This window comes from Silurus meridionalis, chromosome 4, assembly GCF_014805685.1.
Source record: "Silurus meridionalis isolate SWU-2019-XX chromosome 4, ASM1480568v1, whole genome shotgun sequence".
Classification (NCBI taxonomy): domain Eukaryota; kingdom Metazoa; phylum Chordata; class Actinopteri; order Siluriformes; family Siluridae; genus Silurus; species Silurus meridionalis.
This window is the reverse complement of record NC_060887.1, coordinates 9,362,204-9,433,378: the sequence shown is the minus strand read 5'-3', so window position 1 is coordinate 9,433,378 and position 71,175 is coordinate 9,362,204. Positions and strand designations below refer to the sequence as shown.

The 71,175-nt window shown below is 39.5% G+C and overlaps 6 protein-coding genes across 16 annotated transcripts in view; 4 read left to right on the top strand and 2 right to left on the bottom strand.

The window, feature by feature from the left end:
* Nucleotides 1-7, top strand: part of si:dkey-56f14.7 (engulfment and cell motility protein 1) — a 12,078-nt gene extending 12,071 nt beyond the window's left edge. For all 4 annotated transcript variants that reach the window (XM_046846213.1, XM_046846212.1, XM_046846214.1 and 1 more), the window contains one exon: nt 1-7. This exon is cut by the window's left edge and continues 1,522 nt beyond it. The gene's annotated coding sequence lies outside the window, so the exon portion shown is untranslated.
* A 1,224-nt stretch (nt 8-1,231) lies between these two features.
* Nucleotides 1,232-10,363, bottom strand: LOC124385111 (serum paraoxonase/arylesterase 2-like). Its single transcript, XM_046848239.1, has 9 exons — nt 10,170-10,363; nt 8,691-8,761; nt 7,539-7,594; nt 5,552-5,714; nt 5,340-5,466; nt 5,050-5,250; nt 4,895-4,976; nt 4,665-4,793; nt 1,232-2,394 (listed from the first exon to the last, which is right to left on the bottom strand). The coding sequence occupies exons 1-9, from the start codon at nt 10,244-10,246 to the stop codon at nt 2,233-2,235; spliced, it is 1,068 nt and encodes a 355-aa protein (XP_046704195.1). The 5' UTR covers nt 10,247-10,363; the 3' UTR covers nt 1,232-2,232.
* Nucleotides 10,364-15,032: 4,669 nt separating this feature from the next.
* ywhabl (tyrosine 3-monooxygenase/tryptophan 5-monooxygenase activation protein, beta polypeptide like) lies at nt 15,033-33,096 on the top strand. Its single transcript, XM_046848240.1, has 6 exons — nt 15,033-15,190; nt 17,341-17,646; nt 26,035-26,158; nt 30,472-30,635; nt 31,915-32,010; nt 32,483-33,096. The coding sequence occupies exons 2-6, from the start codon at nt 17,353-17,355 to the stop codon at nt 32,540-32,542; spliced, it is 738 nt and encodes a 245-aa protein (XP_046704196.1). The 5' UTR covers nt 15,033-15,190; nt 17,341-17,352; the 3' UTR covers nt 32,543-33,096.
* Nucleotides 33,097-37,878: 4,782 nt separating this feature from the next.
* smg9 (SMG9 nonsense mediated mRNA decay factor) lies at nt 37,879-49,595 on the top strand. Its single transcript, XM_046848237.1, has 14 exons — nt 37,879-38,148; nt 38,229-38,393; nt 41,139-41,213; nt 41,657-41,882; nt 41,999-42,096; nt 42,396-42,508; nt 43,880-43,991; nt 44,941-45,036; nt 45,642-45,727; nt 45,994-46,100; nt 47,205-47,312; nt 47,887-48,012; nt 48,226-48,370; nt 49,062-49,595. The coding sequence occupies exons 2-14, from the start codon at nt 38,250-38,252 to the stop codon at nt 49,138-49,140; spliced, it is 1,515 nt and encodes a 504-aa protein (XP_046704193.1). The 5' UTR covers nt 37,879-38,148; nt 38,229-38,249; the 3' UTR covers nt 49,141-49,595.
* A 1,552-nt stretch (nt 49,596-51,147) lies between these two features.
* Nucleotides 51,148-61,578, top strand: si:dkey-79d12.4. Of its 7 annotated transcripts, none has more exons than XM_046848232.1 (5): nt 51,148-51,499; nt 53,481-53,677; nt 53,854-53,925; nt 55,199-55,333; nt 58,808-61,578. In XM_046848232.1, the coding sequence occupies exons 2-5, from the start codon at nt 53,519-53,521 to the stop codon at nt 61,340-61,342; spliced, it is 2,901 nt and encodes a 966-aa protein (XP_046704188.1). In that variant the 5' UTR covers nt 51,148-51,499; nt 53,481-53,518; the 3' UTR covers nt 61,343-61,578. The 7 variants fall into 7 exon arrangements, with proteins under 7 accessions (XP_046704188.1, XP_046704186.1, XP_046704187.1 ...); XM_046848230.1 differs by lacking the exon at nt 51,148-51,499 and adding an exon at nt 52,328-52,485; XM_046848231.1 differs by lacking the exon at nt 51,148-51,499 and adding an exon at nt 52,350-52,451.
* A 4,855-nt stretch (nt 61,579-66,433) lies between these two features.
* Nucleotides 66,434-71,175, bottom strand: part of kcnn4 (potassium intermediate/small conductance calcium-activated channel, subfamily N, member 4) — a 49,289-nt gene continuing 44,547 nt past the window's right edge. For both annotated transcript variants that reach the window (XM_046846661.1, XM_046846660.1), the window contains exon 9: nt 66,434-67,800. In XM_046846661.1, the coding sequence (XP_046702617.1) occupies nt 67,797-67,800 (4 nt within the window). In that variant the 3' untranslated portion in view covers nt 66,434-67,796. The remainder of the gene's footprint in view (nt 67,801-71,175) is intronic.

Here is a 71,175-nt window from a genome sequence, read left to right as displayed (position 1 = left end):
CTCCATACCCCCCTGTCCTCTACATCTGCCTCTTTCAACCCAACCACCTGCATGTCTTCCCTCACCACATCCATAAACCTCCTCTTTGGCCTTCCTGTTTTCCTCCTTCCTGGTGACTCCATCCTCAGCATTCTCCTACCGATATACCCCATGTCCCTCCTCTGCACACGTCCAAACCATCTCAATCTCGCCTCCCTCACCTTGTCTCCAAAATGTCCTACAAGCGCTGTCCCTCTAATAAACTCATTTCTGATCCTATCCATCGTCGTCACTTCCAATGAAAACCACAACATCTTCAGCTCTGCTACCTCCAGCCCCACCTCCTGTCTTTTACTCAATGCCACTGTCTTTAAACCATACATTACAGGTCTCACCACAGTCCTATAAACTTTCCCTTTCACTCTTGCAGATACCCTACTATCACAAATCACTCCTGCTATTACTCTTTTTCACCCACTCCACCCTGCCTGCACTCTTTTCTTCACTTCTCTAACACACTCTCCATCACTTTACACTGTTGACCCCAGTTACCTGAACTCCTCCACCTTCTCCACCTCTTCTCCCTGCAACCGCACCACTCCACTGCCCTCCCTCTCATTTAAGCACGTGTACTCCGTCTTACTCCTACTGACTTTCATTCCTATTCCATCCAGCATGTAACACCATAACTCTACTCTCCCATAACTTCTTGCTGAATACTTTTCAGCTCTATTTGACACCTTTGGGATGAATGTGAACGCTGACTGCACCCCAGGCCTCCTCACCTTACCTACACCAGTACCTGACTTTACTTGTAGCTGAATGAGCACAAATCTCCACAAAAACACTTAAAAATCTAGTGGAAACATCTTCCCAGAAGAGTGGAGGTTGTCATAACAGCACTTAATGTTGAACGGGATGTTTAAAAAGAGCTTGCAAATTCTATGGTCGTTTTTCCACAAACTTTTGTCCATAGAGTGCATGTATGATAAAATAGCATTCATGAAAGAGTCAGTTATTAAAAAAATTGTAATAATCAGGTTAGATGTCTAACATCAGATTCTCTATAATGTAAACTCCATTTCAAGAAAATGGTGAATGGATATATTACAGGAATTAAACCAAGCAATTGCCAGCTCTATTTAGATATCTCACACATTGGACACAAAAGTTTGAGGGTGTCTGGCTAACCATGATAGATGATGTTGCTGTGCAACTAAGAAGTAACAATGTCACCAGAGACACAGGCAAATGCTCATGACTGTTTATTTGAACATAACATTAAGGAACATATTATAACCTCTCAACCATGAGTTCACAGAATAGAAATAAATCACAGTATCAGCTATAGAACCAAACACACACAACCAAGTGAATACAAACAATAGTTTGATGCTACAATCTGCATAACTTTAAACGATTTTGGAACAATTACTTAATAAAAAAAAAATACAAAAATAATAGAAATTGAACTGAACCTGGAACTGTGTAACTGCCTTCCTTAAGTTTTAGTCACTGTATTAATGCTATGCTTCATATTTTATGTTTGTGTTATAGTAATACTCTCAATCCTCAGAAATTAGTTATACTTCTGTATAACAGTTCAAGTATAAATTAGTTATACTTGAACTGTTTTATGTTAAAAACAGTTCACTATATTAAATATATTAAATTATACATTTTGAATATATAATTTAATATATTTAATATAGTGAACTGTTCTTAGCATAAAACATTTTATTTAATTAATAAATGTATAATAATTGTATTCTGGGTCTGAAGCCTCAACTTGCATTAAGCAGAATTCGAATAATTGATTAAAAAATGCTGTTCATTCTAGTATTTTCTCCCCCAAATGCTCTTTAACACCACTTGCATTTATGTATGTATACAGTCTATACTGTCCTGTATATAAAGGACTTTTTGTACATATGGATGGCGTGACAAACGATTTACATTTTACATTTTATTTAACTTTTAGGAAACATCTGGAAGAATTCACTAAAGAACAAATATACCCAATCCCCTGATAACACATTTGATATATTAAACCACATGTGTGACAAACCCATGAGCAACTTATTAAACATCCAACACGACAATCATCAAAAGACCAATTGATGGAATTTTTTTGAAAAGAATGGCGTCCATCACTTAACTACTGATTCTAGAGACAGATAAAAATAATCTCATTGCTCGTTGTCACCTATCTGAACGAGATGCACTTTAGTGAAGCGGTGTTAAAAGGATGCTCTACTCAAGGTCACATACCAGGGCTTTTTGGTAAATGGTTCCTATAAGGAGTTTCCCTTTGTATGGAGTAGCTACTGAGGATCCGATGAGAACGCTGCCATTATCAGAGTACACTTGAGTCACCACTGGCTTGTCAGAGAGGATGTTCTGAACACGGATAACCTGAAATAGAAAAAAAAACATAAACTGTGTGTATACAGTATATTACTGATGTGCAGCTCCTATCTGAGGCCAAAGCATAGCCACTGATACGAGACATTAAACATATATATGAAGCAGCTACCAATGAGATACAATTCACCCCTATCCCCAAGCAGTGCGATTGGAGTTAGATTTGATTCAACACAATGCCATTTAATGCAATGAAAAAATACGATGCTATGCAATTCAATAAAGTAGAAATTAGGACTGCAACCAATGATTATTTTTGATAATCAATAAATCGGACGATTTTTCCCTTCTTATTAATCGGATTAAAAAATAAAATTTTTTTAATCAGATGTTTTGCTTATTATAACTATATAAAACCCTAAATCATGGTATTTATGTATAAAAGTGTACTTAAAAAAATGCAAACGCCACATATTGAGATCTTTAATTTAGACATTTTAAAGCTTATACTGGCTGCTTGTTGAGTGCATTTCATAAGTGCATTCTTAGTTAATTCATGTTTTCTGCGATTCCGCTCCAGAATTTAGTTTTTTCAGGTACTGGTAACACTGCTGAATACTTTAAAATTGAGTATTTATTGTATTTTCTTGTGTTGTTTGTTCTAGTTTTGAGCTTTCTGGAGTTAAGTAAGTGTCACAAAAATGCACATGGTGTGGTGTACATCTTCACTGCTCAACAGTTGAAGGAGTTTTTGGCCTGTCTATACCATGCTACCAGAACACCTTTTCCACAAAATAACTAAGGCATTAAAAAAAAAAAAAAAAACATTATTTTGCAGAAAACACACTGATCAAAATTAGAGAACACTTTCAGATACCTCCCAGTTATTGGTGTTATTCTGGTACCTGGTGCTAATTTCCTTGATTATCTGTCAACCCCTATTTAACTGGCAGCCTAACTTCCAGTTTCACTGAATCTGCAAGATGGTGGGCCGTTCTAAAGTGAATGAAAGCCTCCAGCAGCAGGTTGTCCAGATGAAGGCCAAAGGGATGACCCTATCAGCCATAGCAAGACAAGTTGGTTGCTCCAAATCTGTGATTTCAAGAATATTGAATCTTTACAACATCACAAACTCATTCAAGTCCGCCAAGAAGGCTGGTCGTCTACGAAAGACAAATACAAGAGAGGACAGGATACTGCAGAGGATCTCAATGGGCAATCGTTTCCACACTGCAGCTGGAATTGCTCACCAGTTCAGCGCTGAACAGGGTAAGGATCTGTCTCGTCATACAGTGTCTCAACGTTTAAGAGCATTTGGACTGAAAGCCCACTCTGCAGTGACCAAACCTCTCATTAGCAGAAAGAATCAAAAGGCTAGACTAAGCTTTGCTGAGGAGCATGTTGTGTGGACAGAGGAGAACTGGTCCAAAGTTCACTTCAGTGATTAAAGCAAGTTTTATTTATTTGGGTCCGATGGGAAACATTATGTTTGGCGACAAACAGGAGAATGACTAAACCCAAAGTGTGTAAAGAAGTCAGTGAAAAGTAGAGGAGGAAGTGTCATGGTTTGGGGCATGTTTTCTGCAGCAGGAGTTGGGCCTCTTATACATCGACATGGCAGAGTGAATGCAAATGTTTATCAGAACCTTCTTCAACAACATATGGTTCCTTCCCTGCGTTCATCACCCAGTCAGCCCACAGTGTTCATGCAGGACAACGCTCCATGTCACACAGCAAAACGGCTAAACTGTTCCTTGAAACTGAAAACATTGAAATAATGACATGGCCTGCCCAGAGTCCTGATCTCAACCCAATAGAGAACCTCTGGAAAATCCTTGGTGACAAAGTTATGGCCAAGAAACCCACTACAGTCACAGAACTGTGGAGGAGACTGGAAGAAGAGTGGACCAAAATCACACCAGAGCAGTGTGAGAGACTAGTCTGTCCTGTGGCCACAGATGTGCTGAAGTCATTCAGAGCAGAGGCCTGTACACTTCCTACTAATTGCTGTAACCTTCAGAAAATGTTGTTGTAATCTTTTTCCATGCTACAGTCATTGTTGTTCTCTAATTTTGATCAGTGTGTTTTTTGCAAAATAATGTTTTTTGTTTTAAATGCCTTAGTTATTTTGTGGAAAAGGTGTTCTGGTAGCATGGTATAGACAGGACAAAAACTCCTTCAACTGTTGAGCAGTGAAGATGACATTATTTCAGAATTGTTCAATTGGTTATAAATTGTTCTCTAATTTTGATCGCCAGTGTATATATAGGTTTTGCTGCCTGTTCACACACATACACACACACACACACACACACACACACCTCTGAGCCAGGTGGATCATTCGGATCACTTAGGATAATTTTGATTCCATTTGGGTGGCAACCCAACCACAAGTCTCCGGTTTTACTCTCCACTTCGATGTTGTCACAGAGGGAGCCTACAGCTACTTCCTGCACAAGAGGAAAGATACCAATGTCACTCAACAAAACCTTTATACAATCAATAACACATTTAAAAACAAATAGGGTTGTATATCACCTATAATGCATACCTTTACACGGGATAGTGATTTGTCCTTTTGGATGTTCAGCACAATAACTCTGTGACTCATTAAATCTGACACATAGAGATACCTGGCCCAAAAGAAAGACATTTTAAAACCTGTGTGTTGTAAACCTTTTTTTTAAACATATCTCAGAGACGTACTTTTTATCGGGGGAGATGTTGATGCCGTTGGCATTTAAAAGTCCTCCCGCGACTACACGAACTGCTTCAGGACTGTAATACACCACATCACACCAGTGCAGAGACAGCAGCATTTCCAGCAGCTTCAAGTGGTCATTGGTGAAGTAGTGATCATTGGTAGCGTAGAAGTTCTCCACTCCCACGGCTACGATGTCATTCACACTATGCCGACGCGATTTCACAAGAGAACACAGAATGAGAGATTGAAATGTAGCGAGTGTTGAAAAGATACGCGTTTAGGACGGACGTACTTGTGCAGCAACTCGTGCTTAATCGTTTTCTGGTGCAACAGAGCGTTTTCCTCTTCGACATACTGAAATATTTCGACCTGGCTGTTTTTGTGCGGATGATTTACCACAAATAAATACACAGAGCCATCTGCAACAAAAAGTCATCACTCATGATTTTAATACCGCACACATTATTGAGGAAATCTAAAATGAATATGGTTGCATTTCTTTACCTTCTTCATTTATGTATACGCTAATTCCATGTGGGGCAAAAGAAGCTGTGTCAAAGTCCCCCTTGATCTGGAGCTCTGTAGGATCGTCTCCGGACGGCAGATGTAGCGTGTAGATCTTTCCAGGCTCGTCTGAATAGCGAGGCATACCTGGGTATTTCAAACCCTGTGGTTGTTGAATTTAAATATATTATAACTAATTAAAATGCATGAATAAATAAACATTATGACCACTGTACTGTAACTCAGTTTCAGGGAGATACTGATCTTCTTATAGCCTCGGCCATCTTTGTGGAGAGCAACAATTCTAATTCTCAAATCCTTAACATTCTTGGCCATACGGTGCCATGTTGAACATCCAGTGGTCAGTATGAGAGAATTGTACTCAAAGCACCAAATTTTAACTGCTCTAATACAAGATACACAAATTCGTATGGTTTTTCAAGCAGACAAAAACATGAACATGATAAATAGGACATGTGGCTTTGCACGGTTACACGACGTACAGCTGTTATCACTTAGGGTGTACTCACTTTGTTGCCTATATAGACAATAATGGCTGTATTTTTAGAGGACAGTAAATCTGTACTGTTATACAATCTGCACATTGACTACTCTAAAATATATCCACGTTTTATTTCAATAGTTTTGTCCCTTACTAAAATGCTTGCTGAACTTACTCACTTTTTTTTAGATTTATATTTATATATATATATATATATATATATATATATATATATATATATATATATATATATATATATATATATATATATATATATATATATATCCTCCTTAGCAGAAATAACAGCTTTACACAGTCTTGGCATCTGGACAGTTGGTTTCTCCAATCATTCAGCTGAAATACTTTGCCATTCCTCTGGAAAAACTTGGCAAAGATGTTCTTCACTAGTTGGAAAAGTCTGTCAGATTTTGTGATCCAGTTAATCCGAGAACAGTTTAACAGGATTTAAGTGATTAGGCAGGATAGATAACACTTCAACTGCCCGTTTGCTCTATAAATAACACTTTGGATACTTGGAAGTATATCAAGTCATTGTCTTGTTGTATGGTGAAGTTGGTTCAAATTAGCCACAGTCCAACTGGAACTGCATGGTGTGGAAGTATGGAATGGTAGCCATGTTGGTTTCTTTCACCTGAAATAAGTCTTCAACCTTCCCTGCTCCAAAACAACCCCAAACTATTATGCACCTCCATCTTATAGAAGTTCTTCTGTTACAGCTCAGTGTTGACTCATCTGTCCACAGAACTTTCTTCCAGTCATTCATTGTCTAATTCATGTGTTTTTGACTTCATGATTGTTGCATATTAACAAAAGGAACATGCACTCCTCTAAAAAAACGTAAAACAGACTGTGCACACCACGATGTGACAGAATGCGCCATTCTGATTGGCCAGTCAGTTTAATAGTTTAAACAGTTTAATAGTCAGTTAGTTGAATGAGCCGCCTTGTACAAAAGTATACAGAAAGACAAACATTTCCTGTAATGGCCTGATGTCATTACTGAGCTAAATGGAAGGAAGATAGTAAGTGAAAAGGAGAACTATGACACAATAAAAGCAGTTAACACCAACAGCTTCATTATTATTAAAGAATAGGCACAGATGCAGTTAATTTTTAAGTCAATGTGATTATTTTGCTTATCTTCACCTCATCTTCATGCGGAATTCTGGATCTGCATATTAAATAACTCACAAATACGTACCTAGTTTTGTCCTGCAAACATTAATATCTATATTTTGTCAGTGCTATCAACTGACCATTGGTATAAGGGGGATAATCCACGGCAGTGTGTGCGAAAGATACCATTTTAACACGGCCCACAATGGCATTAAGGTTATTCACCTTCTGAATTGTGCACCCCTAGCTGTACATTATCCTTTACATATGTTATATATTTACCACAGTTATCTTTTTAGTAGTCATGTTATCAAAACGATATAATGTGAGTAAAATTGGGGAACATACAGAGCTAATGAAGGCCAGTCCATGTTCCAGTATGGTGATGTCCTCAGCTCCAATCTCTGCACACAGAAACAATACCATTACACATTTCTAACACAACACTGTTGTATTCGCAAAATTCGAAAGGTCTTATTTTTTTTTTTTTATAACAGCTGTAAAAATGTATATCAGAGTATGAATAATTTTGGATTGTGTCTAATTGTTGATATGCCGAAGTTTTATTTAAGGTTGCAACTAACGATTATTTTAATAAAATGCTCTCATGCGTTGGATGACTTGGGACACACTTTTTCCTGCTGCTGGTTGACCCTGTACTCGCCACCATTTCGTAAGCATCTGTGTTGTCTTGCCATTACGCTAACCCATAACGTGAGCAGCCCAAATAATAGATAACGTATTTAACGAATTTCAATTTCAAACCCGAAAATATGGGAAGGGTTGTGTTAGGAAGGACATCCAGCATAAAATGTGCCAAATCAAATATGTGGAGAAGAGTGATAGCAGGAGTGATTTGTGATAGAAGGGTATCTGCAAGAGTGAAAGGAAAAGTTTATAGGACTGTGGTGAGACCTGCGATGTTGTATGGTTTAGAGACAGTGGCATTGAGTAAAAGACAGGAGGTGGAGCTGGAGGTAGCAGAGCTGAAGATGTTGAGGTTTCCGTTGGGAGTGACGACGATAGACAGGATTAGAAATGAGTTTATTAGAGGGACAGTGCATGTAGGACATTTTGGAGACAAGGTGAGGGAGGTGAGATTGAGATGGTTTGGACATGTGCAGAGGAGAGACATGGGGTAACTCAGTAGGAGAATGCAGAGGATGGAGCCACCAGGAGGAAGGAAAAGAGAAAGACCAAGGTGAAGGTTTATGGATGTGGTGAGGGAAGACATGCAGGTAGTTGGTTTGAAAGAGGCAGATGTAGAGGACAGGGGGGTATGGAGACGGATGATCTCCTGTGGAGACCCCTTATGGGAGAAGCTGAAAGAAACGAGAACTAAGAACGAGAGAACAGGTGAAGCAGTGTTTGAAAGCCCTTATTTTAAAATCACATGTATTTGATTTGATCCTTTTTTTCCTGATAAAAAAACCACATTCGATTCACCTTCTGGGTCTGGCTCACTTAAGTTCTGTAAAAAAGATCTAAAGATACACTCACCTATTCCTTTTAACAGTTCACAGTTAGGGAGGTGATTCTGGGTGAGTTCTCTGAAAGCCAAAGTTCTGTTTCTGAAAGAAACAAACAGTGAAGGCAGGAATTACAATGACAACTAGAAAAGGTACATTCATCATGACCAACTTTGATGTTGGCTTCTTTAAAAAAGAGATGGAAATGCAGAAGTAGAAGGAGGAAAAATAATGAGAGTAATGGGGCAAGAGTGAAAAAGTGAGAGAGAAGAGTGATTGTGAGAGTAAAAGAGATGGAGAGAGGAAGGGAAATTGAAAGAAGAGGGCAAGAGTGAGAGAAGAGGGTGAGGAGGAGTGCATGACAGCGGGAGAGAAAGAGCAGAGAGTAAGATTGAGAAAAGAAGGTGAAAGTGAGAGGGAATGAGAATGAGAGAAGAAAGTGAGAATGAGAGCAGAGGATGAGAATAAGAGAAGAATGAGAAGAGGGTGAGAATGAGAAAAGAGTATGAGAATGAGAGAAGAGGTTGAGAATGAGAGGAGAAGGAGAGAAGAGTGTGAGAATGAGATAAGAGTGTGAGAATAAGAGGAGAATGAGAAAAGAGGGTGAGAATGAGAAAAGAGTATGAGAATGAGAGAAGAGGTTGAGAATGAGAGAAGAGTGTGAGAATAAGAGGTGAATGAGAAAAGAGGGTGAGAATGAGAAAAGAGTATGAGAATGAGAGAAGAGGGTGGGAATGAGAAAAGAGGCGAGAATGAGAAAAGAGGCGAGAATGAGAGAAGAGGTGAGAATGAAAGAAGAGTGTGAGAATAAGAGGAGAATGAGAAAGAGGGTGAAAATGAGAGAAGAATGAGAAAAAAGGGTGAGAATAAGAGAAGAGGGTGAGAATTAGAGAAGAGATTGAGAATGAGAGAAGAGGATGACAATGAGAGAAGAGGATGACAATGAGAGAAGAGGGTGAGAATAAGAGAAGAGGGTGAGAATAAGAGAAGAGGGTGAGAATGAGGAGAGAATGAGTGAAAGAGAAGAGAAAAGTGTGAGACATGCACAGGAGTGTCTGAGCTCCATGAATATTCTGAGCAGTGATTCAGATTCAGAACTTTTCCTCGAGATCAATTGAGTTGGAAAAACAACTCGAGTAGAAACTGCATGAACGTTTTAGAGACATTGTAACCCAAATCAGATGTTTGTCAGGTTTTTGAAAGCCAGCATGATTATATAACTGTCGGAAGCCCAACACAGCATGACAGCAATGACAGTTTACAAAGTAAATGGCTTTGACCTGTCAGCTACATTCCAGTCCAGCAGTGGACTATAAACCCACCCTGATCACACAGTCTACTAACAAAATACACATCACAGACACTTTATAAGCTCAGGAAGTGTGTATACTGAACTATTCATTACGGCATTGTTGTTAGTTCATGCAATCAGAGTAACATGAGCACGAGGAACAATAAATAAAAACAATAAAACAAAAACATTTTTGCGTCCATTTCAAAATGCACCAACCTCAACGTAGAAAACCTCTCGCTAATCAGTACCGCCAGAGCTGCAATCAAAACCGACACGATCAGTAACTTCCCCATGCTTTATTTATTTTTTTATTTACAGCTGGATAGTTCACGTTGCTCCTTCCGTAGATGACGCCACCCTTAAAGACGGCTTGGGAAACTGATCCGAATCTTTCGAACTAACCGATGTATCGATTCACCAACCGGAGCGCTGCATATACTACATGGAATTAAAAAAGATTTCGTTTAATTTAGTTTTATACCATATTTTAAAAAACTCCAAACAAGTAATTAGACGCATGTATGCGCCATATTCTAATTCACAGATAATATTTATGCTTATTTAATAAATAAAAAGTGTTGTCGAGTTACCGACAGATGGCGCTGTTTAATTAGATTTTTAGCACAAAACAGAAGTGTTTTCGCTCCTTGTTTTTTTTTAAGGCATTTAAAAACATTATTTATGATTCATTATTTTAATTTGGATGTAATATTGAGGTAAATGTAAATGTAGTATATCGCCAAATGGCAGCATTTTCTGGGGAATCTAGTCACTCGACTCACTTATAGACTCGTTCGGAAAAGAACCGATTCTCTAACTCAGATTGACCCTGGGGAAGACTGTGGAAAGGTCACATGGGAACATCTGAGTGGGTTCGATTACAAATCAGATCCATCCATACATATTTGATCCAAAATCAGATCCCAAGTCTGAAATTGAACATCAAGAACAACAGCAGCAACTATGACTACAGCAGGATGAGTCTATAATATAAGTAGTGAACAAGGTTCTCCTTTAGTCACATCCAAAAACACACTTCTTTGGACACATTCCTCTCATGCAAGTGCAGCACTGTCCACAAATTCAGTAACCGAATAAAGCATGGTGATGGGTGTGTCTTGCTCTCGCTCTGGTTGCTGTGTGCGCGCTCTTCTAAGAGAAGTACCCATACAAGGAATTCATGACGTCATGAAGAGCCATATTGAAAGAAATCAGAAACTTATACAAACCTGAGTGTATTGTTTTTGCAATTAAAAATCATTTTTTTTTACTTTGGACATGTTTATCATGAGAATCCGGGTGTCAAAAAAGTCCCACCCCTTTAATATGGCATAGTATATTCGATTGCCATTGACTGGGAAGATTCGTTGATATCCCTTAGTTTAGGATGATTAATTTACATTTCCACACAAATAGCGGAATAGTGTGGTTGTATGATTCTGCACCCTTCAAGCTCTGGAGTCGAGATCTCACTGTAATTGAAGGTGGTATTTCTATCTGGGCAAAAATACCTCACCATACTGGTCATTCCAGGTGTACTGTCTTCTGTAACATGTCTGCTGGTGAAGCAGTGTAATGAGCTGCTGTAATGAGATCGATCGATCAATCTATCTATCTATCTATCTATCTATCTATCTATCTATCTATCTATCTATCTATCTATCTCTATCTATCTATCTATCTATCTATCTATCTATCTATCTATCTATCTAATAATTAATCTTATCCGATCCGATCTTTTGGTCTGCCTTCCTGTCTGTACATTACAAAATGGATAAAAGTAGCTGAAAAAGCCGTTATTCTACATATCTATCACAATTCAAGCCATACATACACTCACCAATATTGAAAAGATCTGGAAATAGGTTAAAAATTGCACATGTGAGAGCAGGACATGTGACAATGTGGAAAAAAATAGATTTATTTCTCCCCATGGAACTGAAGTGGTGGAGAGCAGAAATAGCTCCTCTTCTATCAAGCAAGCTCTGTGTCCTGTGTGCTCCAGTTTTGCCAGTGATTTTTTTTAACCACCTCTACAAAGTCATGGCTTAAGAGTGTTAAGATTCCTGTAAAATGTTGAGAGTGTTAAGATACTGTTAAATATGAAATCATCACATATAGGACATAGACGCACGTAGAAACATCAACTTTTGCTAGATTCTTTCACTTTCTTCAAGTGTAGTAATGATTATGGCAGATGGAAACAGAAATATGTGATATCTTCATTCAAATTCTAATTTATTCAATTATTATTTATTATTGACTATTGCATCCTCTGAAAGTTTGCATTTCTGAAGAAGCCCCACCTGCACACAATAATGTCTTATATCCCTGAAAAGCTGGTTTCCTGATATGTACAGTGCCTGTCAAAAGTTTGGAAACACCTAGGCTTTAATCATTTTTTAAAAAGACACATACATGTTCAACAATGTAGATAAAAAAATATAAGAATTGGACAGTGAATGACTGGAGGAAAGTTCTGTGGAGAGATGAGTCTACACAGAGCTGTAACAGAACTTATATAAGACAAAGAACAGAAAAGAAGATTTACAGTCAAACATGGAGGTGGAACTTTAATGATTTGGGGTTTCGGAGCAAGGAATTTTGGAGATTTCAGGTGATAACCAACACTGAACCAACACGACTACCATTCTATACTTCAACACCATTCAATTGCAACTGCGGCTAATTAGAAGCAACTTCACCATTCAACTGAACAGTGACCTGAAGCATACGTCCAAACTCTGTAACTTAGAGAGCAAACAGCTGGCTGAGTGTTTTCTATCATGGAATGGCCTACCCAGTCACTTAACATAAATCCCATTGAACTGCTCTGGGATGAACTGGATCGCAAAGTCAAAAAGAAATCTAACTAGCAAAGAACCCCTTTGGCAGTTTTTACAAAAGGCATGGCAAAGTACTTCAGCTGAATGTTTGGAGAAACTGTTGGTCTGCCAAGAGGGTGTAAAGCTGTTACTCCTGCTAAGGGTGCAACATCTGTACATTTCAGTGGTGGGCCATAACACCACCAAGGGCCTTCTATCTGGCCTAAACTGAGGCCCTCTAGAAGGTGTCCAATCACTGTGGTGTTTTCACGTAATTTGATTGGATGGTCAAACTGCATCTGTATCAAAGTGCACAAGCTTAAATATATTCATGTGGATTTAATAGCTGGTAATAACTTGTATAAGTAATGACATTTATTCTCACTGCATGAGATACCTGTCTGTGATTCAGTGCTCATAATATTGATGGTTTCTGTGGCATCATAATGATGGTATCAAGATGTGGATCGATTCTGATAGGACACCACTGAACTGTTACTCATATAGTGGTTCAATTCCCGTACCCAAACTCTAATCAGCTTTGTCTGAATAATTGCTAGATGCCCAAACACTGGGTGAACTGGTCGAACTGGAAAACTACCCCTGCTAGAAAAGTGGTAGCTTAGTGGTCAAGTTGTTTGATGTCTGATTGGAAGCTTGTGAGATCAAATGAAGCAGCATAAAGCTTTCATCACTGGGCCCTTGAGCTCTTCTCTCTCAACTGCTCTATTGTATAAGTCAATCTAGATAAGGGCATCTGCCAAATGCCATAAATGTAGGTGGTAAGTGCTTGTAGTAAGAAAGAGGTTGCTGGATGACTAGTCCAGGTTTTTTTTCCAGAACAGATTGCAAAATCTCAACACAATTAGTGATCAAGTTACTCATGTAATTGAAAGATAGATAGGTGCAATTGCCAAAAGCTGGCTCAATTCAGATCACTAACTATTCTGGCTAAACTTGATTTTTCAGCCATGATAGTATATTCTTTGCTTATAGTTGCAGTGAAAGTCAATCAGAGCCAGCAAGGCCTTCTCTGCTGGCCCAAACACTTAGAATCACAGTGTTATATTTGAATTTTTTCAATTAATATCCATGAAATTAATTCCTAGTAGTCAAGAATCTTAATTTGAAGGGAAGAAATTGATTTGGTTTCAAGGGCATTCACATGATAGACCTTTAAAAAAAAAAAAGCTGGCCATCATGGGGAAAGGTCAGCCAAAACAGTCCAATATAGTTGTTAAGCTTTATCATGGACCATTAATACTTTTGTATTTTTATTTCCTGCAAAATTTGCACAAAAACACACTATTTGCCTTTATTTCAAATTTCCGGGAAAACTGTAATGCACGGAAAAAAGACACAAAAATGCATGAAAATCCCGGGGTCATTTTATGTCGTTAATGATGTATGCGGTCGGTGCAGCAAAGGTGGACAGTTAGGAAATAAATGTAATTCGTTACTGTACTTTACTGAAGTATTTCCATTTGGGGAGACTTTAACTTCACTACAATACAAAGTCTTACTTTTTACTTAACTACATTTTGTGAATTCATTCTTTTTTTTATTTTTATTTAAATGGATAAAAACTTAACTGGTCAAACCACCAATCAGGTTCGAGCACGCGCTCTGTTTTGTTTGAACTGTTGAATTGCGTTCTTTGAGTTTCTTGCTTTATTGCATTCAGTCTGGCTGTATTAGATACCTGTCTGTGATGCAATGCTTTGTTCTACTGCGTTTATCTGTAATATTGATGGAGGTGGTATCTTAGCGTTTAAAGCGTGAAACTTTGGATCTGAAGGTCATGAGTTAAAATCGCAGCCACACCAAGCTGCCACTTATGGGTGCCTCATACAAGCTCAGTTGTATGAACGAGATACATGCAAATCGCCATGGATAAGGGGGAGTCTGCCGAATGCCATAAATGTAGAAGAAGAGCCTTTATTTGTCAGCACAGTGAAATTCTTTTCTTCGCATATCCCAGCTTGTATGGAAGCTGGGGTCAGATCACAGGATCAGCCATGATACAGAGAGTTAAGGGTCTTGCTCAAGGGCCCAAGGGTGTATTGTGTCATGTAATTTGATTCAGGCAGGACATCACTGAACTCATCATTTACTCCACTTGGCCGTGTTATTCACCACGTATTCCACCACGAATCTGCACTACACCCAGCAGCCATGATCCATTCGAGCACGGTTTGGACCGCTCGATCCAACCTAGGCTGCTAAATCCGGCGTTGCCTTGGTTACCGCTGACGTCATGGCGCCCGGCTCCGGCTCAGCCCCTGGGGCCGGTCTGTGATTGGAGGGAAACCCCGTGCCGAGCGCCACTGACCCCCGCGAGAATCAGCTGTGCGCAGCAGTTAGCCAGCCTTCGCTCCGCTACAGCATCCTCATCCGTCACTCTCATCCCAGGTAAGGACGCTTTTATAACCATCTCTTCACCGCCGTTTGCTCCTCTACCGTTCCGTACACAACCCAAGGACCGGGAATTGTCCCTGGAGCAGCACATGACGTAATTTCATTATCTCCAAAATAAAGCATGTAAAGCGGTCACTAGCTTGTTTAAACCGGGTTCATTAAAGATGGCCGCGGTGATGCTGAAGGGGGAAAAAACGACTAACGAACCACTTAGGCGCGGGGTTGAAATTGGTTGGGATGGTTAGATATACTCGTTCATCGGGATGGATGGGTGGATGGATAGAAAAACCTCAAAGAACTATGATAAGAGCCGTAATGCAGTGGTTTCAGCATCGCCATTCATTGGCCTGATTAACGGCACAGAAGGAGCACTAGGCAGGCGATCGAGTAGTTAGGATGGATGAATGTATAGATACATAGATAAATTAATAATTCAATGAATACATTATTACAAAGATAGATATATACATCGAACAATCTCCTATTGAGATGGCCCGGATCGAGATTGCGTTAAACATGTTTAAATAATGATTTTTATTTGTATCATATGTAAAAGGTGATTCTTTCCATAGGTGTTCTTGTGTTTGTTTTTCCACACGGGGATGGAGATGTGTTGTATAACGGAAAGCGTATGAATACATTGGGTGGTGGGGTGATGCGAAAGCGGTGACGTTCCGCTAAGCAGGATTAAGCGCTTTTTCACCTTCTAATGATTTACTGCTTATTAAATGTATTCATCCAGTTATAATACAAAAATCACTCGATAACTCGGTGTCGTGTTTATAATATTTCTGGTGTGTTCGCTAAGCGAGGGAAAGAGAAACCGGACTAGGCAGCGAGCAGCCGACTGGAGAACTGGGTGTGGTGAGGAATAAAGGCACATCCGCATTCCCCGTACAATAGTGCCGATTTGTTGCAGATTTTCATTGTGAATAATATATTTTTCCTTTATGTAATGTTTAATATTTGATTTGTCTGATTTTTTTATGCTTGATTCGTTATTTGATGCGTTCGCTCCGTAGTTATCTGGCTCTCTGACTCGTCTTTTATAAATCGAGCAAAATGGAGGTAAAAAAATAAATAAATAAAGGAGATACTATATGCCAGGATTTATTATATGCCAGGATTTATTTATTTTATTAACCTAGAAGACGAGGAATAATCAGGATCGTGTGATAATACGTGAATTCCGTGTTACTAGATAACTACCCAGTGAGACGTTTCGCGCATGCGCACCTACGCTGTGCATTCTAATTCAAAAGCTTTTATATAATATGTATTTATTGTAAAAAAAATTAAACATCTTTGAGAAAAGGAACCCCTCTTTCCACACAGGAGGCAATTTCTGATCAGATCAAAGCAATCAAGTCGACCAAATATCTAGAAATACACATTGGTAGGGCAACATGATAAATCATTACAATATTCACACTATTTTCTGCCACTTGTCCACCGAATGTGTTGATATTCTGAATGATATAAAAGAATGATGTACATAAAATAAAAAAGGTCTGGTTTAAAGGTCCAACCCTTGCGTTATTGCAAATCGGAGGCTTGTTGTACTTTCTTTTGAACTTAATGCCTGAGCCATTATTTCATTTCCTATATAGGACACTTGTGTAGGGAATTCTCACCCGTTTGGGAAACAGCCTAAATTAATCCCGTCACCGAGACGATCCTTTTTCCAGCGTCCTAGTCGGCCGCATCACAGAGTATCGGATCATGCCCAGTGTGCGTCTAGGAGATAATGAGAAAATGTGCAGTACAGAAGGGGTTTATGGAGTCCAGGTTGAGGAATCAGTGGGATCAGTGTAAACATTTTGACCTACTGATGATGTCATAGCCTTTCTGATGTGATCAGAATCTATGAGTGTGTGTACTGGGCATCACTGTGCTGGTAGTTTCATTCATATCATTCAGCGGTATATAATAATATACATATATAATGATCAGTTCTTGAGCTTTTCATGCACTGCAGATTTTAGTGTATAAAGTATATCAGATATCACATCAAAGAGTTTGTTAATGAGTTGTGAATATATTGGGAGCAGGCATGTGTTTTATATAGCATCACCTATCTCTCTCAAATTTCTGCTATAATTGTGCCTAATAATGTAAATAAGCAGGCATCATTTTCCTTCTAGCTCTGAGCAGCCATGGATACAGGTGAACTAGTGCAGAAGGCCAAGCTTGCCGAGCAGGCCGAGCGCTATGACGACATGGCAGCCGCCATGAAGGCAGTGACGGAGGGCGGCGCCGAGCTTTCGAACGAGGAGCGCAATCTGCTCTCGGTGGCCTACAAGAACGTCGTGGGCGCACGCCGCTCCTCCTGGAGGGTGGTCTCCAGCATTGAGCAAAAGACCGAAGGAAGCGAGAAGAAGCAGCAGATGGCCAAGGAGTATCGTGAGAAGATCGAGAAGGAGCTGAAGGAGATCTGCAACGACGTGCTGGTAAGGGCCGACTGTTTCCTCGCCCAGGCTGTTGAATATAAATGGTATTTAGAGAATAGAATGTGCTTGAACTTCATAGCGGGAACCTTCATGTTGTCGCCCGTATTTTAAGACGTACCAGCGGCGATGTTAAATAATTACATCCTAATTCCTGCTCAACATTTTGTCATATATTGTTAAAAAGAATTCTGTAAAAAAAGAAAAGGGAGATAAAGATAAAAGATATGTATGAAATAAATAGAAATGTACAATGTCCAAATGTACAAAGCTTTCTAGCTGACCAATTAACCCCGGTTAACAGGAGCCAATTTCAATATGATGATGACAATAATTTATGATCAATATTACGGTAAATCACTGATCACTTTCATCCGATTGATCTGAATGCCTTGAGATCTGACCAGGGAAAGTAAATGTGTATTTGAAGCTGCTTTTTTTTAAGTACTATTAAGAACATAAGCGGAATGAGAGAGGGAAATGTGTAGTCACTGACACGCGAGAGCTTTCAATAAAGAGAGATCGATAGAACATTCATGCAAAGAGGTTTGTTCTCCTCCTTTTTTCTTTTAATTATTATTATTATTATTATTATTCTTACCTCCCAAAGAGAGAAAGAGAGATGGTCTTTCCGGTGTAAAGTAGTCCTTGCACTGATAAATGGATAAAAAATAATGGCTTCTGGCTAGTTGCTGTGGTTGAAGAGGAATAAAGCCCTTTGAGATGTGATCATTTTCATCATCCTCTGTGATCGTACCTAAGAATTAGCAGGTGGCAGTGCATCAGGCTACCTGTGATGGAAGGTGATAATCTTCCTAAGGTATGAGCTCAGAAATTCTTCAGACAAGCCTACCAGATTAGCCTCGATCCCATTTGTCCCAGACCCAAGTGTCCTTAGCCCTCAGGAAAGGTCCGTGCACGTGAACACGGGTTATAAAAGTACGAGAATGAAAATGATATGTATGTGTATGTGTGTTTATTCTTTTCGGTGGACAGTGTTGTACATATTGACTTGCAGGTCTTGGTCATTGGCTGCGGTGATAAAGAGGATTTAAGGTTTGAAATCTCAATTTGAACCCTGTGTGCCCCAGTTGCAGATGTTGTGAACCAGTGATGAAGGTTTTATTTGTATTTCTCAGTTTCTGACTGATTGAATTGTTTCGCCAATCAATGGCATAGTGTGAGCCGAATCCTACTGATCCGACAGTCATCACTTTTAAAAGACCTGACTTGCGTTCATCTCATTTATTAAGTGCTGAGATTTGAACTCATGTTATTCCCTTCACTTCACAGAACTAGGAGACACACACCTGCTCGAGCTAGACAAGGCTTCTGTCCACAAAGCCCATGGTTGGTGTGGAAGATCTTGAATAGCTTTCTAAAGAGCTCTGAGCCCAATCCAACGTTCCTCTAGATTTTAGATTGTGCTCATCAGTCAGGTACTGATGTAGGTGAAGGAGGTCCTGGGGTGCAGTCAGTGTTCCAATTCATCATGTTCTATAGCAGATCTTCCACTCCCACCCATGTAAAGCATATCTTCATGGAGCTGGCCTTGTGCACAGAGACAGGTTTGGTGAAGGGAAAATTTCATTCTCCCACATCTACAAACAGCAATATGCAATATTGCACCTCTGATTTTTTTTTTCTCCTCACACATTAATGTTGCGCTCAGTTGAGTCACGACTCAGTCTAGAATAAACACTCATAGACTCCAATCAGAATCTTCTCCTGAAAAACAATTCTATGAATCATTGATTATATATTAGAATAATAACCATTCGAAAGGTTTGATCTTGATTAAGTTTTTAGAAATCATGCGATTCTTACCGTGTGTGTTTTGAGTCTCAGTCGACCCACCGTGGTGTTAAAACGGCCCGTATTAGTTTAACAAATGATTATTGATTTATTGCCTGGATGAGTAGCAGTGGCATCTAACATGCTGAGGCAGATCCTAATTAACTTCACTTCAGTTTCCCAGACAGAGCTTGGATATTAGAACATGAGTGAAGGCATTTTAACCCTCCTTATACCAGAATAGTCTGCGTATATAAAATGCACAACCTCGGTGTGTGCCAGACAAATGTGCCTCCTGTCTGTCAGTAATAAACATGTAGATGGAGTTTTACTGTGGTGAATAATAATCTCATGACAGACACAAAATGAAAAAGCTGAACACATTGCCTGGACTTACAGTTTCCCTTGTCGTTATAGCAACGTTCACACTACAACCTGCACCTTTCATCACAATACATAAATAACATGTAAATAAATGAAGGTTGGATATAGACGGAGCAGTTTAGGATGTGTGTGTGTGTGTGTGTGTGTGTGTGTCCATCCTTATAATGTAAAATTGTTAAAGGCTTTTTGCCTGCTGCTGCCAGGTTTTTCCTGTCAGGTTAATGGTTCGCATTTATTCCACTGACATGTTGTCGCCTTCTTGACGAAAAAGAAATCCTGAATGTATGAATCTAAGCGCGTGAGCTTACCGGCTGAGCGCGAGGATTAGCACTGTGAAGCACTTGAGCAGTGCTTGCTAATTGAATACCCATGTGTATATTTCTGTCATAATCAGGTCAGTTGTTTGATATTTTATAGGCAGGTTCAATTGAATCAAACGAATAGACTTTAAGCAGCTGGTTGACACACACACACACACACACACACACACACACACACACACACACACACACACAGTGTTCAATAAATTTTGAGAGGTTGAATCTGTGTTAGGTGTTGATGAAGCCCTAAAGATCAGGAAATAATTGTAAAATATAGGGAAGATTCCTGTGCTGCAGTGGGTTAAATCAGTTGTCCCCAATCATTTTTGCGCCACAGACCGGTTTGATGTCAGACAATATTTTCACGGACCGGTCTTTAAGGTGTGGCGGATAAATACAACAAAATAAAATGATACGACCGGCATAAACACTGGTATTTTCTAAATATAATAATAATCATTAATCCACTGTGTTGGTTTTTGTTCATTTTGCTCGCTTTGGGGTTTCAGTTTAGCGGTAATGTATTATGTGTTAGCGGAAGGAGCAGCCCCTTTAAGAAGGTAGAGGATGGAGGTAAGACATGTGACTGAGGCATCATGACATGCATCAAGAGTGAGTCATAGACAGATGTGGTGGGGAGAATGCGGTAATTTTCCTAAATAAAAACATTCAGAATCAGATAATAAATAAAACGGAAATAGTGTAAGTTATGTATTCTTTCTGTGGGGCCCGGTGCCAATTGACCCGGGGGTTGGGGACCACTGGGTTAAATGCTTTGTTTCCGAAGCGCCGAGTTCAGGGCCTGAAGATTATTACACGTCACATGATCACAATTTATTATTTTAATCATTATTGTTATTATAAATAACACTCCTTACTAGCGGTGTACAAAATTCACAGGTCTGTTCAATTTCGGTACGGTTAGGGGGGAAGAAATGCAAAACATTAAACTACTTGTCGTTTTTTTTATAAACGCAGTTTATTATTATGAACATTTTCAGAAATTAAATTGGCACAAATTAAATTGATTAGGGCTGCAACTATCGATTATTTTGATTATCCGATACAAATCTTTTTTTTTTTTTTTTTTTTTTATGTTTTGCTTATTATAACTATACACAGACGTCTCTGAGTTATGATGGTTCCACTTAAGATTTTTCAATCTTACAATGACGATACGGTGTACAATACAGAAAATAAAGCATTTGAGGAAGCAATTTGTGTACATTTTTACTGCATTTTGCAGATGGCAAGTTGACAACCATGCTTAAAAACATTTATATAAAATATTATACAACATTGTTTTGACAATTTTTGTTAAAAAAAAAATACCCATTTTGTTCATTTGTGCAAATATAAGCATGTAGATCAGGGGTCACCACCCTTTTTGAAACTGAAAACTACTTCTTGGGTACCGATTGATGTGAAGGGCTACCAGTTTGATATACACTTCTGAAATAACAAATTTGCTCAATTTATCTTTAATTATATGTTATTATTAATAATTAACAATATTCATCTATATCTAGTCATCTATATTTTAATATTGTCATTTTCAAATTCACACCAATGCAAGTGTGATTTAAAAAATGTGATGCAGCTCACTGGTAAGTGGCGCTATGGTGAACAATTTTTTAGAAAAGGCCTGTGGGCGACTCATGTGGTCCTTGCGGGCAACCTGGTGCCCGCAACCTGGTGACCCCTGGTGCCGGCAACCTGGTGACCCCTGATTTAGAATATATAATTAATTACATTTTGTATAATAATTAAATAACTTATGCATAAATTAAATATACACACATTAAAAAAACAAGCATTTGAACTCAGTAAAGTCGCAGTACATCACGTTGGAAAACAGATAAGTTACTGTTGTGGTAGAAAAATGCTATAAAAAGAGAATGGAACGGAGAAACGCAGCGAACTAAAATATGCGTTGGTGTACAAATGCATAAGCATTCGCTAAAACCACAACAGTGAGTAAAAATGTACTGGTTTACTGCTGCTGTTATTTGCTGCTTTTAGATTTAGCGTTTGTTCGCGAGCGAACTGATTGCACCACCTGATGCTCACGATGTTATAAACAGTTAATACAAATACTACACCATTTTCACATGATGAGGATTAGACAGTTTTTTTCTTATAGTGCTGATGTTTCGCCATCATCCGTGACTCCAGCGTGTTTTCTTTTCATGTACTCGTGCATCACTGTGGTACTTCTATCCCACACAAACTCCGCTTTCATAACTTGTAGGTTACAGTTTTCTTTGTTGTGTTTAATATAAAATGCTCCCATGCCTTAGATGACTTGGGATGCACACTTGTTCCTGCTGCTGGTTGATCCTGTACTGTGCGCCATTTCCCAATCGGCTGCGTTATCTTACCGTCATGCTAAACCTTAACTTGAGCAGCCCAAGTAATAGATAATGCCATTTGTTGACAACTAATTTCATTATCGATTTTATCAATTAGTTGTTGCAGCTCTAAAATTGATAAATAAAATAAATAAAAAAAAAGAAGGAAAAAATAGTTCACATTTGTTAAAACCCATTTGGGTAATACAGGCGTGTGTGTGTGTGTGTGTGTGTGTGTGTGTGTGTGTGTGTGTGTGTTTTACATTTAATATAAAATTTTCTAAAGATATGTTCTTATTTCAGCAGACTTTAGCAAATGTCTTCATTCCTTCCATTCTTCATTCATTCGCTCCCTCGATATGTGAAATTGTCAGGATTTGTCTTCGGTAGAGTTCGAGGTCCGCAGGAGCGAAATCTGGCGAGTGTGCGGAAGTGAGATAATGATGATCATGAAACTCACATCGTCACACTCTTTGTTATAACTTGCTGTCCATGATGAAATCGCAGGCGTGATAACGCACGCGGTCAGAAGAGCACCGGTTGCGCAGCTCCCGATATACACCAGATGATGCCTTTTGGCATGCTGACTTATGAAGGTCGGTGCTCCCTGTGACTTTGTGTGCAGCTTTGTGCTGCCATCTGTTGAACTGTTACAAAACTAGTTTCCGAAAGTTTTTTCCACCACCTTGTAGATAACATTTGTCACCATCTATCTATCTATCTATCTATCTATCTATCTATCTATCTATCTATCTATCTATCTATCTATCTATCTATCTATCTATCTTTTAGTTTTCGACCTCCCCTTTTTCGGCCACTCCTTTCAGTTTTTTACTCCTTGATGGTCTGATATAGTAACAATGCTTTTCCGTTTTTTTTTTGTTTGTTTTTGTTTTTTAGCTAAAACAAGCGAAAGAAAAATCACTGAGTCATGTGACGTGAAATCCATGTTTGCTTCTCGTAATGATTACTTTCCCTTTACTTCGATTGTCTTGCGACTGGGCCTTGTGAGGCAAAAGTACACAAGTGGGCGGGGCCGTGGTCTCCACAGAAGCCGTTTAGTTTATTACGTAGTTTATTAACTTGCTTTTATTTTATTTTTACAGTTTGATGGTGCATATCTGAAACACGAGCCGTCTCATATGGTCTCATATGTGCTAGTGTAATTGTTAAGAGTTTCAGTGAACTTTGAGTAAACACTAATTTACTGATTAACTTGTGGCAAGGGCTGAATGTCAAGTCACAGTATGAACTCTGGCAAGATTGAACCTAATGCCAAGTTCAAGAGCAGACAGTTGCACATTTTCAATGTATTTCTCGGTCGGAAGGACATAGTTTTTAGAAGCACTCGAGTGAGGGCTCGTGCACTCAGACGCAAGTCACCAATAAAGCAATACATCCAGATGCTCATATTTTGTTAAGCTCATGATATGTGGTACAGTCTGGCAGTGGAAATGAGTCACACTTGCACATGCTTGACTGTGCATGAAGGGCGAAACGGCCAATCCTGATTAAGGTTGCAAATCTACTAAAAGATTTGAAAAACTATGGAAATTAATGAGAAGATATGGGAATTAACGGAAATAAACTGTGAATTTTCTAAATTGCATGTCAGCCGATAACAGGCAACTTAAACGTAGTTAAACAACCAGATTTAAAACAGTTTCAGTTTCTACCCTACACATTCATCAGACACATGCACACATGCACACACTTACTGCAGGCCTACTGAGGCCACACCCCCTTACGTGCACTGTGCATGAATCCTGCACACAAAATAATGAGGGAAAAATGTCCATCTTATTCACTTATTAAATTACATAAATATTACCTACATTTATGTTTGAAAAATAGCTGTGTAAGCTATTACGCAACCAAATTCTACTAACATATCAAAGTCAGAAATGTCGTAAGTCTATATTAGTTTGTATGCATGTCAGCTTATGACCTAAATAAATGTTTATATTGTATATGATATAATTTATACACATTTAACCAAATTTCCAAGTTTTTAACTTGGAATATTTCCCCAAATTCCCCAGATGAAGGAGATGAAAGTTTCTGGAAAGTTTCCAGAAATGTTCTGCCCCTTTGCCAACCTAATCCTGATACGTCATAACCACAAATGTATTCGTTAACTTATGAAGGCTCTTCGGTTCCCAGCCGCTGAGGAGCATATAGTCGTAATAGTAATAATATAGTAATAATACAGTATCATTGTGGTTGTTTTTCTACACTTACTTCATTTCTGTGCCTGATCAGTAATTATAGACTGCCTGTCTACAGCATCAGGCAACAGAATTTGAGATTACCAAAAATATATTAAAACCAGCATCCACAGTGGCCTTCTCTTTAGTTGTAAGGTTTTCCGAGACCTACTTTGCATAAAGGTTTGTCCAAACTAAACCTTTGGTTTGTAGATTGCCACAAGCAAGAGACAGTGAGATCAAGAGCTTCATTTGCAAATAACAATGTATTTATATATATTTATTAGTAGATAGGCTATACTTTTACTATTTATTATTCTAACAATATTTTCTATGTTGATTGGTTTCTCAAGCGTGTCCTCTCAGCACCGCTGCTGTTACGTGAACATGACGTATTACAACCCTACAGAGAGCGAGGCGTGTCCCCGAGAGTCACATAGAATACAGATTACCATGGCAGAGGTAGAGCCGCATCTTCAGGAAAATATGGTGAACACAAAATTGATTAAAGGAAACTTGATGAATTAGTTTGTGGAAAAACATCACTGACACCATTAAAGTCACAACTGCAGAAAGATTATATCCAACATCCCACTGTTCCTGAACTACTCATTCAGTAGAGCAATCAAGGCTCAGGCTTTATTGGAAGACAGTGTCTGTAACACGGCTTGTATCTAAACAGTAGCCTACCAAGAAAGTCATTGTTCACTGTCTTCCTCCTTCCTTTCTTTTGGCATCGTCGTGCGTTTAAAAATCACCATCGGTGAAGCTTTTCTGCCGATGCCGTGCAGCTCAGAACACAGATGAAGTGCGTTTTGTTATGCTCCATTGTTTTTTTAGTGTGACGAATGATTCGCTTTTCCTGTAGACAGTCCGAGTGAGCGGCAGGTCAAACATCAGAGGAACCTCATCCATATTTATGATGTGGTGCAGCCCGATTCAGTGGGAGCGCATCTGATTTAATATAAAGAGTTTCATTGGTCACCTGAACCCGTTTGGCAATTTCATTGGTGTAATGTTATGGGGCTCAGTTTTTTGGCTTGAAGTTTGTGAAACCGGGAAAAATCCAGGAAAAATCCATAATTTAGCCGCTTCATTGTTTAAGCCGCGAGGTTCAAAGCGTGGGAAAAAAGTAGCGGCGTATAGTCTGGAAAATACGGTAATTAAAAAATACATTTGGATTGTTAATCTGTAAAACATGGAAAAATAAAATTATTTAATTTAATTTGGAGGGGGGGGTCATAGCTAACATACTAAGAACATGGGAGAGATTTGTGTGAATTTTTGCATAGGTCTTATTGTTCTCCTCTTTTTCCCTCTGCTTGTCTCTCTCAGGTTCTTCTGGACAAATTTCTGATCCCGAAGGCGACCCCAGCCGAAAGCAAAGTCTTCTACCTGAAAATGAAAGGCGATTACTTCCGCTACTTAGCCGAGGTAGCCGTGGGAGAAGACAAAAGCTGTAAGCATTTCCTTTAAACACTCGCTCACTCACTCGCTCATAGGCTTGCACAGGTTCAGAAACTTTCCATCTGAGCTTCATCTTGAAATCTGGAAATAAATTTGGGAAATATTCCAAGTTCAAAATTGACCCCATATTTCTGGGAATTTTATTGGAATTGAAAGGAATTTATGGGAATTTATAGGAATTCATTAAGAACGTATGGAAATGTATATAAACTGACTTATATACAAACATATATATAAACATTTGTTTTTTGGTCACTAGCTGACATGCATGCCAACTAATACAGATTAAATAAAATGGCATTTTTAAATTAATTGTTAAGTTTTGTTGCTAAATAGCTTACATATAGCAGGTTTTTTATAATATTTATGTAATATTTATGTAACTTATGTAAATTCTCAGCAAGATCGACATCTTTTTTTTTTGTTTACATTATTTTATGTGCAGAATTTAAGAAATGATCTGTGGTATGTTATGGAGGAACATCGCATGTAATGTGCATGCAGTTGATGAATGTGCAGGGTAGAAATCCAGCTGGATTGCATTCAATCTGGTTGTTTTAATTATCCTGCAAGATTTTTTTTTATTCCTAACAATATTTAAGTTCCCTGTTATAGGCAGACACCTGCAATTTTGTAAATTCCCAGTTTATTCCCTTTACTTCCTGCTAATTCCCCTATATTCCCATTAGTTCCCATGGAAAGTTAGCAATCTTGAACACGGCCAGAATTTCCCAACTCTAATCTCTCACTTCTTCCAGTGTCTTTTTTACTGAACAGGAGGTTTGAAAGCAGAGAGCCAGCGCTCAATCACAGTCATAATCTATATCAGTGTGCATTAAAAAAAAAGCGTAAAAAGGGTTTCGGCAAACTCAGGGTGACGTTTTTTGTTTGTTCCTTTGAAGCCCGTCTTGAACAGGCGCATTAGTCATCCGGTACTGCGCCACACCCGTTTTATTTTTTTCGCCCTGCAGAATTACTGGCACGAGCGTTAAGCAGTAGCGTTACCTTTACAACAGGATGCTGGATCAAAGTTTTTGTTTGTTTGTTTGTTTGTTTGTTTATTCATATTTATTTATTTTAAATAGTTTTTTAAATGACATCATGTCCCCGAAGGAGTTCGGAAGCCATGGATGTGCTTGAACCAAACACACACTTACCTTAGGGCATTGTGGTTTCCACTGTGCAACCATTTCCTTTTGCTTGAACGGTTCACTCGTGGGCAAAGCTGAGGAAGTGACGAGGCCCCGGAGGTTTTAGGAAGTGTTTAAAACCTATTCATTAAAACACAAGTTTTCCAGATGCAACTCAGCTAATCTGTAATCTGGTGATGGTTTTTTTATTTTTATTTTGGGGGGGGTTCTACAATCGCACAGCAGCACTATTCCAGTCAGGTCAGGTGGTGGAAAAGCTGTTTCAGTGTAGATCGATCAGATCCCTTGCAATGAATTCGCCAACCTCGGTTGGTTTAGGAGAAGACTCAATAAATCAAGCACAAATGATTGAGCAGAAGGGGTGCCAATAATTGTTCCACCCACATTTCTAGTGTGGTGTTTGTAATTGTTTGATATACATGAAGATGAAAGGATTTAACAACAACAAAAAAAAAAGCGATTTACACCATTCTTTGCTCATATTTTCCAGGGATACCGAAGGCACTGTGTATGTATATGTGTGTATGTGTGCATTAATGTGTGTACATATCTGTATTTTTATGTATACATGTGAGGCTTTTGGTGCACGAGAACAAGAAGAAATGCAACCTTTTTAACGATTCCAGTTCTCTGCTTCCAGTAGTTCAGCAGGATGAATCATGTTGAATCATCCCCCTTTTTTTTTCTTTTTTGTGAGAATAAAGAGTCACAGACTAACTGCCTTCCTGTGCCAGGAAGTTTATGGGACATCACGTGGCAGTGAAGCAACGAGAACATTCAAATGAGCACGGCCTTTCATTTTATCAAGTGGCTTTCTGCGCTTCTCACTCCAAGCAGTCGCGGCCTGAAATATAGATTTAGCTATAGATTTAACTGATTCTTCTCGGTCTAGAAACGAGTCTGAAGTGCTACTGCAGTCAGGCTTAATTTTTATTTATTTTTTAAGTATAAAGTTTGTACTCAAAATAACACATTGCTGTTGAATCGCTCGTAACTTTGTGTTGGGTTTTGGGATGTCATCTGATGAGCCAGTGCAAATACCACTGATTCATCTGAGAATAGAGCAAGTTCTGCTGGTTATTTAATTCATTTATGAAACAGGCCGTCGATTGTATTCGTCTGAACGAGGAATAATGAGCACTTTCTTTCATTTTTTCATTCGCGCTATATCCGGGTTATCGGATAGATTGCGAACCTCAGAAGGCTTTTAGAAAATGTTTTGTCCTATTTGTGCAAGTTTGTGAAAAATACCCAGTCCATGGTTTGCTGAATAGCATTTTACTGGTGTAGTATATATGGTTTGTTTTGGGGTTTTTTCTCTCTAATGTTGTATTCTGCGCAGACAAAAGCAGTGATACCACTTTTCCATTCCTTTCAGTTTCCTTTTCCTTCCATTTGTATTATTTTATTCAAAATTATTAAATTCAATATATCTATTGCATCGTAAATGCAATCAGTATAATAAATTCTGTGTTTTGGCAGGTTTTAGATATCAAAATGTTATTATTATTAGATCGGTCTCTATAGCACATCTCTATAGCACAAAAAAAACTTAAGGGCAACCGATTCACCAGTTTTGCCCATGAATCGGCACTGATAGTTAATTGCTGGATTTTTTGCCAAAAATCCATAACGATAGTTTTTCCGGCTTCCGGTTTGCTGGTCTTACAAGAGGCGAATCACAGACACGTTTTTTATACATTCCAACATGAGACCGCGTGCTGCACGGAGAGTGCTATATTATATTTATAATTTATTAGTTATATAATTACATTTATAAATGAATATGTTCATGTTTAATTCCTTCAGCATATTTCTATGATTTAGTACTTTTTTATTTTTTTTTATTTCAATATTAAGTTCAATATTTTTAATGTTATATGGAGTGTTCTTCTTTTTGAATTTTTTTTTTTTTTTTTCGCGAATATCCATTTTAAAAACTAACGGTTGATTTAATTGGCAAGTACGATCCAACCCAGCTATCGATATTTGGAAAATCCACTAGCAATCGACCGCTACATAAAATGTTCTTTTTGTCTTTGTCCACACTAATATATTTTCGGTTGAAAATGCATATTTTTCTCTCCATTTCGAACTTCCATCTACATTAAGCTGCAAAAAGTAAATATAGGGTTCATGATCAGTTGGGTTGAGGTCAGAACTTTATAGCAGGCCACTTAAGTCTTCCACTCCAGCCCATGTAAAGCCAACCCGTGTATCTTCATGGAGCTGGCTTTGTGCACAGGGGCATTGTCATGCTGCAACAGGTCTGGGTCTTCTGGTTCAAGTGAAAGGAATATTTCCTGCTTTTGCATTCAAAGACATCCTATAGATTTGTGGTAAGGGTTTGGGGGGAAACCACACATAGCTGAAAAAGTATCCCAATACTTTTATCCATATTGTGTATTTGAAGCGTATCGATTCCTTCCCCTGCAGTTTATAACAATCTCGTTTAATGTTTCCTATTCGAGCGCCTTAACGAAGAGAGTCGATATAAACAGCATCAGTAATCAACTTGGAACTTGAATCCAGATGTTTGCCCCGACTTGCCACCGTTCTGATAAAGAATGTGTATAGTTGGAAATAAATTCCATTCAGATTGACTTTCAGAAAAGCACACGCGTACACCTGAGCTTATTTTGTAATGTCTTCCAATATAACAAAAAAAGGTTAGATAGTCATTTCAGTAGCGTTTTTTATTAATTCATTTATTATTTTTTTTTATTAAAGACTTTAGAAGTTTAAGAAAACTACAAATAGAACAGACTTAAAGCAGGAGACTATTCTCAGTAAAACTGCATCATGTACAGGATTCGTTGTCTTTGTTTTCCCTTAAAAGGTTTTCTTTTCTTTTTCTGAGTGTCATATACAGAATAGACACCGGCAGGGGAGGGTGGGACATTTGCAGCGCCTTGGAATGTTCTTTTAGTGTATTGTTGGAATGTTGATGATGAATATGATCTCAAGATTACGTCCAGTGTGCTCGAGAGAGCCAGGGGGTTGCTAATGAAGTAGATAGAATATTTGAAACTGTCTGTACATCATGTCGAAAGTGTACTTTTTAAGTCATTGGGCATTTACTTCAATTCATTTCTTGATCTAATTTTTTGTTTGTTTGTTTGTTTGTTTGTTTTTTCCCTTCACCAATACCCAGCTATCATCAGCAGCTCACAAGAAGCCTACCGGGACGCGTTTGAGATCAGCAAGGCCGAAATGCAGCCCACACACCCGATCCGTCTGGGCTTGGCACTTAACTTCTCCGTCTTCTACTATGAAATCCTGAACTCTCCTGAGCAGGCCTGCAAACTGGCCAAAACGGTACACATAAACACCACATGTTCATTGTCCACTTTACAGAAGCCCCAAGAGGCCACGCGTTATTATTATCATTATCATTTTTTTATTATTATTTATTTATTTATTTATTTTTACACGTTTTCTCGTGAGGAAAAACCAAAAGAACATATCACCTAGTCGCCTTGTGAACGGGACACGTGGGTTTCTCACACCTCGTTTTCACAGGTGTTGCATTTGCTTGCTGTAAAGGTGGACTTTTATTTCTGCATCATATCCTAAATTATACAGCAGGCTTTCTGAAAACACATCTGCTTATTTATCTTTAGATTCCTCTTTTTTGGGGGGGGGAATTCAAAATCGTGGTCTATACAGTTGATATACATTATATAGCCAAAAGATTTGTGATGTGCTTTTTTTTTAACATCTTCAATGTTTAGTCCCCATTTGCCCTTATAACCTTCACTCCTTTGGGAAGATGCTCCACTAGATTCGGGAGTGTGCTTGTGGAGATTTGTGCTCATTCAGCCACAAGGGTGTTAGTAAAAGCGGGTACTGATGTAGGTCAATCGGACTGGGGTGCAGTCAGGAGGTCGACGATACATGGGTTTTGCCAATTAACCAGCACCGATAGTCCATATCAATAGTTTTTCCTGGTGGCGTGCTGTTTGTTTCTACACGCGAGGCTGCGTGCTGCACGTAGAGCGCTGTGTTTAATTCTATAATAATATTTTTTCCTTTATACATTTATCTTAATTTGATTTAGTTTATTTTGCAGGGGGTTTTTTTTATATATACGTTTTTGAAATAAAGTTCAGTACCGTTTTTTTTTTTTTTTTTTCCAAATATCGTTTGGTTAATCGGTTATCTGCAAGTACGATCCAACCTAGCTACCAGTAAAATCCACTATGAGTTGACCTCTAGTGCAGTCAGTGTTCAAATTCATCCCAAAGGTGTTCAGCAGGGTCACGGTCAAAGCTGTATAGCAGGAGATTATCGAGGCACTTAAATGAAGGGAAAATCTCATGCCACCGCATCCAAAGTCATTCGGCACATTGAGTTTCCATTTAGTTAAGTGCTCTGCCTCGCGCCCTTTTTAACTAGCCGCATGAACGAGCAGGCGTTCCTATTAAAGTGGACGGTGCGTGCACAAAAGCGCGCAGCACGTGCAGTCGATCAAGTCGATGCAGGAAGCCAGAGCCGAGTCATTGTTTAAAGAAGAAACCACAGAAAAGGCTCGAGGTTGCAGTGCCATTTTCATCACAGGTTTTTTTTTTCTTTCTCTTCCTCCGTTTCCTCTTAGGCTTTTGACGAGGCCATCGCAGAACTCGATTCGCTCAACGAAGAATCCTACAAAGACAGCACGCTGATCATGCAGCTGCTGCGAGACAACCTGACAGTAAGTCTCTCACCAAACGATCCCCCACCACCCCCACCACCACACCCCATGAACTAGAGATACAGTAGGGAAAATATGACTCAAGTAAAAGTGCTCCCTTTAAACTTTCACTTGAACAAAAGTATTTGCCTTTAAATGTACTTACGTATCTAAAGAACTATTTATTATGGCGATAATGTTCCTGTTATCATTTTTGTCACAAGACTCTTGTTTAATCAACTCAATTTATGTGAAAACGACTCTGTTACTATTAGCAACACCAAATTTATTAATAGATTGATATTAATGAGTCAACCACTGATTGATCTTTATTACACTGATCCTGAGCCCAAAACCTTGTTTTCAACTTCTTCCTATAAGGCCACGGGTGCTGTGGTGGTGATAAGCAGATACACACCAAGCGTGCAGGGCTTTTGATCTTGGTGCTAATTATTATTATTGTTTTTTTGTTTTTTTCGTCTCACCTCATCAGCTGTGGACCTCAGACAACCAGGGCGATGCCGAGGACACCGAGGAAGGAAGAGAAAACTGATCCCCCCTTTCTGCGTCTATGCTTCCCCTTACATCTGGCTTTCATCATCCCATCCACACTGAGACCATCAAATCATCTGGCTTCTGTCTCCTTGACTTCTTCCTTCCTTTCTTCTTTTTGTCCTTCTTCCTTTTCTCCGTCACTATCATTAATCCACCCAGGGAGAGGTAGGGGTAAAGGGAGGGGGGGGGGGGGGACAATTTTAAGGGGGGGTCGTTAAGGGTTGAAGGGAGCAGGTAGGGAGTGACACTCGTCTGCTAGCGAGTTCATTAGGCGAGGGCAAGTTCTCAACTCCAGGTTTTGTCTTAGACATTTGTATATCCTGTATGTCCATCATTCACGGAGTTGAAGTGTTTGCCACACTCATGCACAGCTGCAATTTTTTATAAGCGTTCTTTAAAAAAAAAAAAAGGAAAAAAAAAAAACAACCGTTCCTAAGTGGCATCATCTGCATCACCAACGTCACCGTCATCATGTAGGTAATATAAGGAGATAAGGTCTGCTTCACGCGTTCATAAACGAGAACATAATGATTAAAAAAAAAACTTCATCAAGTTTTGCATTTTTTTTTTCTTTCCTTGCTGTGTTTGCGGATGACCTTCATATTTCCCTTTTCTTTTCTCTGCTCTTAACATGTACGAGGTAGAAAGGACCCTTAAGATCAAAGAGCACATAAGCTTGATAGCGATACAGTGAGACTGCACAAGCAGGGCATCAAGCGTTCCTACGTGCGTCAAACCGTTACTATTTTGTTGTTTCATTTAATTATTATTATTATAATAATTATTATTATTATTATTTTCTTTGATAATTTTTGATACTTGCCTGAACTGCATGTGGCTATGAAGTAGTTAGTGGGGGGGGTTGTTTCTTGTTGGGCCGGCTAGCTTTTTTGTTTTCATGTCTTTTGCTATTTTCACATGAAACACCAAGCGTACATGTTATTCAAGGGAGGGAGGGGGGCGGTGTCATTTCATCTAAGTGTAATAAACAGTAATAATTTAACATTTTAACATTTTTGCCTTTTTTTTTGTTTTTTCATTATTAAAAGCTGTTAAGTCAAACCCTGGACATCATCTTTAATCTCACTGTCAAAAGGGCACAAGTTCAATAAAGCACCACTGATGGATTGTAGCCGGAGTGCCAACCTCAGTAGTTTGGTCGCTTCGCGCTGACGATTCGGAGGGGGGCGGGGCCTAAAGACTAGCCGCTTCTGCACTTTTCAGCTAAAGAAACGTTTCCCCATTTCTTAAAATTCGCCAGGAGACATAGCAGTTCACACGAGTAACGAAGGTGAAAGAAGTGTTCATAAACGTGTATTAGACAGAACTTTATAGTCATTGCATAGTACAGGTACAAAGCAACCAAATGCAGTTTAGCATCCACTAGAAGTTCGAGTAGTTGCAATTATGCAAACTGATCAAATTTCTGGGCGGTGTAAAAAAAGGAAATTTGCATAATTTAATTCGCAAGTACACTAAGAGTATATATATGTATTTAACAATATTCATGCCAGATGTGTGTAAGGAACAATGTGTAGAGGATAAAATATATACTTTTAGAATAAATTTACTTTCTATAAACATACATTTAGACACTGCATTTACAGATCGAAACATTGACTTCATTTATTCTCATGCTCAAATCTTGACTTTAAACAATTAAATCACTTAAAACCAGGACAGCATGGATTTGTAAAGTTTTCTCTGATTCAAACTGAATGTAATGAACATTTTTCTTCACTATATACATATTTATATACACACACACAAGGAAAGAGGAGATATAGCATCAGGTTAGCGGCTACCGCTAAGGATTCTGGCAACAAAAATGAGTACACCCTAAAGTGAACATGTCAAAACTGTGTCCAAAGTGTCAATATTTTGTGTGAGCACCACTGTTATGTAGCACTGCCTTAATCCTCCTGGGCATTGAATTCACCAGAGCTGCACAGGTTGTTGCTGGGATCCTCTTCCTCTCATTCATATTGACATCGCGGAGCTGCTGGATGTTAGACACATGGTGCTTCTCCACCTTCTGCTTGAGGATCTTCACAGGTGCTCAGAAGGGTTCAGGTCTGGAGACATACTTGGCTGGTCCTTCAGCTTCCTCAGCAAGGCAGTCTTCATCTTGGTGGTGTGTTTGGGGTCGTTATTATGTGAAACTGCCGTTCAGCCAAGTTTCTGAAGGGACAGAATGTCACAGTACATGTTTCTCTCAATGAATTCCCATCTTAGAAAACCTCTGTATGACCCTGGCCATTTTACTGTAACTCGGTTCCAGTGTCCTGGTCAGAAAAGCTCTTCATTAAAATTGTTACTTTGTTGTGTATGTTTTTGAGGAGAAAAGAAAAAACTAAACTGAGAACCTCAAGCAAGTACACTTTTATAATGAAGGAAATCGAGTAAAGAATTGAGGTTAAACATGATAAAGAATTATATAATTTATCTCCATTCAAAGTCTTACAGTGTAGCGGCTTCATATTGCCCTTCAGTGCCTCATTATATGCGCATATGCACATATTGTGTCATTTGGATTGGGAACCTGCAGCCAATTTACATTAAAGCCATTACATTAAAACCACATTCACAGTATTGTGTAGGTCCACAAAACAACTCCGAGCCCTCAAAGCCCAGACTCCACAAGATCTCTGAAGGTGTGCTCTGGCATCAGAACCTTTTCAAATGTTACCAGCAGATCATTTAAGTCCTGGAAACTGATTAATGGACCGTACTTGGTTTGTCCATCACATCCCACAGATTTACAATCGGATTGAGATTTGGGGAAATTAGAGTTCAGCACCTTGAATTAAATGTGAAGTTCATTAAACATTCCGGATCAATGTTTGTATTGTCTTAAGATGCTTTATTTTGCTGAAAGAGGCACCTGGCATTCCAGAATACTGTTGGAATGAAGAAGTGTAACTGGAACCATGTTTAGGTATGTGTTAGATACAGAAATATCCTTGTTTTTATCCCTTCGCAGATTGTAATCCGGTGTCATGCATTCCTCTAAGATACACACAAGCACCTGGCAATCCACATGATGTCAAATGAAATCTCATTCATCAGACCAGGCCTGACTTCTTCTATCACGCCATGGTCATTTTGAAGCTCAAGTGCCCATTGTAGGTGCTTTTGCTGAAGTCAACGAGGCTTTGCTGAGTGGCTGTGCTCAATCATCCACAAGACTCAAGAGGTGGAAAGAGTCATACAATTTTCTACTCACGCAAAAGTACTGTTACTTTAATGATTTATTTAAGCACAAGTAAATTCACTAGTTCAAAAAGGACAAGGGGCTATAAATCTCTAACTAGTTGTTTTTAATTGGAGCACCTTTACAAATTAAAGTGCAACAACAACAGCACTATTTTAACACTTTTGCACAGGTCTGTTTTGTCCATTTCCATCTTGTGATCTAAAAGTGTAGTATTGCAGAACTTTCAGGGGCACGATTTTTTCCCCCCCTTGCATTATTTGAATTGATTAATTGATTTGTTTGTTTGTTTATTTACCTCGATTTAAAACTTAGTTAAGTACAAAACTTCCGACAAATCATACTTAAGTCATTGTCAAATTGCGGATCATTAAAACCTACTTTGACAATCCGAAGGTACACGAAAACATTACTCAATCGCAGTAACGAGCAAATGTAATTTTTTACTTTTCATCTCTGGAAGTTAGGTACTGCTATCAAAAAAGAATAGCTGTAGTGCAGTCTCTTCCAGTTCATCCAAAAAGGTGATCAGTGGAAATAAGTTCTTCTTTGAATGTACACAGAGGTATCATCATTGCTGGAACTTGACCGAGCCTTTGAGTTTCGGTGAAGGGAAAATCGTAATTCTATAGCGTTGTGCACTTAAAATCTACATTTTGGGGAAGACCAACATATAGATGTCTACAAACTGGTCTATAGACTGTATTGTATGTTCCACCTATCCGAATGCTATTACGGATCTTAAATGCTCTGCAATTACTCAAAGGAAGTGGTTGCTTAGTGGTTAATGATTGAAAGGTTATGAATTTGAATCCCACCACCACCACCAATACCAAGCTGCAATTACTAGGCCTTTGAGCAAAGTTCTTTAACCCTCATCTGCTCAGATTATTGTAAGTTGCTTGGAATGAGGAGGTCTAAGAGGGGATGCCAATATAAATTTCCAGGAAAACAAGTATCGATTTAGGGCTCAAAACAGTCAATCTTTTTTTAGTAAGGTAATTCTTTACAGGGCACTGTGCAACCACCAGTGGTGGGCCATCAGGCCATCTCCTATACTAATCTGAATCACTGACTCGTGCTTTATTATTCTTATGTTGTCTTCATTCATAGATTTTCTCCCAGTTGAGCCGCTGTGAGTGTCTGTTTTTCTATCAGATCTCAGCAGTCACATCACGTGTTGCCAAAGCCAAAGAAATCTACCTTGAAGCCTTTAAAATGAACAGTGCGGACACCTGTAGCTTTAACCAGCGAGATTTCGATTTGGCACCTCCGGGGGTAATAACTACCGCTTTTTCAGTGTGCTAGTCAGAGCTTGCAAACTACATCTGTAGCAAACTGCACAAATATATTGATGTGATTTAACAGTTGTTTTTCATTCCACGATGGCCGACTTGGTCGCAGATATACTTTCAAGAAAAGTTACAAGATGGACTTTTGAGGAAAAAAAGCTGGAAGTTGTGAGGAAAGGTCAGACAGTTCAAAACAGTTCAAAACAGTTAAGCTATTTATAATTCTGCCTTTACTTTCCTGTAGAATGTGCACGAAAACCCACAATTTGCCTTCGTTTTAAACAGGAAAACAGCACAATAAATTAACAAAAATGTCTGAAAAACCCCATGCCATATTATGAGTTTGATACGAATGGATTAGAGATGATGTACGCAGGCAGTCCAGATGTGGCTGCAGTGAAAGGAGACTTGAATTGTGTTCATTAGGTTTCTTGCTTTGGTAATAACATTTATTGCTGCTGTATGTGAAATCTGTCATGAAGCCCTCTGTTATACTGCATTTCTGTATAATATTGATGGTTTCTATTGCTGTGGCATCATAATGATGGCATGAAGAGGTGGATTCAGGTGATTCAGGTAGGACGCAACTGAAGGCCTAGACGTAAAATGCACGGCTCGCCACTGGCGTCCACACACACACACACACACACACACACACACACACACACACACACACACACACACACACACACACACCATTAGGAAACATTTAGTCTAGCCAACCCACACACCAGCATATTCAGTTCAAATAATTCTTATTACGTCCTGGTCTAATTTTACCTCCGGAACCCAAAATACTCAGCCCTTGTTTCCTGTCGAACATCTCTTTATGTTTGTCCATTGTGTGTTACCCGGATCAGGAAGAACGTTATTGCAGGCTAGATTAGCGTCCCAAATTCTGTTTATAATGGCATTTATATTGAAATAACTCTTGAATAATTTGTAAAGATTGCTTTATTTTGTATTATCTTTAGAGATCTATGAAAGTAGCACAATCTAGCAGCAAGCTAATTAGTGCAGAAACATTAGGAGCACAACGCAGCCTATGTAGGCAGCCTACATAGGGAACTAGGGGGCGTTTGGACTTCTGTTTATCAGGTAAATGCCTGTCATAGCGTTTCAATTAGGGTTTGGGGGTTTTGTGTAAAAAAAAAATCATGACGCTTTATTTCTGACAGTTTGGAAGCGATATTTACATTATGTCGGAGTCTGGACACAGCCAGCCCGGGATGTACGGACAAGGACGGAGGAGACGCAGGCGGAGAGACAGGGAGCCTGGACCACCTGGACAGAATCTCTCCGGACCGAGTCGTGATCGAGACTACGGGCCTCGAGAGCGCAGGGTAGGTTTATTGTACCTGCTTCCTAATGCATTACATTAGGAAAACAATGTATTTTATATTCTCGATTCTTCATAGTAGCTCCCATTTGTTTTAACCACACGCCCTTATCAGCCCCATGAGGTAGTCAGTCCCCTAAAATAGTTTTCCAACAATCTTGAGGAGTTCCCTGCTGTTGAGTGCTTGTTGGCTGCTTTTCCTTCACTCTCATTAAGTCTAGTTCATTCCAACTCGCCTCAAATGGATTTAGATCGGGTAAATGTAAAGGTCAGGTCATCTGATGCAGTACTCCATCACTCTCCATCACAGACAAATAGCTCTTACATAACCTAGTGGTCTGTTTGGGGTCATTGTCTTGTTCCAAAACGAACAAATGCAAAACAGGTGGGATGGCATGTCGCTGCAAAATGTTGTGGTAGCCATGCTGGTTATGTTTGCCCTCAATTTTGACAAAATCGTTTAACAGTTTAATCAGCAAAGCACCTCCACACCATCACACCTCACCACACCTGTATGATTCACAGTGGGAACCACACGTTCAGGAACCGTCCCTTTACCCTCTGAATGTCTTAAGACAACGTGGAATCAAAAATCTTACATTTGGACTCATCAGACCAAGGACAGTTTTCCACTGATCTAATGTCCGTCTCTTGTGTTTCTTGGGTCAAGCAAGTCTCCTCTGCTTGTTGTGATTCTGAAGTATTGGTTTCTTTGCTGCAATTGGACCATGAAAGCCTGACTTGCGCAGTCTCCTCTTCCGAACAATGGATGTTAAAATATGTCTGCCACTTGAACTCCGAGAAGCATTTATGCAAATGGATTATCCTCTGCAGCAGAGGTAGCTCTTGGTTTTCCTTGCTTGCTACAGTCCACACGAGAACCTAGTTCTTCATAGCGTTTAATGGTCTTTGGAGACCACACTTGGATACGTTTAAAGTTCTTGAGACCTGACTGATTTTCATTTCTTGAAGTAATGATGGACTGCCTTTTCTCTTTAATGAACTGAGTTTTACTTGCTATAATATGGATTTGTACAGATGTTGTAGTAGCACTAGTGGGTAGGGGGGTGCGCTATTGACAAAAAATTTCTCAAGGTTTGTTCCTTAAGGACTACCATGGACTGCTGACTCATGAAGCCATTTTTTAAAACTGTGCATCATCTTTGAGTCAAATTCGTACATTTAATCAGTGAATTAGAATAATACGACATTTTGTTACCAAGCAAATAAAATCAGTATCCACAAAATTCCATCTTTGCAGTGCAGTGGAAAGATACTTGAAATATGAAATTCAAATCCCCCCACAAGTCACTGTTAATAAGTGAGTCGTTGCGATTCAATGATTCACCCTCTTAAACGATTCTGTTCAATTGCAACGACTCACTGACTCACTTTTGCTCAGAGACACAAAAGAGTGCCGTGGCTTTGTTTGGAATTATTTTTGTTGGCGAAATATAGCAAAATCAGGCAATGTGGTGTTTTTAAAATGCAAGTCTCGATATACATTTCTTGTGTATTAAACTGTTTTATGCAATTAATATCACATTTGTAATCATGCTGATTTTGAAAACCATTCTGGGTGTCTACCTCGTGAATATGATGAGAGAATGATATGAGCGGGCCAAGTTGTCATTAATGGTTAATGTAGCTACTTTGGAAATAAATATATAATGTTTTATTTTGTTCATTACGTAATTCCTTACGCCTCAGTTTGAATGCCTTCAGTATTAATGTACGATGTCGAAAAATAAAACAAATAGGAAAAAACTCTTGAGAAGGTGTGTTAAAACTTTTAAATGGTACCGTAAGAGAGAAGTTCGCTTCAGCTTGAGGTCATGAACAGATGGCAGGACATTCTCCTACCGGATTTTTTTGGTTAAAAGCAGAATTCATGGTTCCATTTATCACAGCACGTCTTCCAGGTCCTGAAGCAGCAAAACAGCCCCAGACCATCACACTACCACCACCATATTTTACTGTTGGTGTGATGTTCTTTTTCTAAAATGCAGTGTTACTTTTACGCCAGACGTAATGGGGGACACACACCTTCCAAAAAGTAAAACACTGACCTTAACAGAGGCAAGTGAGGCCTGCAGTTCTTTGGATGTTGTTGTGGGGTCTTTTGTGATCTCTTGGATGAGTCGTTGCTGTGCTTTTGGGGGCTTTTGTTTTTGCCATTTGTGAATAATGGCTCTCACTGTGGTTCACTGGAGTCCCAAAACTTTAGAAATGGCTTTATAACCTTTTCCAGACTGATAGATCTCAATTACTTTCCTTCTCATTTGTTTCTGAATTTCTTTGGATCTCAGCATGATGTGTAGCTTTTGAGGATCTTTAGGTCTACTTCACTTTGTCAGGCAGGTCCAATTTCTTGATTGTGAACAGGTGTAGCAGTAATCAGGTCTGGGTGTGGCGAGAAATTCAACTCAGGTGTGATAAACCACAGTTTTATCAGGGGGGCAAACACTTTTTCACACGGGGCCATGTAGTTTTGGATTTTGTTTTCCCTCAATAATAAAAACCTTCATTTAAAAACTGCATGTTGTTTTCACGTGTGTCCTCTTTTACTCATATTTAAATTAGTTTGATGATCTGAAACATTAAAATGTGACAAACATGCAAAAGAATAAGAAATCACAACACTGTTTATGATTATATATAATTCATATTTTATAACTGAAGAAATTAATGCAAGGAGGTGTTTTTATTTATTTATTTTTTATTTGTTTTGTGTACATGGTGTGTTTAGGATGGGAGCGAAGAACCATCCGGTCCACTTCTCCAGAAAACACCTATCATTCTGGCCAAACCACCAGGAGAAAGGGTGAGTCTGTAGGGAACCTGCAGATGATTTCAGAACTACCATTGCTAATGCAGTACCCTGTTCCAGTTATTAACATGTTTGTGGATGGTTGAGGAAACCCGCTCGAACATGAGCACAAGATCCAACCATGGGCACAAAACAAAATGAAAGAGACTATGATGAAGTGCCCCTGGAGCAGGGAGGGTTGAGGGTCGTGCTCAAGGGCCCACCAGTGGGAGCTTTTTAGTGCTGAGGCTTGAACCCCCTAACCTTCTGATCAGTTACCCAAAGCCTTAACCCCCCATCCAACCCCCACCAGTATGGTGGTGATGCCCAGAATGCCAACAATGTAATGATGTAACATTGCAGAAGGCACATCATTAGGATCTGGATTTAGGATTTTTAGGCTCGGTCTTTCTTGATAGTGATTTTTCTCTTTTGTTGATGAACCTGTGCTCTTTCAGGCAAAACCAAACGCCACAGTCGGCGGTAACCCCTTAGACAAACCGATCATGCTGATAAAATCCAGAGAAGAAGGATGTAAAACGGGCGCCATACCGGATGCTGCTCCTCCCGTTTCTGGCTCTGGAGCAGCAAAGCTGGAGCGAGAGGGCCAACGTCCAACACAGCCTGTGTATCAGATCCAGAACCGCGGAATGGCTTCGGCTGCGTCCACCTGCGCTGTCGATCGTGAGTTGTCCTCGCGTCTTTTGTCATTGTTCTCGAAAGGGCTTCTTGCTCTCCGCTCGCCCATCAGCATATATCTTTTTTCATATTAATAATTGCCTTTGTTTTACTTACGCCAGCTGTGATCGGTCAGACGAAGCTCCTCCCCCCCGAGAAAATGAAGCACAGCATTAAACTGGTGGACGACCAGATGAATTGGTGCGACAGCGCTATAGAGGTAAGGGGGTCTGTTGTGGCTGGTTTTGCTTTAAATAAGGTCTGAAACCTAAATTGCAACTGAACCAACCTGAACAATGTGGAGCAGATCTGCTGAGAAGAATCGGCAAAAAAAAAACTTAACCACGTGAGGGGGTTGAATACTTACGCACACAAGATATTGGCTTTTCACCAACAACAACCCCCCCACCACCACCAAATAAACTGTTACCTTACAATCCTTAGTTACAGTTTAAAAAAATAATAATCTGTGTCTGTATATAACCTCATTGTTGCTGGGTGTGTCTCTCCGTGGCTTAGTATCTACGTGACCAGACCGACATGCTGGTTGTGGGAGTCATTGGGCACCAGGGAATGGGAAAGTCCACCATCATGTCTTTCCTCTCAGCCAACATGCCTGAAGAAGACCAAAGGTAATAATAAACCATGTGTGTATTACATACTGTTTGACTTGTGTTGCTGGGAAAACAATATTCCTATGTGCTTTTATATAATAATAATTGCAAAAAGCAAAAAAAAAAAAATTTTTGACAATTGTTTCATGATTGACTACTACTACTTACAAACTATGTAGCTATTAATAATACTTAAATGAGCTTGATAGAAGGTTGAAAAATGGTCAATTCTGAAGGACAGAATAATCATTCCCCTTTCAATGCAATTTAACAGTGAACATTGTCCCAAAGCAGCTCTCCAAAAATAAATAGATTACAAATATAAATGTCAGGGTGATAATTTAGTCCCTGAGGGAGCCAGTGGTGACAGTGGTGAGGGAAAACTCCCTGAGATGGTATGTGGAAGAAACCTTGAGAGGAACCACACTCAAAGGGAGTCCTCGTCCTAATCTGAATGAAACGGAATGTCCATTTATTATAGTTCATTCATTACAGTTCCATGATTGTTGAGGTTATCAACTGTTCATTGATTCAGCTCTTTGATCTCACCCATGGTGGTGGAGAGGTTTAGATGGAAGAGGTTGATTCTGTGCCTGACGTCTTTTATACACATCTCGAGTTGATGTTAGGAGTTCTTTCCTAAAGGGACACGACTAATTTGGGGGTGTGCGATTTTCCCTCTGTTCAGATATACCTACCACAAAGATTCTAGATTGTTCATTTCTTTGTAAAGGGTTGGAAATGTTCAAAATCAGCAGGGGCTCAAATAACCATTTCCACCACTGTATATTACAAGGTTGCAGCCTGTTTGCTTATAATGTGTACAGTGTTGGTCTATTTGCCCCCCAACCTTTTTTGCGCCACGGCTTTAAGTTGTGGCGGATAAATACATCAAAATAAAATGATACGACCAGCATAAACACTGGTATTTTCTAAATATAATAATAAACGCGACTCCACTGTGTTGTTTTTTTGTTCATTTTGCTCGCTTGGGGGTTTCAGTTTAGCGGTAATGTATTATGTGTTAGCGGAAGGAGCAGCCCTCTTAAGAAGGTAGAGGATGGAGGTAAGACATGTGACCAAGGCATCATGACATGCATCAAGAGTGAGTCATAGACAGATGTGGCAGTGAGAATCCGGTAATTTTCCGAAATAAAACCGTTCAGAATCAGATAATAAATAAAACGGAAATAATGTAAGTTACGTATTCTTTCTGTGTGGCCCGGTACCAACTGACCCACGGACCGGTTCTGGTACCACTGTATTAGTATTATAAGTCCTATGTGTCCCTTCAACTCTTCTCCTCATCAGTGCACTGATCTTTTCTCAACCAAGAACTTGATCATTATCAGTTGTGTAATGATGTAATCGGTGTCTTGTGCTGCACAGGGCGTATGTGTTCAGGGCCCAGACGCAGGAGATCAAGGAGAGAGGAGGCAACCAGACGAGTGGAATCGACTTCTATATTACACAAGAGAGAGTGATCTTCCTGGACACCCAGGTTAATCTTGACTTTGTTTCACGTGGTTGGTATCGATTGTCCTTCGCTGAGACTAAAAGTATCATTTGCTGTGTTTTGTTTTTAATCAAAAGTCAGTCCGACTTGGAAATCCATTGTTTCTACTACTCATTTGAGTGGCTTTTTCCGTGTTGCATTCATATCTGGTTAGAACACACGTTTCAAAACCCATGTACAGGTGAAACCCCGCGTCCCCTTTCGTAAACACATCCAGTTCAACACAGGAAATGCAGTCACGTTAATTCGCGAGCAGCGAAACACTAAAATATGCCAGGCGGAAGCAACTCCTGGACTGAAAGATGGGCGGAATGTCATATTTATCAATTTTGTTTTTGTCCTGAGAGCTGATGTCCCAAATGAGTTGTGAAGATCCTGCTGCAAACCATCTTGTGTACTGCCATTTGAAGTTTTATGATGACCAGAATGAATCAATATTTTATTTCTACAACTACTACACCCATGGGCCACTTTAATAGTATTCATGCACTTTTTTTAGAGCTGTCAGCCAATCGTTTTGCGGAAAATGACGCAGATACGTGTTCATTCTCACTATAGCTTTAGCTGCTGGTCTTCACTGTCAAATGGAAACCGTTGTGGTCTTTTGCTGCTGTAGTCATCCTTTTTCGTTATAGTTGTGGAGTTATGTGCGTTACCATAGACTTCCTGTCAGGTCGGACGTGACTCAGTCTCCTCTTTTTGTCTCATCAGCATCAACATTTTTGCCTGCAGAACTTAAACACAACGTTTAGGCACCAAAATTATGCCACAGTCACACACACTTTTCCCCAATTCTGATGTTTGATGTGCATGATTGTATACACTGTGCTGCTGCCACATGATTGGTTGATTGGATAATTGCATGAAAGTGTCAAGGGCTTGTGTTATTGACATTTAATGTCTCTCCCCTCCCCTTTTTTTTTTTTCCCCACAGCCAATTTTAAGCCCTTCTATTTTGGACCATCTCATCAATAATGACCGCAAGTTGCCACCAGAGTATAACCTGCCACACACCTATGTGGAGATGCAGGTCAGTCTGGAAAAAACTAGAAAGTACTAACTAGATTTCATTAATGATGATAAAAATGTGCAAAGAAAAAAAAGAAAACGGGCCTAAAACCGATCCATCAACTTGATTCATTTTTGATATGGACAAAAGTTTGTGGACACCTGGCCATAAGATTTATAGGTGCTTTTAGAACATCCTATTCCACATTAAGTCCTTATTCGCTCTTATAATAACCTCCACTTTTCTGTGAAGATGTTCCACTAGATTTAGGAGATTTGTGATCATTCCGCCACAAGGGTGTTGGTAAAGTCAGGTACTGATGTAGATGATGTAAGGAAGCCTGGGGTGCAGTCAGCGTTCCAGTTCATCCCAAAGGTTGAGATCAGAGCTCTATAGCAAGAAATCAGTCATGCTGGAACAGGTTTTGGTCTCCTAGTTCAAGTGAATGGACAATTTGATGTTGTAGCATCCAACCACACCCGCTATAATTGTGTGCCTCCAACTTTGTGATAACAGTTTGGGGAAGAACCACATATGGCTGGAGAAGTCAGGTGTCCCAATACTTTTGTCCGTATAGTGCATTAAATGTCAAAAGTAACTCCTTTTGTCCCCTGGTATGTTTTTAGTCTCTACAGATTGCGGCTTTTCTTTTCACCGTGTGCCACGTTGTAATTGTGGTTCAGGACTGGTTCACAGACATCAACCTCTACAGGTAAAACATTTTTTCTTTTATTTAGGACATTTTTGGGTACGTAACGGTTCAAATATATATTAAAAATAGTAACTGATGTCTAATATATAATCCAATAACTAGCTTTCTAAAAAAAATTTCCACTGCTGTTCATATAAACATTCATTGGTGAATTATTCTCAGAGCTGAGAGCTTTTTGGGATTGGTTATTAGAGTATATCACATAGGGAACACCATTAACAATAATGAAAAAAAAAAGCTATCCGTCGTCTTCTGTTGCTAAACAGATTTTTACAAACCGCTGAGATGCTGAAGCCTTCGACTCCATCTGCCAGCCACGACAGTGTTGGATCATCAGGACCGGATGATGGATCAGAATACTATCCTCACCTCAGTAAGCCTAGTTCTACTGAGATCACTTGAACATTAGCTTTCTGCTTGTGTTATCAGATGTGTATGTGCACAAGAATTTACAAACATCTGTCAAAGGTTTGGAAAGACTAAGACATTTATTTTTTGAGACAAATAAATGTTCCTTGTATATGCAACAGCTGCTTCTTTCGGCTGCTTCCATTAGGGGTCACCACAGTGGATCATCCGTCTCCATACCCCTCTGTCAGTAAGAGTAAGACAGAGTACATGTGTGTGAATGAGAGGGAGGGCAGTGGAGTGGTACGGTTGCAGGGAGAAGAGGTGGAGAAGGTGATGAGTTCAGGTACCTGGGGTCAACAGTGCAAAGTAATGGAGAGTGTGTTAGAGAAGTGAAGAAAAGAGTGCAGGCAGGGTGGCGTGGGTGCAGAAGAGTGATAGCAGGAGTGATTAGTTATAGAAGGATATCTGTAAGACTGAAAGGGAAGGTTTATAGGACTGTGGTGAGACCTGCGATGTTGTATGATTTAGAGACAGTGGCATTGAGTAAAAGACAGGAGGTGGAGCTGGAGGTAGCAGAGCTGAAGATGTTGAGGTTTTCGTTGGGAGTGACGACGATGGACAGGATTAGAAATGAGTTTATTAGAGGTACAGCGCATGTAGGACGTTTTAGAGACACGGTGAGGGAAGTGAGATTGAGATGTGCAGAGGAGGGACATGGGGTATATCGGTAGGAGAATGCTGGGAATGAAGCCACCAGGAAGGAGGAGGTTCATGGATGTGGTGAGGGAAGACATGCACGTAGTTGGTTTGAAAGAGGCAGATGTAGAGGACATGGGGGTATGGAGACGGATGATCCACTGTGGAGACCCTTTATGGGAGAAGCTGAAAGAAGTAGTAGTAGTTGTATAAAACGAGCCGCCGCAGCACAACATTATAACCAGTGTTTTCTTGCAAGTTTGCGTTTCGGGTATCCACATGGATCAAAAAGTGTAGTGTGAGCACGGCTTTGGAGTACTGCTTGTATTATTGTGCAGAAAACAACAGCTTAAACACTGTAAAACCCTACAGATACAGATATTCAAGGCGTACCTATCAACCTGCAATTGACGTGACCGTGCTTTTATAGTTTTCTTGCAGAACAAAGCGAGGAGGGAGGACTTTTGTCCGCGAAACCTGAAAGATATGCACATGGTTGTAGACAAACTGATGGCCCATTCCCACCTGAAATATAAAGGTTCGTCCTGGCCATTATCCGATTTTCACTTTAACTTTTACATTAAGTTTTATTAAGGTTGAATTTCGCATGTTATTGAAACTGTACTGCCCCTGTGTATGGCACATATGAAATACACTTATCAGGCATTACATAATGACCACCTGCTTAATATTGTGTTGGTCCCCCTTTCGCTCCTAAAACAGTCCTGACCCTTTGAGCATCAACAGCATTAACTTCTTCAGCAATTTGAGGTACAGTATCATTCAGCCGCCCATGACCTGTCGCCGGTTCACCACTGTTCCGTCCTTGGACCACTTTCGATAGATACTGAGCACGGCAGACCGGAAACATCCCAAAAGAGCCGCAGTTTTGGAGATGCTCAGACCCATACGTCTAGCCATCACAATCTGGCTTTAGTTTTTCATGCTTCTAACACCATGATGAAGAAATCATCAGTGTTCTTTACTTCACTGGTCATAATGTTACAATGTTATGCCTGGTCGGTGTATGCTTTATTATTATTATTATTATTATTAGCAGCAGCAGTAGTAGTAGATAATAAATGTGCTGATGCTGTGTTCTTGCTTTTTAGGTATGCTGTCCATGTTAGACTGTAATATATTCCCTGGACTGGATCGGGCCTACCTTGAAAATGAAGTGAATCTCTTCCTTTTGCCGATTTTAGAGAACGATGGAGATGAAGCGTTGACAAGAGCAGGTCTGAGAAATTCTCATTTATTTATTTGTTTTTTTGGGAGACATGTTGTAGAATATGGCTGGATATACAGTGAAAGCAGAAATATTATTATACAAAGTTTTCCCATGAGGATTTTCCCAACTTTAAATCAGCTTTGTACGAAAATGTGCTGAACGGCATGTGGGGGAAAAAAAAGCGGCTAGCTGATGAGCGCGTGTTGTGTTCGTGTGCCAGGATCTGGGTCTGTTCCTCTTTTCTCTCTGCTGCCTGGCTACAAAGGCCACCCGAGCTTTTCTTCACTGGTGTCCAAACTGCGTAGCCAAGTCCTGGCCATGTCCCGCAATCAGCTCTCCCACACCATCCTCACTGAGAAGAACTGGTAAGTTTGAGTTTGAGGATCAAACAATAAACACGAGTAAAAAAATCTAGGTTTCGGTTGTGACAGGATTTGTGACTACCAATGGAAATTTAAAATCATTACTGATCTTTTTGACAAGTACGCTATGTGGACAAAAGTTTGTGGACACCCGACCATAAATTTTGGTATGTGCTTTTTGAACATCCGTTTCCACATCCCCAGTTGCTGTTATATTAACCTCCACTCTTCTGGGAAGATGTTCCACTAGCTGTTGGAAATAAAGGAGATTTGTGGTCATTCAGCCACAAGGCCGTTAGTAAAGTCAGTTACTGATGTACAGTGAGGAGGCCTGGGGGTGCAGTCAGCGTTCAAATTCATCTTAAGGTTATGGCCAGAGCTCTATATTAGGAGTTCTTCCACTCTAACCCATTTGCGCACAGGGGCATTGCCATGCTGGAACAGCTTCGGGTCTCTTAGTTTAAGTAAATTGAAAATGTAATGCTTTCACGTCTAGAGAAGTCCTATACAATTGTGTACGTTGTGGTAATAGTTTGGGAAAGAACCATGTATGGCTAGAAATGTCCGGTGTCCCAATACTTTTGTCCATATACCGTGAAGAAACATGATCATCAGTAATCTTATCTGTGGTTTAATGTCTGATAAAGTGGACTGTATGGCTGATTTTATGTGTCGCTTCGTTGTACCTGCTCAGGTTCCACTACGCTGCAAGAATTTGGGATGGAGTAAAGAAGTCCTCTGCACTTTCCGAATACAGCCGCTTGCTGTCGTAAACCAGACGAGACCCACGTCTGGAAACGGCACGCAAAGTGAAGCCTGTTCGACTAGAACAGGGATGAGTCTTCGCTGGGACACTTACTTGTCAGACACCAGCTACTGGCAGTGTTGTAGCTTAAACAGGAAAAGACAGCAAGCTCGCTTGCGAACGTTGACGGATCTTCTACCAAGTCTCTGAATGTGGATCTGACCCCAGATCTCTGGCCTGCATCTGAGATTTAGGAAAAAGAGCTGACTTCGCAACAAAAAGACTTTAGTGATCGTATCGGACACAAATCGTTCGTATACAGAAACTCTGGGCAGGCAGAATCTCAAGGTCAGGATCAGACTGAAGCTGTGAGGTGGCACTGCTTCCTACTGTGCCACCTATTAATTTGCTATCAGATGAAAAAGTTGCAAGATGCATCTGTGTGGAAGAACGACTTATGTTTAATAAAAAAAATTAAATTCCGTTTGTTTTTGAATGCCGCTTTTCAATTCATGTTAATTCGTATAGCGCTTTTTAACAATGGATTTCTCAATGCAGACGTACAGAGACAAAGCGGTAATAAAGAATGTATGAGTTGGTCCCTAATAGGCGAGAGAAGTGAAAGAAAGAAATTAGAAAGAAATATCGATTATTATAACGATACGTATCCTTATTATTGTATAAATCTTAGACACTGTGCAGTTGGGGACTCCGGCAAAACTCAGTAAAGCAGCGTAACTAAAAGGGGAAGCAGTTTTGTCGAAATAAACAGATCACAAATACACATTTCAGCATCAGAAATGAGTCCTTATAAATTTGAGCAAGGTGACGGTGGCAATCAAAAACTCCCTGAGATAATACGAGGAAGAAATGTTAAGAGGAACCAGATTCAAAAAGCATGAGACCAAATGTCCATTATAGTTCCATTCTTGTTGAGGCTCTCAAAAGTTCAAAAGTGTGAAACTGCTAATAATTACAGCCATTTGTACAACACAAAGGTTTAACCGAATGCAAGGATTAAGAATATTGAGGTATCAGTGAATCCAAAGCATCAGCAGTGCTGAAGATGTTAAACATTTTGTGCTTGTATGATGGAAAAATTCATGTGGTAAGCACCAAAAAACGTAAATAGGCTGCTCTCAGATAATGCTCGATGAGTATTAATGTGCTCAGTGTGTGCCAGAAAAACCACACCTTTACATCACCATTACTAGCCTCAACTGTTAAAACTAAGGAAGGATGGGCTCATGGATTTATGCTCTTCATGCCAAGTTATGACTCATCCTTTTGCATGTTCCAGTATCAGATTCATCTGACCTTTATCTTCAGCTGTTCAGTTTGGGTGAGCATGTGCACACTGTAGTCTCATATTCCAGTTCTGGGGAACTGAAATGAGCAGAACCCAATGTGATCTTCCATTGAGGCTGAAGTGGAACTTCAGAGCAACCATGTTGCCTGAAAACCCCAAGAATACCAGCAATTTCTGAAATACCTGCCTGGCATAAAAACAACCATTCCAGATGAAGGTGGTAGCTCAGTAATCAGTGGTAGAATATTTCAGCTCAAGCATTGCGCCACAAGGTCATGAGTCCAAATACCAGCACCACCAAACTACTGCTGGGCTCTTAAGCAAGGCCCCTAATGAACTGTAATTGATAAGTAGCTGATCATTATAAGCCACTCTGGATGGGGGTGTCTGCTAAAAGCCGCAAGCGTTACGTCAACATTTTCCCACAATGATGTTTGATGAAGCATTTGGCATGTGTCTGCATGATCTGAAATTTTTTTATTTTATTTATTTATGAATTGGGCTTGTCACGTGATTGGCGGAAAGCGAAGGGGTTCCTAATGAAGTGGGTATAAAATGTATCAACAGCATTACTAATGTCGAATAAACTTGCAAAAATTGTAATACTGTCAACTGGGCAAAGTGTGTGTGTGTGTGTGTGTGCGCGCGCGCGCCTGCTATCGATAATTCTGTCTCTTCTAGCAAGCCTTACTTTATGACGTATTTCCGGGTCCTTGAACGTAATCAGAATACGAAAGAAACGGGGTCGGATTAATCGTTTACCATCACTGATTTTTCTTTTGGACCTTTTCATCGTCCTATTATTAAACCAGACTGCTTTCTCAATGTGAAAAGCAAAACATTGTCACAGAACTGATATTGGCAGGAAAGTGGCTGTTTGCAGATTCTGACAAAAAATATATATACACAAAGACACGAGTGGATGCAGTTTATGTTTCCTCTTACAATTTCAGACTTCATCTAACAGTGTATTTCAGCTCGGATTACTTTGTAAGCAGCTCCCAGGATTTGGGAAGTTTGTGTTAAAGAATGGCGTCACTTCAACCCCAGGGGACCTGATTACAAACTCAAAACCTATGTATGTATTTTTAGTTTACTAATATATATAAAATTACAACTATATAGTGCATTTGAGATAAATAGACCAAGCGGTTTCTCTAACAATTCCTCTGGTTCAACTGCCTGAGGAGGAAGTCGCCGTAACTCGGGCTTGGGGCGGGGCTATGTGTTGCGCGTACGATGAGTAGTTGACGCGCAGATGTGACGTCATTTCCAAGCGACAGTGATAGCAGCAGATTTGGTTTGTATCCCTATATGTAATATAAAAAATATATCTATAAGCGAGAATGCACATTATTTCTCATATTTTGGGTTCCTCATCAATTGAACTCAGGCATTTAAATAGATATCCTAATGCAAATAAATACAGAAAATAGTAAATTAGCTCTAATATTTACTGCGGGGGGCGTGGCTACGGGGCTTGAAACAAAATCTGGGGGGAAATATTAACGTCCAAATGTACTCTTAAAGGCACAGTAACAAAAACATGTGATCATTATATAAGACATGGACCCAGGATGTATTGATATTATATAAAAGTAGTTAAATTGATTAAATAAAATAAATAGTGGACAACTTAGTTTTCATTTGTTAGACCCAATTTGGGTTTGGGTTTACATTTAGTGTTTCGTTTTCTAAAATTGTTCTACTTATTTCAGCAAACTTAAACTAATCTCTCCATTTAAAAAAAACGCACAAGATAGTACGTTGTTTATTTTATTTATGTATTCATAAATAATACATTGTCAGGAATTTCTCCTTTTTATGAGCTCTACGTTAAACGCGAAATAGTCGCGCATGCTCAGAACATTCGCCAAATTTCAGACAGGAAGTAGACGCATTTGCGTACAAATCGTGTTTCCGGTACGGATCGTGTAGCCACAATTATGGATACTTTTGCGTTTTATGTAAAGCTTCAAGAATTTCTGTTAAAAGGAGAAATTCCCGATAATTCCGCATGCCGTCGGAAGGTGAGACGGGCGTGTACGAATTTTATCATTAAAGGTAAATTATAAGTACCGAGAGATTTTATAATGAAATAAAAAATAGTGTCTGTCTGTCTGGTACAACCCGGTGTCATGTGCTTAATTTATATATATATATATATATATATATATATATATATATATATATATATATATATATATATATATATAGTTTAATCTGTCAAATATCAGAGAGTAATTTGATCTTTGTCTGTCAGCCCACTTGTTAAGGCTCTGGGTTACTGATCGGAGGGTCGGGGTTCAATTTCCGGTATCGGAAAATGTGTCACTTTCACTTTTCTTGACCCCCTGTGCTCCAGGGGCGCTGTATCATGTCTGATGTGTATCGCTAATAATGATCTGCCATGGTTCTGGATTCCCAACTTGATTTATTAGCTTATAATTATTTTTCTTCTTTCGGCTGCTCCATTAGGGGTCGCCACAGCGTCTCCATACCCCCCTGTCCTCTACATCTGCCTCTTTCAACCCAACCACCTGCATATCTTCCCTCACCACATCCATAAACCTCCTCCTTGGTCTTCCTCTTTTCCTCCTTCCTGGAGGCTCCATCCTCAGCATTCTTCTACTGATATACCCCATGTTCCTCCTCTGCACATGTCCAAACCATCTCAATCTCGCCTCCCTCACCTTGTCTCCAAAACGTCCTACATGCACTGTTTCTCTAATAAACTCATTTCTAATCCTGTCCATCATCATCACTCCCAACGAAAACCTCAACATCTTCAGCTCTGCTACCTCCAGCTCCACCTCCTGTCTTTTACTCAATGCCACTGTCTCTAAACCATACATCATCACAGGTCTCACCACAGTCCTATAAACTTTCCCTTTCACTCTTGCAGATACCCAAACAATTCTTGTTTGTAAGAAAAAAAATGTCTGATGTTAGTATAAGCGAAGAATTATTTTGCTGTGCTGTAACGCACATGCAACAATCATAAAGCACCTTCTTTTTTCTTTCAATCTCAACTTTTTCTTTTTGTTCTATTAAAATAGATGGCAGACTCTTCTACGTCGGCCCCAGTAATCAGTACATGCGGCTGGTTGTCCTTTCAGAGGAAGAGAAAAGGTCTGTTCTTACGGAGTGCCACAACAACCCTGATACTGGGAATCACAGTGGCATCAGAGGCACTCAAAACAGGGTTACTGCTGGATACTATTGGCCTACAATTATCCAAGATGTGAAAGACTGGGTAAAGTACTACAGAGGTGGAACTTTACTTTTACTTCTACTTTTTTTCGTACATGACTGTCTGTACTTAAGAACATGTCTACATGTGCCACATCTGATTCCTAGATTTATTGTCATCACCTACTTGTATCGGCTTTGTAATTTTGTTAAAAAAGAACAATGTGTGTTGCTTTTTAGGTCAGATCTTGTCACCGCTGCCAGTTAAATGACCCCATCAAGAGTTGTGTGCCAGACTTGCATTCCATTAAGGTACTGCTTACAATGTCTTAGCAATCTGATTAGAGTAGCAAGCAAATATTTTTGTCATACTGTGTTGATTAAAAGGCCTGATGGTCTGGAGGGAATGAGTGAGAGGACGACTGAGGGAGCGAGTGAGTGAACGGCTGAGGGAGTGTAAGAACAACTGCGTGAGTGAGTGAACAGCTGAGAGAGGGGGTGAGAGAACATCTGAGGGATGGAGGGAGGGAGGGAGTAAGGCGAAGAACAACTGAGGAATAGAGTGAGTGAAAGAACAACCGAGGGAGAAATTGAGTGAGTGAGAGAATGACTGAGGGAGGGAGGGAGTGAGTGGGTTAGAGAATGACTGAGGAAGGAGGGAGACAGAGTGAGTGAACGACGAGTGAGGGAGGGAGTGGGTAAATGAAAGAACAAATGAGGAATGGCATGAGTGAGAGAATGACTGACTGACGGAGGGAGCGAGTGTGAGTGAATGGTTGAGGGAGGGAGTGAGTAGGGAGTGAGAGAACGACTGAGGAGGGAGTGAGGAGGAGGGAGTGAGCGACTGAGGGAGTGAGTAGGGAGTGAGAGAACGACTGAGGAGGGAGTGAGGAGGAGGGAGGAACGACTGAGGGAGGGAGTGAGTAGGGAGTGAACGGCCGAGGAGGAGTAAGTAAGAAGGAGAGAGAGAACAACCGAGGTAGGGAGGGAGTAGCTAGTGAGAGAATGATTGAGGAATTGAGTGGAGAGTGAGTGAATGGCTGAGGGAGGGAGTGAGTGAACGGCTAAGGGATGGAGTGACTAAGGAGGGAGTGAGTAGGAAGTGAGAGAACGACTGAGGGAGGAAGTGAGTAGGGAGTGAGTGAACGGCTGAGGAAGGGAGGGAGTAGGGAGGAAGTAAGTAGGGAGAGAGTGAACGGCTGAGGAAGGGATGGAATAGGGAGGGAGTAGGGAGGGAGTGAACAAATGAGGGAGTGAGTAAGGAGGGAGTGAGAGAACGACTGAGGGAGTAAATTAATGAAGAATTGAAATTGACACACACGCGCACACACACCCGCCCGCCTGCCTGCCCGCCCGCCCATGTGCACACACATATGTATCGCATTTGCGCACACACACAGTACAGATTGACCATTCAAGGACATCTATTCAATCCAGTGACCTCCTGAATCTTTTTTTTTGTTCTCTATTATTTTATTCACAACAATATTTAGTGTGTTTTGTGTCTGTATTGATTGTATTGTGTGTTTATAAAATTTTTGAGTTACATATGACTAACTCTTCTCTATCTCCTCCGGGGTTTTAGTTGTGGAGTGCGGTTGCCATGGAGATTTCCTGTAAGGAGACGAAGTGTGCAGTCAACGCTGAGCGTTGGCGAGACAAAGATTCTGAGGATGAACGGAACAAAGTGTGCGGCTTGACAAAGTGGGAAGAAACTCAGGTGCCCATCACAAGCATCACCATGCATACAACGACTTATACAGTGGGGGAAAATGATTCTTTAATCCACTGCTGATTTTGTGAGTTTATCCCCTTACAAAGAAATCTAGTTGTTTATAATAGGTTTATTTCAACAGAGTTAAAGTATTCTGACTTCCACACCCCCCATTTACTCCTCTACCTTTAAACCTTTTAATATCAACTCGTGATGTGTATAAAAGACGTCAGTCACAGAATCAACCTCTTCCATTCAAACCTCTCCACCACCATGGGAAAGACCAAAGAGCTGTTAAAGGACACCAGGGACAAAGATTGTAGACCTGCACAAGACTGGAATGGGCTACAAGACCATCAGATTGTTGCCTTGGCCGTATGTTTTGGGTCTTTGTCATACTGGAAGAAACCATCCATGACCTATCTTCAGTGTTCAGTCTGAGGGAATGAGGTTCTCATCCAAGATTCTACAGTTCATCTCCCTGTTCATGTGGTGAAGTCTTCCTGAAGAGAAAACAGCCCACAGAAGAGAAGAGAAAACAGCCCCAAAGCAGAATGTTTCCTTCTCCAGGTTTGACGGTGGGGATGGTGTTCTTGGAGTCATATTCTGCATTTCTTTGCCTACAAACACAGTGATTTGATGCCAAAGAGCTCAATTTTGGTCTCATCCGACCACATCACATTCTCCCAAGCCTTCTCTGATTCATTCATGAGCAGAGGGACCTCAGTGTGTTACTACCGGTTTTCGTGGTCTCAACTCCCTTGAGATCATTAACAAGCTCCTCTTGTGTAAGTCTGGGCCGATCTCCCACCTTTCTCAGAATCATCCTCACCACGTGAGATGAGATTTTGCATGGAGCTCCAGAGCGAGGGCGATTGTCTTGTATTTCTTCCATTTTCGAATGATTGCTCCAACAGTGGTCTTTTTCTCACCAAGCTTCTTGCTGATGGTTTTGTAGCCCACTCTACAGTCTTGTATCCGACGTCCTTTGACAGCTCTTTGGTCTCACCCATGGTGGTGGAAAGGTTTGAATGGAAGAGGTTGATTCTGTGACCGGTGGCTTTTATACACATCACGAGTTGATACACCCTTGTGGCTGAAAGAGCACAAATCTCCATACTCCAAACTCTAGTGGAACATCTTCCCATAAGAGTGGAGTTTATTATAAGAGTAAACATAGAAGGGAATCCTAACGTGCATCCAGCATTCACAGCGCTTTTCCACATTTAGTTATGTTACAGCCCAAAACGGATTAAATTCATTACTTTCCTCAGAATTCTACAAACAATGCTCCATAATGACAATGGGAAAGAAGTTTGTTTAAAATCTTTGCAAATGTATTAAAAATAAAAAAAGTATTCACAGCCTTTACTTTGATGAAGCACCTCTGGCACCAATTACAGCTTCAAGTATTTTTGAGCTTGATCCTACAAGTAAGCACACCTACTTTTGGGCAGTTTTTCTCATTCTACTTTGCAGAACCTCTCATGCGACATCAGGTTGTATGGGGACCGTCGGTGCACATTTTCAGATCTATCCAGAGATGTTTTATCGGGTTCAGGTCTGGGCTCTTCCTGGGTCACTCAAGGACATTCACATAGTCCTCCCGTAGACATTCCTGCCTGTGTGCTGTTGGAAGATGAACTGTTGCCCCAGTCCAGAATCTCCCAGTTCCTGCTGCTAAAAAACGTCCTCACAGCATGCTGCTGCCGCCACCACCATGCTTCGCTGTAGGGATGGTATTGGCCAGGTGATGAGCGGTGCCTGGTTTCCTCCAGACATGACGCTTGGCATTCATTTTATTTTTTTATTAATTTGCAAAGATTTCAAACAAACTTCTTTCAAGGTGTCATTATGGGGTATCGTTTTGTAGGCTCTTTGAGGATGGATTTGGATTGTACTTAATGTCAACAGTTTGTTAAAAATGAACTCAGGACTGCAGTTTCCATCTGATCACCATCACTGCACACCTCAACATCGTTCAGCTGTAATAAATGGATATTCGGTGTCATGAGGACGGTTTCCCCTGTTGAGTCTGGTTCCTCTCAAGGTTTCTTCCTTATGCCTTCTCAGGGAGTTTTATTTTTGCCACAGTTGCCACCAGCTCGCTCATTAGGGGCAAACTTACACTTATAAAGAACATATTTATGCATTCTCTTTTTTTACCACATTATCTTAGTAAAGTTTTCCATTGCTCAGTAAAAAATAAAATTGAATTGAATTTGTAGAATTTTGAGGAAATTAACGAATTAAATCCACACCTTTCTGTCCATATAGTTCAAGGTTTTTTTATATCTCTTTTCACAGTGGACATTGTCTCAAAGCTGCTTTACAGAATGTAATAATTATAGAACACAAATTTAAATATAAGTAAACTACGTGCACGTATGCTCGATGAGCACGCCTAGGGCGACTGTGTTAAGGAAAACTCCCTTAGATGGAATGCGGAAGAAAACTTGAGAGGAACCAGACTCAAATGTAAACCTGTTCTCATTTGGGGCAAAACTAGAGTGAGGTTATAAATCGTTAAAACATTAAATACACTGGAGAGTAAGAAAAACCATGAGCCTGGATTTAGGGGCAAATATGCCATGCATATTTGGGGGTGGCAGTGTAGGAAAGGATTCCCATTCAGATGCATTTCCACGCTTCACCACTAGAGGCAGATACACAGTTTACCACTCATGATAAGTTACCTCTGACATCACAGTGCACCGTTCTCCATCAAGAGTATAAAAGGCCAGAACACTGAGCAGCAATCATTAGACATCACGGAACTTACCGATTGGCAGCTAGCAGACGACAGCAAGAATCACCTCACATACGATCAATCCTAAACTCGGTAAAGTTTGAGTGTTCTGAATCCCGAACAACCTCCTGATTAGCACACACCAGATAGTAAAACTCCTTTACAATTGGTCCTTCGAGCTAGAGAGTAAACCTTGTGTGTGATTAGGACTTTTTTGAATATTGATTTCCCAAAAAATAGTCTGAGTAGTTTGTAATTCATGCAATTCATGCATATTTTGGGGTGGCAGTGTAGGAAAGGATTCCCATTTAGATGCATTTCCACACTTCACCACTAGAGGCAGATACACAGTTTACCACTCATGATAAGTTACCTCTGACATCACAGTGCACCGTTCTCCATCAAGAGTATAAAAGGCCAGAACACTGAGCAGCAATCATTAGACATCACGGAACTTACCGATTGGCAGCTAGCAGACAACAGCAAGAATCACCTCACATACGATCAATCAGTAAAGTTTGTGTGTTCTGAATCCCGAACAACCTCCTGATCAGCGCACACCAGATAGTGAAACTCCTTTACAATTGGTCCTTCGAACTAGAGAGTAAACCTTGTGTGTGATTAGGAATTTTTTGAATATTGATTTCCCAAAAAATAGTCTATGAGTAGCTTGTAATTCATACAATTCATGTTTCTAACGTTAATTGATTTGTTATTCTGGGTTGTTTTAGTGCTCAATGACCCGGACTGGATTAAAGCAGGAGCCGGAAGAGGTCGCGTTGGGAGGATTCAGCGACGGCAAATGCTGCATGTGCGGAGGACACACCGATTTCCTGGAGCACCGGACTGAGCACTTTATTAATCACAAACACGAGCCGTGTTGCCATTTGTGCCAGGCAAAATTCTCCCACAGAAACTCCCTGATCATGCACATGCAAAATGCCCATCCCTATTACTATACGTCTTGTAAAAGCTGTGGGATGTACACGGACACTACTCGGACCCCAGACACGAACCCTCTGCCTGAGGAGGTGGAGGAAGTCATAATCAAGAACGAGGAGGTGGAAATAAATTGCATAAAGGAAGAAGAGGAGGAGGGGATGGTTTTCGGAACGATAGAGCAGACTGAGGAAAACGGCTTTGCAGAGACTCCAGAAGATAATAAGATGATCCCCGGAAACTTGCATGATCATACCTATTTTTGCACACAAACATGCAATTCTGCCAAGGAAACACCTAATAACATCGTTATGTACACCAGCAATGAAAACGTGCTTGTTTTTGTTAATAAAACCAACAATGGAATATCCCCTACTCGCTCATATACCGAACATGACCAGCAGGGGACTCCAGTGAATGATCAGACTGTGTGCAGGGACATACATGATCACAATTACTTTTTCAATCCAAGCCTTGCAAATCATGACAACATGCACATGTCTTATGAAACAACAGATACAGATCTAGAAAGGACCGAAAGTGACCAGGATTCAATACAGGAGCATGATTTGTTATGCACAGGCCTGCTTGATCATACGTACTTCTCCAGACAAAGCCTTGAAAATCACACCGTTCTCCTAAAACAAGAACCTTCACCCAGCACATGCAGTTCAAGTGGACACGAAGAACCAGAAGACCCAGACCAACGGAACATTGACACTATGACTGGTTACGGAGCAACTTTGTTGGAATCGCAGCTGGAGCTTAATGTTAAGGTAGAGGATGAGGATAGTGAAATCGAAACCATTCAGGAAGACGTAGTCATTCAGAGACCTGACCATGAGGACAGCGACTCTTTACTCACAGGTAATGAGGATAGCTCAGAGCCATGCAGTGCTGTTTTTTTAGATTCTACGAGCAAAAGTTGGAGTGTTTGTCCACAACAAATCGGTCAAATCAATAAGCAGAAACCGCTCAGGTCTTTCGATTCTGTAAATTCGACCAGAGACCAGACCACTTCTTTTCCATGTTCTTTGTGTAAAATAGTGTTTGGCACAAAAGAAATGCTAGTGAACCATAAAGCACAGAAGCACCCTTTGGCCAAATATATGTGTGTGATGTGCCGGAAGCTGTTTCCCAACCAGAATATTTACATACAACACATTTGTAACATGACCAAGGGCTGCACTGAAGAATCGCCAACGCCATCCAACAGATCGAACAATCCAAAACGCTCATTGCTCTTGATTCCGAACCCCGTGTCCTCATCTGTTGATGTAGAATCTTCTAAGCAAGTCAGTATCAATAGAACTGTATCCCATTTAACATCAAGTTTGCTACCCAAATGCTCACTCAGCTCCGATACTCAGAAGGTCAGACTACATGCCATGACCACCAGGTCATCAAGTGCCCAGCAAAAGAAGGCAGTCTTAAATGGAGACCAAGGACAAATGACGACTCCCATTTCTGCAGTTACTCAAAAACAAATTGTACAGGTGCTGCTTTCAAATCAGTTGCAGGGCAAAGGGGTACCTCAGACTCCTCCTTCTTCTGGGACACGCAATTCTACAGTAACTCAGACAGTACGTGAACGGATTCAGGATTTAACGTTACAGAAGTCCAAAGTGGTGGCCAACACTCCTACAGGCAGTGCAGAGTTGATGCCAAGTGTTGCCTTGCCCCTGCAGCACCAATCATATGAAGTCCACTTGGAGTCCACTCATTTCGCTCAAGTCGTTAGCTCGGTTTCTAACTCAGTACAGGTAACAGGACAACTACCTGAATCTACTGTATCTAGGTCTCCTCTTTTGCCTGAGATCTTTCCTTCCTCCCAGGGGCCTGTGAAAATAGTCGGCATGTTTGTAAACCAGAGCAAGGAGCTGGCCCTGCAGAAGCGCATGCGCCAGAGTTGGCGCTCGAAGGCCGTGTTCCCGTGCCGCCAGTGCGGCGCCGTGTCACGCCAGTTTTCGCTCATTGTGCGACACCGCTATCAGCACCGCGGGCCACGCCTCCACAGGTGCCAGTGCGGCCGAGCTTTCCGGCAGCTGATGCATTTGCTGCGCCATCAGGTCCAGCATGCCGAGGCCACACGCTACGTCTGCGCTGCCTGTGGCCAGATGTTCTGCGGTACGCAGCAGCTGGCCTGCCATCGGCCCCTCTTTAGGATCACTGCCTCGATGAGTGAAAAACAAGCAAATCAAAAGTGCAGGAACGTGTTTCAGTGCCACTGCGGCCGTCGCTTTATGAGACCCGCCGCCTTATTGTGGCATATGTTAAAAAACTCATATGCTCACAAACCGCGTTTAAAAGGGTTCAGGCTCAACTAATTCTGCTGGATTCTTTACAGTAAATGATGTTTGATGAAAAGTTGTTTGTTTCAAATTGAAATGGAGTGCTTTCACATGCAGTAAAATAGTCACTAAAGATCTTTTAGAGTGGTTATATTTTTCTGATGTAAAATAATCCTACTTGGACTGTCGGGCGCCAGAGTTCTTGTGGTTGTGGACTGGATAATCATATAAGATGTTCTGGTGAGTCTGATTAAAGCTACACTTATTACTAAGAAGCTTATTTATATACATTTGTTGAATTTGAATGGTCTATTTGCTACTGATGTAAATTATTATTAATATTATAATTTTTTTTTTATACACACTTTTGTAATGGACAGTAGAGGTCAGTCTCTACTGTCTCATTGACTGAAATTTTCCACAGAAATTTATGGAAATTAAAGTAAATAAACGGAACATAAAAACATGCCAGTTAAAGTTAGCTATAGTTATTAGTTAGCCAATAATAGGGCACTTATATGTAGTTGATTAAAAATAATACAATTTAATAAAATTTCAACCCTGCACATTCGTCAATCGCATGCACACAGCACACATACTGCAGGGCAACTGAGGCCACACCCCCTATAATCACCGTGCATTCCTCAATAACAACACATTTCCCGATTCCTGCACACAAAATAATAAAATGTCAATTTTAGCGATTATTAAAGTAAATTGCATACATTTTGCATACATAATTGTCAATAATGTAATTTTTTTTATTAAATCTGTGTCTGCATGCATGTCAAATTCTAACCAAACAAAATGTTTGTTTTGTATATGACAGTCCCCAATTATTATTATTTTTTATCAATTCCCATGAATTCCCAAACATTTCTGTAAATTCCTTAAAAAACCTGGTAAGTTTCCAACTTGGAATATTTCCAAAATTCCCCAGATGAAGTTCCCATAGAAAGTTTCTGGAAATTTATCAGAAATGTTCCACCCCTTTGCAACCACACTTATAAAAAAAAAATAAAACTTGAATTCTTCGGGATTCTTTGGCTTGTCAGCTTTAAACGTAATAATTCAGTTAAATTTTATTTGTATGGTATGTAACAATGGAGATTCAGCTAAATTAGTCCCTGTAAGTTTATTTATAACAAGCGATCCAGCGGTAATTGTGGCCAGGAAAAACTCCCTGAGATGATTGAGCAGAACCAGACAAAAAAAAAATAATTCTTCATCTGGGTAACATCCTGATATTGATCCATTATAGATTCTATCATTGTTGTGTTTATCTGTTCATTTATTGTTTCTTGTTCTGTAACTGTTCATTTACATTTTGCAGCATTTGGTATCACCCTTATTTAGAGCCACTTACAAGTAGAGGTTGACCTATAGTGGATTTTACCGATAGCTAGGTTGGATCATACTTGCTGATAATCGATTAATCAAAGTAATGGAGTTTTTTAAATGCATACTGGATAAAAAAAGAAGAAACACTCCATGTAATTTTGTACTGGACTTATATATATAAATATAATATACAGTACAGACCAAAAGTTTGGACACACCTGCTCATTCAAAGAGTTTTCTTTATTTTCATGACTATGAAAATTGTAGATTCACACTGAAGGCATCAAAACTATGAATTAACACGTGGAATTACATACATAACAAAAAAGTGTGAAACAACTGAAAAATGTCATATTCTAGGTTCTTCAAAGTTCCCACCTTTTGCTTTGAATTACTGCTTTGCACACTCTTGGCATTCTCTTGATGAGCTTCAAGAGGTAGTCACCTGAAATGGTCTTCCAACAGTCTTGAAGGAGTTCCCCGAGATTTGGACTCATCAGACCACTGGTCTAATGTCCATTCCTTGTGTTCTTTAGCCCAAACAAGTCTCTTCTGCTTGTTGCCTTTCTTTAGCAGTGGCTTCCTAGCAGATATTCTACCATGAAGACCTGATTCACACAGTCTCCTCTTAACAGCTGTTGTAGAGATGTCTGCTGCTAGAACTCTGTGTGCCATTGACCTGGTCTCTAATCTGAGCTGCTGTTAACCTGCGATTTCTGAGGCTGGTGACTCGGATGAACTTATCCTCCGCAGCAGAGGTGACTCTTGGTCTTCCTTTCCTGGGGCGGTCCGCATGTGAGCCAGTTTCTTTGTAGCGCTTGATGGTTTTTGTGACTGCACTTGGGGACACTTTCAAAGTTTTCCCAATTTTTCAGACTGACTGACCTTCATTTCTTAAAGTAATGATGGCCACTCGTTTTTCTGTACTTATCTGCTTTTTTCTTGCCATAATACAAATTCTAACAGTCTATTCAGCTGTGTATCCACCTGACTTCTGCACAACACAACTGATGGTCCAAACCCCATTTATAAGGCAAGAAATCACACTTATTAAACCTGACAGGGAACACCTGTGAAGTAAAAACCATTTCAGGTGACTACCTCTTGAAGCTCATTAAGAGAATGCCAAGAGTGTGCAAAGCAAAAGGTGGCTACTTTAAAGAACCTACAATATGACATATTTTCAGTTGTTCCATATATAATTCCACGTGTTAATTCATAGTTTTGATGCCTTCAGTGTGAATCTACAATTTTCATAGTCATGAAAATAAAGAAAACTCTTTGAATGAGAAGGTGTGTCCAAACTTTTGGTCTGTATTGTGTGTGTATATATATATATATATATATATATATATATATATATATATATATATATATATATATATATATATATATATATATATAATATAAACTGTACTGAATCATGAAAATGTGTTAAATAAAATAACAATGAATGTATAAATTATATTAATTAATATTGAGGAAAATAAAAGACGCATTCATACTGAAACACAAAATAAAAAAAACAGTTACATCTGAAGTGAAACAGCAGGCAGTATCAGAATTTCGCCTCTAGAGGCCACTCTTGCACTGTATAACGCAACCTTAAAAAACTCAGTATGGATTTTTGCCTAAAGTTATTGCAATCAACTATTGTTGCCGATTAAATGGCAAAACTGATGAAATGGTCGACCTCTACTTAAAATGTTCTAGATAAAGGTAGATATGCCTTGCTATTATTTCCCAGTACCCTTTTTAGAAAAAGAATACACTTTAACTAACCAACCTTTGAGCAACTGAGAGGGTGTGATAATGTGAAGCATGCAGGTGCAGTGTAATGTAATTTCTAAATAAATATGAAACACCACAGTTGGAGCCCTCTGTGGTGAACACTACCACTACACAAACTTAAAATTGCTTTAGTAATGAAGTGGTTTGGTTTTCGGTTACAGCTGACATCATTTAATGGTGGGACTAAAGTTTTTTCCTCAGTTGCTTAAGGTTCACTGTTGTTTATTTGTCAATGCCACTCTATGTGCAGACATACAGAGGAATTGAAATACAGTTTTCTTTTCTCTCAAGTGTTTACATTGTCAATGCAATATTGAAAGTTTGTGTGTTAGTGGAATGTTAACTTTTAAACACTCATGCTACAACCAGCAGGGGCAGAATGAAACCTTTATTCTTATCATACAGTTAGATCCAGTTAACTAATTAACTGGACAAGTATACCAATATTATAACAGCACTGGAAATCTTTACTGTTCACTTTTTACTGTTTACTGCTTTTTTTTTTCCCTATTGATAGAATTGGGATTAATAACATCAGCTCCCATATTGGGTACACATGCGTACATGAAAAAATCTGATAAAATGGCGTCATTTTCAAGCCCACGCACCTCCTACAGGAACGGCAAATTGTTGATTCGGTGTTTAATGGTGCATGATGTCTGTTTAATCATGTGAAAAAAAAACATTTTACATTAAAGTTCCATTAAACAAACATTATTTATGGCATTCGTTTACCATTAACGAACTCCAGCATCAATAAACTGTTAATAAAGTAAAAAAGTAACACGTATCCCAACTTTTGCTTAATTGTTAACATCGCGCTTCTGAACCAACACGACTGTATTCAGACCATGATTAAATCCATACCGTATAAAGGATGGGCTTTTTTTATTTTTTTTTAAAAAATAAAAGTGTAAAACTTTAAATCTGAAAACTTAATTTTGTTTTTTAAAGAGGTTTTGATTATAGGTCAACTGATTAACCTAAATTGTGTATGCAGCAAACTGTTGTCAGGAACTTTCAGAACATTTTAATTCAGGTAGGTAATTTTCAGATGTGAGTCCTAAAATGTGGATGTGGGGGTGGAGGACCAGTCAGTTTTGCAATTAATAGGCACAGGTAGTTGTTGCAATTATTGGCAAAAATCCATACCTATAGTTTTTCCGGCCTCCAGTCGGCTGTAATTACGAGATCGGCCTCTAGAGGCGATTCACTGATGCCACGTGCTGTCTGTTTTTTAAACAGGACTGCATGCTGCATGCATAGCGCTATAATTGAATCCTAATTTCTAATTTATGAAATACATAATTATATTAATTAATTAATTGATATTTATTTTAATTTACCACATTTTCATGATTTATAACTGTTTTTTTTTATTTTTGTAATAAAGTGCGGTACTATTTTACATGGAGTATTATGTTTGTTTGTTTGTTTGTTTTTAATCCAGTATCCATAAAAACGGTCGATTTATTAACCGCTTTCGGCAAATACGATCCAACCTAGCTAATGGTATTGGTCGACCTCTACTTTTGATAAGAAATTATATCGCCATAATGGGCTTAATCTTAATACATTAATTTGTATTGTATGATTACAGTATTATGGAAATTATGGTATGTCAATGTTTAGGTGAATAATTTATGCACCTGGTGTTATTTAAGTAAATCTTAATTAAAATCTTTAGATTTACAGTACAGTCCCTTTATAGAGGTGGCATTAATCAGGCAATCTTTATAGCAGTTTTGCTCACTTTTGCTTGTATTACAGTTGGTGCCTGTATATAAAAACATTTAGCTTTGCAGCAGGTTTAATAAAAAAATAAATGCTGACTTTCTCTGCACCTAACGTTAATAATCCAACAGTAATCCATAAAAAAAAATAAAAATAAAATAGGAAGTCAGTGTTCGCGACACTGAGAAATCGCTTGTGTCAAAAAGCAAAAACCAAACAGAGCCATGTTTAGAAAAAAAAAAGAAAAAAAAAAACCCCAGCTTGTGGTTACAAGAACTATTTTTATTTCCACAGTTTTGGGAAAAAAAATACCTAACACATTTTTGTCAAATTATATGTCTCGGACAAGATTATAGCATTCTTTACTAATATGTTATAGGTAATTGGTGAAAGTGGTTCTACAGATACAGTGGTGTCTTTATTTTTATCTTTGGGGACAAACAAGATTTTGCAGTGTGGTTGTGGAGATTTGTGCTTGTTTAGAAAAAAGGGTTTCATTAAATTCGGGTACTGGTGTAGGTGAGGTGAGGACCTTTGGGGTGCATTCAACGTTCCAATTAATCCCAAAGGTGTTCATTAAGCTTAAGATCAGAGCTCTATAGCGAGATCTTTCACTCCAACCCATGTAAAGCATATGTTCATGGAGCTGGCTTTGTGCACGGGCATTGTCATGCTGGATCAGGTTTGGGTCTCCTAGTTACATCTACAGAATCCAAAGACATCCAACTCTGAGGTAACATTTAATAGCCACAGCTATTTTTTTATGTATCTACAACTGTCGAATCTGAAGTGCAGTATTTTAAAACATCAAATTCATAGTCTGTTTTGCCAAAAATATATATCGTTTTGTTTTCCATTGTTTTAAGCACAGATAGGATTTAAAAAGATGCTATGGGTTGCCTGGAAATCCATGAAGACTAAAATATAGACTCCTGAACCAAACTTACGAAATCTGTTTACAATTCAAATATTTTTTTTTAGTTTGGTTTCATGCCATGCCTGGAGTTCAACCCACAAACTTAGAGGACCATAGTAACTGAATCAATGAAGGGTATATAACATGCCGCACTAAAGGAAATGTGTAGCGTTACAACAATTTCAATGAATGCAGTGGTAATCAAACAGGATAGCCGGCTAGATTTCAAGATCCTACATGATTTCAAACGGGTGCAAATCTATTAATGATAACTGACGAAATAAAAACAGTTCTTGGTCGTAGACTTTTGGCCTAATTGGACTGAACTGGCCCTAAAATGGACCTGCTGGAGTGGGCTCAAAAGCTTTGATCACTTTGTCATTTAAAGTAACAAGGAATTTACATAGAAACACAGTTTCACTAAACCTTCAAAGCATCAAACACTGAACCCCATCCCTGTTGTTGTTTTTTTCAGTGATGTAGCTATAGACACACATAAATATTGGCATAAATACATTTGATTTTTCTCATAATCACATATCCAAAAACAGTAATCTTTCTGTTTGGAAAGTCCATGCAGCCACTGCAGCCCTGGAGGTTTGTGAAAAAATTAATCATAAGTCCTCTATTCATGCTGATCCAAGTAGCTTTGTGCAGTTTTGATCTGAGCCTCCACTGTAGCGTTTCAGAGGAGAACTATGCCACATGTCACCTGTTTGGAAAAAAAGAACACAACATAAGTAACCTATAACTGATATGGCATAACACTATGACGTTAAAACATTATGAGTGGTGAAGTAAAGAACACTGATTATCTCTTTATCATGGCACCTTTTAGTGGGTTGGATTAATTAGGCAGCAAGTGAACATTTTCGCCTCAAAGTTGACGTGTTAGAAGCAGGAAGAATGGGCAAGCGTAAGGATATGAGTGAGTTTGACAAGAGCCAAATTGCGACGGCTAGACGACTAGGTCAAAGCATCGCCAAAACTGCAGCTCTGCCATTAGGGTATAGTGTTGTCAATAAGTTTACTCAGTCTGCAGCAATAATTTGATATGTGGTATGTGCCAAAATAATACCAATATGAGTGCCAGGACCCAAGATTTCCTATTAGAACAATACACTGCTTGCATTTGCCTTTTTTTGGGTGCATACTGGTGCCATCTCCTACCTGGCTAAGTGACAGTAAGCCCCGGGGAACCCACATGATGTGACAGAAAACATGATTCCTCTCAGACTAGGCCACTTTCTTCCATTTCTATATTGTCTAGTAATGATGCTCATTTGCTCGATGAAGGTGTTTGGTGTCTGTGGCTACACAGTTCTATATGCAGCAAGCTATGATGTATTTGTGTACACATCTGACTGGATAGACAAGGCTTTGCTCACCAAGTGCATCAGTTAAACTTGGTCACCTATGATCCTGTCACAAGTTTACCAGCTATCCTTCCTTGGACCACTTTTTAGGTATTAAACAATGCATACAACACCTTACAAGACCTGCTGTTTTGGTGACACATTGACTATGTCATCAAGACATCACAATGTAGCCCTTGTCAAAGTTGCACATGAGGACAAAGTTTCTGTTGTCCAATATAACAACATTTTTTATGCCTCTGTCTGATGCAATCTAACAATACAGCACAATCTGTTAAACAAAATGAATTGAAATAGGAAATAGCTAATTTAATTATCAAGCAGAGTTATGTCAGAGAAAAGGCTTTATATAATTCCACATGGGAGTCTTCAAGCTAGTCATGAAGCTGAATCTGCTTGGCATCAGCACATATCTCTGCAACTGAACTTCCTAACAAACAGTCCACAGTCGGTCCGACAGAACACCGTCACCTCCTCCAGTCTCACTTAAAGAAATAGGGTTCCTCAGGGATGTGTATTGTCTCCTCTTCTACACTCGCTTTTCACTTGCCTATCCCTCAAACAGCATTGTTAAGTTCACAGATGACACCACGGTGGTAGGCCTGATCAGAGCTAACGATTAGACGGCTTACAGGGTAGAGATCCAGCACCTATAGCATGCTGTGAGGACAATAACTTGAAACACAACACCAAGAAGTAAAAGGAGGTCTTTGTACAGTTTAGACAAACCTGCAATCACACTCATGCCCCCATTTACACAAACAGAGCAGTCCACATCTCTGAGGATCTCACCTGGTCCCTGAACTCTTCTATCCTGAACAGAAAGGCACAACAGAGCCTGTATTTTCTGACGAGACTTAAAAAGTCCCGCCTGTGCTACAGGATACTGGATAACTTTTACGCTGTACCATTAAGATCATCCTCACTAACTGCATCTCAGTGTGGTACAGCAGCTGCACTGCTCTGGGCCATAAAGCCCTTCAGAGGGTGTTGAAAACTGCCCAACGATGCATGGGCACACAGGCACCAGATTAGAGGACAATTACAAAAAATGCTGTCTGCATAGGGCGAGGGGCATCCATAACTTGATCACTGCACTACTGTATATTTCACTTATATTCATTCTCTATATACTGTATCACACAACATTCATACGTGTACACAATTATATCATGTCATTTGGGCATGTTATCTTCCGACAACTATGCACAATCTTTGCACAGTATATTGTATATTACTATATATACACATATATTATTACCTTCTTCACCTTCTGTACATTATTCACCCCCAGCCCTGTACATATGGACCTTATACCCTTGTTAATCACACTGCTATTTATTTATTGTAAATAGGCCACTTATGCACTTCTGGTTAGATGATAAATGCATTTCATTGGCTCTGTACATGTACCTTGCACAATGACAATTAAGTTGAATTTAATCTAATCTAATTTCAGAATATCCAGATCCTTTGAAAATTTGATTTACCCGGGATTTGTCAAATTCATATGTCGGATTCAGAATCTGTGGGATAAGCCTGGAGTAACTAATGTGCTAGTAATTGTATTGCCTTTCTCTCATGTTTGTAGGAGTACACTTTAGCCCAAAGCTAGAGCCCAAAATTTAGCTGAGAATTCTCTAATGATAGTTGGCTATACAGTGCTTTAAGTTCCAGTCTTTTTAAAAAGTAATTTTTCTTACTTCAGAGTTATAGAAAGTTGACCCATTTCTGCATAGACAACTGAATTAGCTATTTTTTTTTATTATTATTTTTTTACATTTTGTAACTGCTTACTGGCATTAACATATTAAATGTTTTTTACGTCCAATGACCACTTTAATAGCAATGAATATAAAAAAAAAGAATTTAAAATGGAATAAAGGCACATCATACCTTTGAACATCATACACAATAACACCTTAAAAGAGTTTGTTGATGATCTGTTGTAAGTGTAATTGTAATTGTAGGACTGTATTGTTGTAATGACTATTTGATGATTACTCAACTGTAGACTACATTCAGGTTGTGTCTAGTTCTTGGTTGAAAATGACAGCCGTAAGTGGTCAAAAATACATACCAGAATACAACCAAAAACTAGACTCTCAATTCAGAAATCCAAAAAAAAGTTCACCAAATTGACTATCTTTCAGAGACCTCTGATTGGCCAATTTGTCATAATTAGGAGTGCATTTGTAGCTGTATTTCAAAGCCTTCCTTTGGAGCAGTGACCTTTTGCACTTGATACCATAAGAGAAAAATCAAGCTCTTCAGAAAATATATTGAAGAAAATGTGGACTTCTACAAGTCTGGTTCATATTTAAGAGCAATTTACAAACAACCAAAGGCACTACTGTACCTGAGGGTAACTGTATAAACAACTGTATGCAAATATGCAAATCTCAGGACCACACAGGTCTTGCATTGTTCCCAGGGTTAAACAAACATCGGTCCAAAGGTTAAACTGAATTAGTAAAGGCAGATACTAAAATATTTACTAATTTATTTCACCAATAATATTGGTATCAAAATGTTTCAAAACTAATCCTGTTTACAAGTAAGTAATTTATTTATTTATGTTTACACTCTATCACCTTCAAAATAGTCCCCTTGCACAGCATTACAGCGCTCCCTACGTTCCTGCCACCTCTGGAATATCTCCTGGAAGTCTTCTTTTCAAAGCGTGTGAAGTACCTTCTGCGATTCATGCT

Excerpts from the sequence above, each read along its gene's own strand:
- smg9 (XM_046848237.1), top strand. The coding sequence starts at position 38,250 with ATGTCGGAGTCTGGACACAGCCAGCCCGGGATGTACGGACAAGGACGG. Across the intron at positions 43,992-44,940 it reads TGATCTTCCTGGACACCCAG|CCAATTTTAAGCCCTTCTAT; the intron begins GTTAATCTTGAC and ends TTTTCCCCACAG. Across the intron at positions 48,013-48,225 it reads TGAAGCGTTGACAAGAGCAG|GATCTGGGTCTGTTCCTCTT; the intron begins GTCTGAGAAATT and ends TTCGTGTGCCAG.
- ywhabl (XM_046848240.1), top strand. The coding sequence starts at position 17,353 with ATGGATACAGGTGAACTAGTGCAGAAGGCCAAGCTTGCCGAGCAGGCC. Across the intron at positions 30,636-31,914 it reads CCTGCAAACTGGCCAAAACG|GCTTTTGACGAGGCCATCGC; the intron begins GTACACATAAAC and ends GTTTCCTCTTAG. Across the intron at positions 32,011-32,482 it reads TGCTGCGAGACAACCTGACA|CTGTGGACCTCAGACAACCA; the intron begins GTAAGTCTCTCA and ends TCACCTCATCAG.
- LOC124385111 (XM_046848239.1), bottom strand. The coding sequence starts at position 10,246 with ATGGGGAAGTTACTGATCGTGTCGGTTTTGATTGCAGCTCTGGCGGTA. Across the intron at positions 5,467-5,551 it reads CGTATACATAAATGAAGAAG|ATGGCTCTGTGTATTTATTT; the intron begins GTAAAGAAATGC and ends TTTTTGTTGCAG. Across the intron at positions 4,977-5,049 it reads AACATCTCCCCCGATAAAAA|GTATCTCTATGTGTCAGATT; the intron begins GTACGTCTCTGA and ends CTTTTGGGCCAG.
- si:dkey-79d12.4 (XM_046848230.1), top strand. The coding sequence starts at position 52,368 with ATGGATACTTTTGCGTTTTATGTAAAGCTTCAAGAATTTCTGTTAAAA. Across the intron at positions 52,486-53,480 it reads TACGAATTTTATCATTAAAG|ATGGCAGACTCTTCTACGTC; the intron begins GTAAATTATAAG and ends CTATTAAAATAG. Across the intron at positions 53,926-55,198 it reads CAGACTTGCATTCCATTAAG|TTGTGGAGTGCGGTTGCCAT; the intron begins GTACTGCTTACA and ends CCGGGGTTTTAG.